The sequence below is a fragment of the Salmo salar genome, chromosome ssa01 (genome assembly GCF_905237065.1).
Source record: "Salmo salar chromosome ssa01, Ssal_v3.1, whole genome shotgun sequence".
Classification (NCBI taxonomy): domain Eukaryota; kingdom Metazoa; phylum Chordata; class Actinopteri; order Salmoniformes; family Salmonidae; genus Salmo; species Salmo salar.
Window position 1 is genome coordinate 35,700,837 of NC_059442.1, and position 72,089 is coordinate 35,772,925.

Genomic DNA, 72,089 nt, shown 5'->3' on the forward strand with positions numbered 1-72,089 from the left:
AGTATTGCACTTTTCATGTAGCCTATTTTTGTCCAGCTAATAGCCTACTCACTGATCAAGCAACATTATGGACTTAATGTTCAAATCCTGTCGCTGCAGGATTATTTAGCAAATTAAGATCCGACATCGGTAGGGTCAGTGTTCCAGGTAAGTAATTAACCATAAGTCTTTCAAAAGAGACTCTCCAGGAAACCTGCCTTGAAAGTGCTTTTTAGTCCGAGCCTATAAGCTCAATCTGTGTTCGGGGAAACCGAACACAGCGAGCGATTAGTCCTTTTTGAGGTTGGTTTGGTTTCGGTTGCGTTATTAAAAAATAATCATGCTTTTCAATAAAAATAAAAAAATTAAATGCATTATGTAATAATCACATTCAAATAATTAGAGCTTTTTAATGGAAATGCCAACGCCCAAAATAGTGAACATTCAATTGCCATAACATTGAAAATATTCCATTGTCTCTGTCAGGTTCACATAGAAAAATAGGAAATCACTATTAAATAATACAATATTTCAGTTGTGTATAGTAAAGGCATACTTTCACAAACTCTATCCCTCTCTGATCATTGTGTTGTGTGCATTCCTCAATCATACGGCAGCGTATGTGGTCTGTGTGTATCTATCCTAACATAGCAGGCATAAAGGTTTATTAATTTGTGTCCGAGTCGGAAAAGAACAGGCACAATTGATTATGGTCATTGTAGTTAAGTACCACGTTTCTGCACAGAACTATTGTAGGTTGAATTTTTGCTTAATGAAAACTACAACTCCCTTCAGCCCAGCATCGCATATACTGAACAAAAATATAAACCCAACATGCAACAATTTACAAGATTTTACTGAGTTACAGTTCAAATAAGGAAATCAGCCAATTTAAATACATTCAGGCCTTGTCTATGGATTTCACATGACTGGGAATGCAGATATGCATCGGTTGGTCACAGATATCTTAAAGAAAACGTATTGGCGTGGATCAGAAAACCAGTCAGTATCTAGTGTTACCACAATTTTCCTCATGCAGCATGACGCATCTCCTTTGCCTAGAGTTGATTAGGGACATTTTCAGCTTCCAGGAATTGTGTAAGATACTTGCGACATGGGGCCGAGCATTATCATGCTGAAACATGAGGTGATGGCGGCGGATGAATGACAGGATCTCGTCACGGTATCTCTGTGCATTCAAATTGCCCATTGAAAAATGCAATTGTGTTCGTTGTCTGTAGCTTATGCCTGCCCATACCAAAGCCCCAACGCCACCATGGGGCACTCTGTTCACGCCGTTGACATCAGCAAACCACTCGCCCACACGATGCCATAAACGTGGTCTGTGGTTGTGAGGCATGTTGGATGTACTGACTAATTCTCTAAAACAACGTTGGAGGCGGCTTATGGTAGAGAAATTGACATTAAATTCTCTGGCAACAGCTCTGGTGGACATTCCTGCAGTCAGCATGCCAATTGCAGGCTCCTTCAAAACTTGAGACATCTGTGCATCGTGTTGCATGACAAAACTGCACATTTTAGAGTGGCCTTTTATTGTCCTCCGCTCAAAGTGCACCTGTGTAATGATCATGCTGGTTAATCAGCTTGTTGATATGCCACCTCTGTCAGATGGAAGATTTATCTTGGCAAAGGAGAAATGCTCACTAACAGGGATGTAAACAAATTTCAGAAAAATACGCTTTTTGTGCGTTTGGAACATTTCTGGGATCTTTTATTTCACTTTACATCCTGCGTTTATGTTTTTGTTCAGTGTAGTTCTTGACTCAATTTCTCTCGTGATTGATTTGATTTCTCTCTAGAGAAATGGCACGTTGGGCTAACACAAAACCCTGAACTAAATGGAATTCAAGTAATTGAACCGATGTCCGTCAATTAGTTGTTTATGTTTTGTGGCATCAAATGTGCAGAAGCCTAATGATGAGTGAATCTGAATATTCCACTCCAACAATTTATGCATTTTCCTCCTGTCTCTGCTGCAAAATTCACCCAAAAAGCTGCTTTAAAAAACGTATCAATACTTCATCAAACTATACATATTTCAATGGCAGCTTCAAATAAAGCCTAATTCGTCTATTCTCACACATACCATCTACAGCATTTGGTCATCTAAGTCAGGAGTGGGACGATATCCAAGACAGATGAAAGTTATTACCCATAACATTGCTCTTCTTTAAGTTTGTTCAACCATACATCATTTGCTGGGGCTTTGTCTTTCCTAGGCAGAGCAGCACATCGCCTGTTCGCCCAGTGCTCACTCTAGTGTGAGTTGGAGATGTATGGCTGTACTCTATCATGGTAGCAAGCAGAGTTGGCATAGCAGGCAGAGGGAGTGAGTTTTCTGTTTTATTGCCCACAGTCTCGCTCCAGAGCCAGGGAATGCTGACACAAGAGGTTCCTAATGAAAACACACTAATTTACTTCAACTGTCATTTGTCCCACTGGGGCCTCATCCACTTCCACATACACCAGAAGGCCTTAGAACATGAAAACATCATAACAAGTTAAATATCCCATACACAAATGGTTGGTGCTGTAAAACAAAAAAACGTTTTTTGAAGAAGTCCACTTTGTTCTTTTTTCTGTCCATCCTAAATCAGCCAGCAGCAGCCAGTCGATGTGTTGTATGTTAATGTAACCATATGGACCTGGCTGTCGGATCAGGCTGTCTGTTAGACTTTGTTCCATGCTCAGCTGTGTGTGGAACTCCTGGAGGTACAACTGTCTGAACTGTCTCTGTCATATCTTGCCATCAAACAACCTGCCACATTCACACAATGAGGGGAAGATTATAAGGGATTTTCCCTCCAAACCCTTGGCAGATAGCTTTACATCTCCACTCGGATAATGTGACATGAGATTACATATTCAACCCTATCTCTTGGCAGATAACCCTAATGTACCAGTACCATAGAAAATACATGACACATGACATATCATCTGACATTTATATGTTCTACTGAGTGCCGAAAACTCTGTTCTCCTGCACTGTAAGATGGGAAGGGATTTCTTGGCGTGACAACCAACACAACCAGTTTCATAGCATAGCAAAAGTAGACCTAAATCACTGGTAAAATCTTTGAAGTTATTAATGGGAATACAATGTGCTGGAATACAATGTGGCTTCAGTTTCCCTATTCGCAATTAAGACAAAAATTGTTAGCATTAGAGTAGCTCCTACAGTATTTAAAAAAAAAATGTATTTACTCATAACTAAACAGAAACAACAATTACTATGAGATGAAGCATAATTGTGCAGGGAGAGGAAAAAAACGACCATCCTTACAGTATGGCTGGTGAGAGTGCTCCAAATACCATCACCATCTTGGTGCATGAGTGAGAGAGCGGAGAATCCGGCTCGCTGCCTAATTGAGTTGGGTGTTTACTGCAAATTAATTACAAAACATCCTGATAAATAGATTCTGAACCTTTCCCCTCAGAGACTGACTCAAATACACAGGAACACGTGGCAGAGCAGCGACGACAGCGTTGAGAGAGATTGTCAGGCAGGCAGGAACGGAGGGAGGCAAAGCTATGGGAGGGAGGCAGGGAGGGAAGGACGGAGGGAGGGAGGGAGGGAGGGAGAGAGAAGGGAAGCAAGGAGGCAATACGAGGAACGGAGGGCGGGTGGCATGGAGGGTGGTTATAGGAGGATTGGGTTTTGAAACTGGTAGATGATACATCATGAAGAAGTGGGGGAGGAGGAGAGAGAGAGAGTCCACTGTTTGTGCTCTGTAGTGCTGATGTTGGTGTATAGAGAGCCACTCAAAGCTTTAATACTACAAGAACAGACAGTCTGTTTACACAGAGTTTACTGTAGTATCCAAACACTAACTTTTGTTTGTGCCGTTATCATCAAATCAAACCCAATCAGTGGAAGGCCTTCCTAGGATTCCTCTGATAGACTTTCCTCACTTTAGATAATATCCACTGTTTGTTTTTTTACAGCTCATGGAGAGAGAGTTGACTGTGGGTGGTGTGTCTTTTGTTTTTATTATTATTAATATTTATTTTTATTTTTACCTCTATGGGACCCCTTCCCGTTCTCATCCCGGTAACGGGATTGCTTGACAAGATAGCAAAAATCTAATAATTTAAATTTCTCAAACAATCAACTGTTTTACACCATTTGAAAGATAAACATCTCCTTAATCCAACCACATTGTCCGATTTCAAAAAGGCTTTACGGCGAAAGCATAAAGTTAGATTATGTTAGGACAGTACATAGACAAAATATTACACACAGCCATTTTCAATGCAAGGACAGGCGTCACCAAAAGCAGAAAAACAGCTAAAATTATGCACTACCTTTGACAATCTTCATCAGATGACACTCCTAGGACATTATGTTAGACAATACATGCATTTTTTGTTCTATCAAGTTCATATTTATATCCAAAAACAACATTTTACATTGCCGCGTGACGTTCAGAAAATGTATTTTCCTTCAAATACTGCCGGTGATTCAGCGCCACAATTTACAAAAATACTCGTCATAAACGTTGATAAAATATTAAACTGTTATTCAAAGAATTATAGATTAACATCTCCTGAATGCAACCGCATTGACAGATTTCAAAATAACTTTACTGGGAAAGCACACTTTGCAATAATCTGAGTACTGTGCTCAGAAAAATACACTACGCAATACAGATAGCTGCCATTTTGGAGTCATCTAAATGCATAAATAGCATTAGAAATATTGACTTACCTTTAATAATCTTCATCAGAAGGCACTTCCAGGAATCCCAGGTCCACAACAAATGTTGTTTTGTTCGATAAAGTAGGAAGCGCGCGGAAAATGTGACGACGAAAAGTTTAAAAAAATCTATTTACGTTTGTTCAAACATGTCAAACGTTGTATAGCATCAATCTTTAGGGCCTTTAGAATGTGAAGATTCAGTAATATTTCAACCGGACCATTCCTGTGTCTTGAAAAACGTTTTGGAACAGAGCTTCCGCTCTCGTGAATGCGCGCCAATGAAGTGATGTCCTTCCCTGGGTGACCAACTTCCCAGCCTTCTCATTCGGTCTCTGTTCATCATAGACGCCTCAAACAACTTTCTAAAGACTGTTGACATCTAGTGGAAGCCTTAGGAAGTGCAAAATGAATCCTTAGTCACTGTGTGTTCGATTGGCAATGACTTGAAAAACCTACAGGCACCAGATTTTAATTTCCTGCTTGTATTTTTCTCAGGTTTTTGCCTGCCATATGAGTTCTGTTATACTTACAGACACCATTCAAACAGTTTTAGAAACGTCAGAGTGTTTTCTATCCAAATCTACTATAATATAATATAATATAATATGCATATTCTAGTTTCTGGGCCAGAGTAGTAACCTGTTCAAATTGTGTACGTTTTTCATCCGGCCGTGAAACTACTGCCCCCAAGGGGGGTAGATCAGCTTTACTATTGCAAATATATTGTATCTTCCATCAATGCAATTGTCTGCATCATTTCTAATCCCATATTTATATATATATATATATATATATATATATATATATATATATATATATATATATATATATATACACACAACCGTTCAAAAGTTTGGGGTCACTTAGAAATGTCCTTGTTTTTGAAAGAAAAGCCAATTTTTTGTCCATTAAAATAACATCAGATTGATCAGAAATACAGTGTGGACATTGTTAATGTTGTAAATGACTGGAAACGGCAGCTTTTTATGGAATATCTACATAGGTGTACAGAGGCCCATTATCAGCAACCATCACTCCTGTGTTCCAAATGGCACGTTGTGTTAGCTAATCCAAGTTTATCATTTTAAAAGGCTAATTGATCATTAGAAAACCCTTTTGCAATTATGTTAGCACAGCTGAAAACTGTTGTCCTGATAAAAGAAGCAATAAAACTGGCCTTTAGATTAGTTGAGTATCTGGAGCATCAGCATTTGTGGGTTCGATTACAGGCTCGAAATGGCTAGAAACAAATAACTTTCTTCTGAAACTTGTCAGTCTATTCTTGTTCTGAGAAATGAAGGCTTTTACATGCGAGAAATTGCCAAGAAGCTGAAGCTCTCGTACAACGCTGTGTACTACTCCCTTCACAGAACAGCGCAAACTGGTTCTAACCACAACAGAAAGAGTGGGAGGCCCCGGTGCACAACTGAACAAGAGGACAAGTACATTAGAATGTCTAGTTTGAGAAACAGACACCTCACAAGTCCTCAACTGGCAGCTTCATTAAATAGTACCCACAAAACACCAATCTCATCGTCAACAGTGAAGAGGCAACTCTGGTATGCTGGCCTTCTAGGCAGAATTCCTCTGTCCAGTGTCTGTGTTCTTTTGTCCATTTTAATATTTTATTTTTATTGGCCAGCCACTCTGCCTACAAGGCCAGCATCCCGGAGTCGCGTCTTCACTGTTGACTAGCTGTCCTCCGGCTACACCATGGTGCTACATCAGAGAGTACTGTTGAGGCTACTGTAGACCTTTATTGCAAAACAACGTGTTTTAATCAATTATTTGGTGACTTGAATATATTTATATTGAACAAAAATATAAACGGAGCATGTAAAGAGTTGGTCCCATTTTTCATGAGCTGAAATAAAAGATCCCAGAAATTTGCACAAAAAGCTTATTTCTCTCAATTTTGTGCACAAATTTGTTTCCATCCCTGCTAGAGAATTTGGCACAATCTCCACAACCGAAAAATGTCTGTGCACAAACTGTCAGGAACCGTCTCAGGGAAGCTCATCAGTTTGCTCATCATCCTCACCATGGTCTTGACCTGACTGCAGTTTGGCGTCGAAACCGACGATGTGGGCAAATGCTCACCTTTGATGGCCACTGGCACGCTGTAGAAGTGTGCTGTTCACGGATGAATCCTGCTTTCAACTGTACCGGGCAGATGGCAGACAGCGTGTATGGCATTGTGTGGGGGAGCGGTTTGCTGATGTCAACTTTGTGAACAGAGTGCCCCATGGTGGCATTGGGGTTATGGTATGGGCAGGCATAAGCTACGGACAACGAACAGAATTGCATTTTTTCTTTGGAAATTTGAATGCACAGATATACTATCACGAGATCCTGAGGCCCATTGTCGTGCCATTCTTCCGCAGCCATCACCTCATGTTTCAGCATGATAATTCACGGCTCATGTCGCAATGATCTGTACACAATTCCTGGACGCTAAAAATGTCCTAGTTCTTCCATGGCCTGCATACTAACCAGACACGTCACCCGTTAAGCATGTTTGGGATGCTCTGGATTGACGTGCACGACAGCGTTTCGGATAATATCCAGTAACTTCGCACAGCCATTGAAGAGGAGTGGGACTACATTCCAATGGCCACAATCAACAGCATGATAAACTCTATTGCTCACGCTGTATGAGGCAAATAGCTGTAACACCAGATACTGACTGATTTTTAGATCCAGGCCCCAAACTTTTTTAAAGTTATCTGTGACCAACGTATAAAATCTGTATTACCAGTCATGTGAAATTCTTATATTAGGGCCCAATGAATTTATTTCAATTGACTGATTTCCTGATATGAACTGTAACTCAGTACAATCTTTGAAATTGTTGCATGTTGTTCAGTGTAACATAATTTTATCTAAACAATAACTTTTTTAATGTTTCACTATTTAAAAAATATATAATTCACTGAGGAGGATGGTCCTCCCCTTCCTCCTCTGAGGAGCTTCCACTGCAGTATATATACACTGAGTGGACAAAACTTTGGAACAGATTCCTAATATTGAGTTTGCACCCCTGTTTGCCCTCAGAACAGCCTCAATTCGTCGGGGAATGCTATCTACAAGTTGTCGAAAGCGTTCCACAGGGATGCTGGCCCATGCTGACTCCAATGCTTCCACAGTTGGCTGGATGTTGTTTGGATGATGGACCATTCTTGATGCACATGGGAAACTGTTGAGCGTGAAAAACCCAGCAGTTCTTGACTCACTCAAACCGGAGGGCCTGGCACATACTACAGTGGGTCCTCATTTAACTCTGTGAAGCATTTATTTGGGCTGCAATTTCTGAGGCTGATAACTCTATCGAACTTATCCTCTGCAGCAGAGGTAACTCTGGGTCTTCCTTTCCTGTGGCGGTCCTCATGAGAGTCAGTTTCATCATAGCGCTTGATGTTTTTTGCGACTGCAATAGAAGAAACTTTAAAAGTTCTTGAAATTTTCAGCATTGACCGACCGTACTGTCTTAAAGTAATGATGTACTGTTGATTCTCTTTTCTTATTTGAGCTGTTCTTGCCATAATATGGACTTGGTATTTTACCAAATAGGTCTTATCTTCTTGTATACCACCCCTACCGAACACATTAAGAAGGAAAAAAATTCCACAAATTCACTTTTAACAAGGCACACCTGTTCATTGAAATGCATTCCAGGTGACTACCTCATGAAGTTGTTTGAGAGAATGCCAAGAGTGTGCAAAGCTGTCTTCATGGAAAGGGGTGGCTACTTTGACAAATCTCAAATATAAAATATATTTTGATTTGTTTAACACTTTTTTGGTTACTACATGATTCCATTTGTGTTATTTCATAGTTTTGTTGTCTTCACTATTATTCTGTAACGTAGAAAATAGTAAGAATAAAGAAAAACCCTTGAATTAGTAGGTGTGTCCAAACTTTTTACTGGTTCTGTATATCTTTGTATATATCTCTATCTAACTCTCTCGCTCTCGCTCTCTCCATTGCTCTCTGGTTTTTTATCTTGAACATATCAATGTAGAGAGCAATTGTTTCCTTCCATCATTGCCCCTCTCCCCCAACACACACAGAAGGCGTTCACTATGCCGTCGGTGGAAATATAAAACCTACTGCATTATCTCACGTTAGTCAAGTAAACTAATATACTAACGCCTTGGCAATCATCAGCCTCAACTTCTTCATTGATAAGAACAGAGGCCCAGAGCTCCCTAACTCATTAAAAATAATACTAATTACTAGATGAAAACATTTGGAGAGGGAAGAGTATAAAGCAAAAACCAACATGCCTTTTTGTTGAGTGCCAAGTAGCACATTAGATAGAAACATCATTACGGTAACAAAAAGGATTACAAAAGAGGATGTAACTATGAACCACTGTGTATATAAGATAAAAGTAAAACAAATAAAAGTAAGGGCTTCCTGGATGTGGAAAGTACATTTTGTACATCCACCTGAATGAAAAGACAAACAAACAAACAAACAAATGATCCAAGATGGTGTAACAGTTCAGACGTCTTTGTCTTTGTTTTGTCTTGTCGTGTCCCGTGTATATATCTTTTTTCCTTCGTATATATTTCATATATATATTTTTAATATATTTAACCTCAGTTTCAACATACTCTCCTACAACCGCCTCACCCAATGTGGTATGGATCTGTTTTATCTTTACTTTAGAACCGGGACCCCGAACAGAAGCTAGCCAGCTAACTAGCTACTAGCTAGTAGTCAGTTAGCCACTGCTAGCGGTCATCAGCTAACCTTAGCCCGGTCAACTCCTGCCAGTCTGCACAGCGCGATTCAACCCAAAGCATGATTCAACCCAGACTGCTTTTTCTCCACGTCTCCGGTTTCCTAACGCAAGCTCTGAACCTTTTCACCTGGATCATCGCAGCTAGCTAGCTGCTATCCGAGTGGCTACCCCCTGGCTAATGTCTCTGTCCCGAATCAAGCACCAGTGAGCCTGGAACTAGCCTCGTGCTAGGCCCATCTCCCGGCTAGCTGAAGAGGTCCATCAGCCAATTTCTTGGGCCACAATACCTATTTTGCCAATTGGCCTGGACCCTTTTACTCCCTACACGGAGCCCTGCCGATCGAACACGACGTAACCGTTCGAGGGGGCTACAACAGACTTATTCTGCTAGCTCCGGCCCGCTAGCTGTCTGAATCGCCGTGTCTCCAGCTCGCCTAGCTTCCCACTGGTCCCTATGATCACTCGGCTACGCATGCCTCTCCCTAATGTCAATATGTCTTGTCCATTGCTGTTTTGGTTAGCGATTATTGTCTTATTTCACTGTAGAGCCTCCAGCACTGCTCAATATGCCTTAGCTAGCCCTTATGTTTCACCTCCCAGACATGCAGTGACCTCACCTGGTCTAAATGATATCTCTAGAGACAAAACCTCTCTCATCGTCACTCAATGCACCTCCACTGTATTCACATCCTATCATACCCTTGTCTGTACGTTATGCCTGTACGTTATGCGCCCAGAAACCTGTTCCTTTTACTCTCTGTTCCGAACGTACTAGGCGACTCGTTCTTATAGCCTTTAGCCATACCCTTATCCTACTCCTCCTCTGTTCCTCTGGTGATGTAGAGGTTAATCCAGGCCCTGCAGTGCCTAGCTCCACTCCCATTCCCCAGGCACTCTCATTTGTTGACTTCTGTAAACGTAAATGCCTTAGTTTCATGCATGTTAACATTAGAAGCCTCCTCCCTAAGTTTGTTTTACTCAATGCTTTAGCACATTCTGCCAACCCAGATGTCCTAGCCGTGTCTGAATCCTGGCTTAGGAAGGCCACCAAAAATCCTGAAATGTCCATCCCTAAGTATAACATTTTACGACAAGATAGAACTGCCAAAGGGGGCGGAGTTGCAATCTACTGCAGAGAAAGCCTGCAGAGTTCTGTCATACTATCCAGGTCTGTGCCCAAACAAGTCGAGCTTCTACTTCTAAAAATCCACCTTTCCAGAAACAAGTCTCTCACCGTTGCTGCTTGTTATAGACCACCTTCTGCCCCCAGCTGTGCCCTGGACACCATATGTGAATTGATTGCCCCCCATCTATCTTCAGAGTTCGTGCTGTTAGGTGACCTAAACTGGGACATGCTTAACACCCTGGCCGTCCTACAATTTAAGCTAGATACCCTCAATCTCACACAAATTATCAATCAACCTACCAGGTACAACCCCAAATCTGTAAACACGGGCACCCTCATAGATATCATCCTGACCAACCTGCCGTCTAAATACACCTCTGCTGCCTTCAACCAGGATCTCAGCAATCACTGCCTCATTGCCTGCGTCCATAATGGGTCTGTGGGTCAAACGACCACCCCTCATCACTGTCAAATGCTCCCTAAAACACTTCAGCGAGCAGGCCTTTCTAATAAACCTGGCCCAGGTATCCTGGAAGGATATTGACCTCATTCTGTCAGTAGAGGATGCCTGGTTATTCTTTAGAAGTGCTGTCCTCACCATCTTAAAAAAGCATGCCCCGTTCAAAACTTTTTGGAACCAGGAACAGATATAGCCCTTGGTTCACTCCAGACCTGACTGCCCTTGACCAGCACAAAACATCCTGTGGCGTACTGCATTAGCATCGAATAGCCCCCGCGATATGCAACATTTCAGGAAAGTTAGGAAAGCAAAGGCTAGCTTTTTCAAACAGAAATTTGCATCCTGTAGCACATACTCCAAAAAGTTCTGGGACACTGTAAAGTCCATGGAGAATAAGAGCACCTCCTCCCAGCTGCCCACTGGACTGAGGCTAGGAAACACTGTCACCACCGATAAATCCACGAGCCTATAAGCATTTTTCTACGGCAGGCCATGCTTTCCACCTGACTACCCCTACCCCGTGCAACAGCCCTGCACGCCCCACAGCAACTTGCTCAAACCTCCCCCATTTCTCCTTCACCCAAATTCAGAAAGCTGATGTTCTGAAAGAGTTGCAAAATCTGGACACATACAAATCAGCTGGGCTAGACAATCTGGACCCTCTCTTTCTAAAATTATCCGCCGCAATTGTCGAAACCCCTATTACTAGTCTGTGTAACCTCTTTTCATATCGTCTGAGAACCCCAAAGATTGGAAAGCTGCCGCAGTCATCCCCTCTTCAAAGGGGAAGACACTCTAGACCCAAACTGTTACAGACCTATATCTATCCTACCCTGCCTTTCTAAGGTCTTCGAAAGCCAAGTTAATAAACAGATCACTGACCATTTCGAATCCCACCCTACCTTCTCCGCTATGCGGAGATTCGGAGCTGGTCATGGGTGCACCTCAGCCACGCTCAAGGTCCTAAACGATATCATAACCGCCATCGATAAAAGACAATACTGTGCAGCCGTATTCATCGACTTGGCCAAGGCTTTCGACTCTGTCAATCACCGTGTTCTTATCGGCAGACTCAACAGCCTTGGTTTCTCAAATGACTGCCTCGCCTGGTTCACCAATTACTTCTTAGACAGAGTTCAGTGTGTCAAATCGGAGGGCCTGTTTTCCGGACCTCTGGCTGTCTCTATGGGGTTGCCACAGGGTTCAATTCGTGCCGACTCTTTTCTCTGTATATATCAATGATGTCGCTCTTGCTGCTGGTGGTTCTCTGATCCACCTCTATGCAGACGACACCATTTTGTATACCTCTGGCCCTTCTTTGGACATTGTGTTAACTAACCTCCAGACGAGCTTCAATTCCATACAACTCTCCTTCCGTGGCCTCCAACTGCTCTTAAATGCATGCTCTTCAACTGATCACGGCCTGCACCCGCCCGCTCGTCTAGCATCACTACTCTGGACGGTTCTGACTTAGAATATGTGGACAATTACAAATACCTAGGTGTCTGGTTAGACTGTAAACTCTCCTTCCAGACTCACATTAAGCATCTCCAGTCCAAAATCAAATCTAGAATCGGCATTCCTATTTCGCAACAAAGCATCCTTCACTCATGCAGTCAAACATACCTTCGTAAAACTGACCATCCTACCGATCCTTGACTTCGGCGATTTTACAAAATAGCCTCCAACACTCTACTCAGCAAACTGAATGCAGTCTATCACAGTGCCATCCGTTTCGTCACCAAAGCCACATATACTACCCACCCCTGCCTACTGTATGCTCTCGTTGGCTGGCCCTCGCTTCATATTCGTCGCCAAACCCACTTGCTCCAGGTCTTCTATAAGTCTTTGCTAGGTAAAGCCCCACCTTATCTCAGCTCACTGGTCACCATAGCAACACCCACCCGTAGCACGTGCTCCAGCAGGTATATTTCATTGGTCACCCCCAAAGCCTATTCCTCTTTGGCCGCCTTTCCTTCCAGTTCTCTGCTGCCAACGATTGGAACAAATTGCAAAAATCACTGAAGCTGGAGACTCATATCTCCCTCACTACCTTTAAACATCAGCTGTCAGAGCAGCTCACAGATCATTGCACCTGTACATAGCCCATCCAACTACCTCATCCCCATATTGTTATTTATTTTTTTGCTCCTTTGCACCCCAGTATATCTCCTTGCACATTAATCTTCTGCACATCTATCACTCCAGTGTTTAATTGCTTCATTGTAATTACTTTGCCACTACGGCCTATTTATTGCATTACCTCCCTTATCTTACCTCATTTGCACACACTGTATATAGATTTTTTTCTATTGTGTTATTGACCGTAAGTTTGTTTATTCCATGTGTAACTCTGTGTTGTTGTTTGTGTCGCACTGCTTTGCTTTTTCTTGGCCAGGTCGCAGTTGTAAATGAGAACTTGTTCTCAACTAACCCACCTGGTTAAATAAAGGTGAAATATATATATATAACACTGCTCAAAAAAATAAAGGGAACACTTAAACAACACAATGTAACTCCAAGTCAATCACACTTCTGTGAAATCAAACTGTCCACTTAGGAAGCAACACTGATTGACAATAAATTTTACATGCTGTTGTGCAAATGGAATAGACAACAGGTGGAAATTATAGGCAATTAGCAAGACACCCCCAATAAAAGAGTGGTTCTGCAGGTGGTGACCACAGACCACTTCTCAGGTCCTATGCTTTCTGGCTGATGTTTTGGGCACTTTTGAATGCTGGCGGCGCTTTCACTCTAGTGGTAGCATGAGACAGAGTCTACAACCCACACAAGTGGCTCAGGTAGTGCAGCTCATCCAGTATGGCACATCAATGCGAGCTGTGGCAAAAAGGTTTGCTGTGTCTGTCAGCGTAGTGTCCAGAGCATGGAGGCACTACCAGGAAACAGGCCAGTACATCAGGAGACGTGGAGGAGGCCGTAGGAGGGCAACAACCCAGCAGCAGGACCGCTACCTCCGCCTTTGTGCAAGGAGGAGCAGGAGGAGCACTGCCAGAGCCCTGCAAAATGACCTCCAGCAGGCCACAAATGTGCATGTGTCTGCTCAAACGGTCAGAAACAGACTCCATGAGGGTGGTATGAGGGCCCGACATCCACAGGTGGGGGTTGTGCTTACAGCCCAACACCGTGCAGGACGTTTGGCATTTGCCAGAGAACACCAAGATTGGCAAATTCGCCACTGGCGCCTTGTGCTCTTCACAGATGAAAGCAGGTTCACACTGAGCACATGTGACAGACGTGAAGAGTCTGGAGAAGCCGTGGAGAACGTTCTGCTGCCTGCAACATCCTCCAGCATGACCGGTTTGGCGGTGGGTCAGTCATGGTGTGGGGTGGCATTTCTTTGGGGGGCCGCACAGCCCTCCATGTGCTTGCCAGAGGTAGCCTGACTGCCATTAGGTACCGAGATGAGATCCTCAGACTCCTTGTGAGACCATATGCTGGTGCGGTTGGCCCTGGGTTCCTCCTAATGCAAGACAATGCTAGACCTCATGTGGCTGGAATGTGTCAGCACTTCCTGCAAGAGGAAGGCATTGATGCTATGGACTGGCCCGCCCGTTCCCCAGACCTGAATTCAATTGAGCACATCTGGGACATCATGTCTCGCTCCATCCACCAACGCCACATTGCACCACAGACTGTCCAGGAGTTGGCGGATGCTTTAGTCCAGGTCTGGGAGGAGATCCCTCAGGACACCATCCGCCACCTCATCAGGAGCATGTCCAGGCGTTGTAGGGAGGTCATACAGGCACATGGAGGCCACACACACTACTGAGCCTCATTTTGACTTGTTTTAAAGACATTACATCAAAGTTGGATCAGCCTGTAGTGTGGTTTTCCACTTTAATTTTGAGTGTGACTCCATATCCAGACCTCCATGGGTTGATAAATTGGATTTCCATTGATTATTTTTGTGTGATTTTGTTGTCAGCACATTCAACTATGTAAAGAAAAAAGTATTTAATAAGATTATTTCTTTCATTCAGATCTAGGATGTGTTGTTTAAGTGTTCCCTTTATTTTTTTGAGCAGTGTATATATATATTTAAATAAATCAAAGACCAGACCTCTCAAGTCCGCTCATTTCAGTCCTGTGAGCCCCTCCTCTAGCTGCTAAAGCATGAGACCAGTGTTTGAGTTCTCTGGAGTTAAGTGCTCTGATGGTGAGTTAGCTAGCTAGTATTACTGCTGGTCTGGGATAGGCTCCACAGTGTGTCAGTCCATACGCAGCCTGTCTTTAACTGGACCCAAGCGATCCCTTCATGGTGATGGCTGTCGATCCAATGATTGACTCGATCCATCTCTCACCATCCCTTGATCCCTGTCGGTGACATGGGATGGTACAATATAAGGGCAGTTCGTGACTTGAAACCTGTCTTTAAGTGTGCTCCTCAATCTTGACAACAAATCAAACTTTATTTGTCACATGTGCCAAATACAACAAGTGTAGACTTTACCGTGAAATGCTTAATTACAAGCCCTTAACCAAAAGTGCAGTTCAAGAAGAAAATATTTACCAAGTAACACAATATGAATAACAATAACGAGGATATATACAGGGGGCACTGGTACCGAGTCAGTGTGTAGAGGTACAGGCGGGGGGGTGTCAATGTAAGTTGTCTAGTGGCGATTTTATGAATTGTTCAGCAGTCTTATGGCTTGGGAGTAGAAGCTGTTGAGGAGTCTTTTGATCCTAGACTTGGCACAAGGTCATTGCGCATTAAGAGTTGAAAACGTCAAGGTCTCTCACACCGTGCTTCTACATCTGCATTGCTTGCTGTTTGGGGTTTTAGGCTGGGTTTCTGTATAGCACTTTGTGACATCTGCCTACATAAAAAGAGCTTTATGAAAAAAATTGATAAGTAGAACGCTTTCTTATGCAGAAACAATTCTAAGAACCCACATTGGCTGTTAAGAGCAGCCATAAAGTCTCTTTTTTAGAATAGAGGACACACAAACCTTTAGAAACTCCAGCCGACCCCAGAGGATAAGAACGTTATTTTTCTATCTATCAAGTGGTTAGTAAAGCCAAACAGCCAAACCCTGCCCCACACTTCATGATTTCAGCAGGGGATGTATTTCATGGTTGACGGGAGCATACTAATATTTTTCAGATGCACAAAATAGATTTCAATCTACTTCTATTTTTTTAAGTGCTAAAATCTATTTATTTCCGTCATGCTCAGGGAGAAGCGGGCTGCCACTCTAGCTCTGAGCAGAGAAGGATTGTTAACCAAGTGAAAAGATTCATTTGATACAATTACCAACTGCAGTCTCCCTATCTCTGTCTCGCCAAAGTTTCTCCACTACATTTGTAGTTCTAGTTTTCGTCTTCAAAATGTAATCTTTCTTCTCTCAGATATCTCTGGTAAATTGTCATTATAGGAAGAAAAACTGAACAGACATGTCTATGTGTAAGGACAGACGCTGGGAGACGAGAAGCAAGTCCAGGGAGTGAACATTTAATAAATAACAGACATGAAACAAAACGACATGAGTGCAGTCACGGGGAGGAAACTGAGGAAGTGACAGATATAGGGGAGGTAATCAATAAAGAAATAGAGTCCAGGTGAGTCCATGAAGCACTGATGCGCGTAACGATGGTGACAGGCGTGCGTAATGATGGGCCGCCAAGCACCCTCGAGCAGCAGAGAGGGGGAGCGGGAGCAGGCGTGACAGTACCCCCCCCACTAGGGGCACCACCCGACGTCCCACTTGGGCGAGCCTGACGGGCTGGCTGAGGCGTGGGAGCCGGACGGGCAGGCTGAGGCGTGGGAGCCGGACGGGCAGGCTGAGGCGTGGGAGCCCGACGAGCTGGCCGAGGCATGACGTGGGATGAGAGCCTGGTGAGCCAGCCGAGGCATGGGAGCCCAACAATCCGGCTGAGGCATGACGTGGGATGGGAGCCTGATGAGCCGGCTGAGGCTTGGGAGCCTGCCGAGCCAACCGAGGCAAGAAAACCTTTCGAGCCAGCTAAGGCATGGAAGCCCGCCAAGCCCGCCGACCCCCAGTTCCTTCGGCAGCGGCACCCAGACCTGACATCACCAACCCCAACAAAAACCTCAGATGTTTCCAATATTGGTGTCTGCATTCTGTGAGGACAGATGCTGGGAGACGAGAAGCAAGTACAGGGAGTGAACATTTAATAAATAAGGGACATGAAACAAAACATGGACAGAGTCTGGACAGGAGAAACAAAACGACATTAATGCAGACACAGGGAAGAAACTGGCGCCCTCGATCGCCGGAGAGGGGGAGTAGGAACAGGTGTGATAGTACCCCCCCGGCGTCCCACCTGGGTGAGCCTGATGGGCTAGCCGAGGCATGGGAGCCGGCTGAGGCGTGGAAGTCCGATGAGCCGGCTGAGGCGTGGGAGCCCGACCAGCTGGCTTAGGCGTGGGAGCCCGACGCACCGGCTGAGGCATGACGTGGGATGGGAGCCTGATGAGCCAGCTGAGGCATGACGTGGGATGGGAGCCTGATGAGCCAGGTGAGGCGTGGGAGCCCGACGAGCCGTCTGAGGCATGACGTGGGATCGGAACCTGCCGAGCCAACCGAGGCAAGAAAACCTCTCGAGCCTGCTAAGGCATGGAAGCCAGCTGAGGCACCCCCTGTTCCTTCGGCAGCGGAACCCGGACCTGACATCACCAACCCCAACAAAAAACCAAAAAATGCATTCTGTAAGGACAGACGCTGGGAGACGAAAAGCAAGTACAGGGAGTGAACATTTAATAAATAACGGACATCAAACAAAACACGGACAGCGTCTGGACAGGGGAAACAAAACAACATTAATGCAGACACGGGGATGAATTTGAGGAAGTGACAGATATATGGGAGGCAATCAATAAAGTAATACAGTCCAGGTGAGTCCCATGAAGCGCTGAAGCGCTTGGTGACAGGTGTGGGTAATGATGGGCGCCAGAGAGTGGGAGCAGGGGCAGGCGTGACACTGACTGCTTGACATATAATAGAAACCACTTTTTGTATTACCACATTTAGTCTATTTTATACTTCACTTTCTGTATTCAAGTCTACTGATACCCCATTAAATCATTAGAAGATACTTCATTTTCCTCATTGAGAATATTACTTTTGACAGATTTTACCTGCAGAGACATTTGAAGTATGCAGATTCTATTCATATTCATGAGGTATGGCCTGTTTGGCCTATCTTTCAGGGAGTCTTTATTTACTCATACATGTGATGCAGCTATACTTCCAAAAGTATGTTGTGCCTCCACTGTGTATGTGTGTTTGTTTCTTATGTCGCAAGTGAGACAGAAGGTGTTTTTTTTGTCTTCATCCCCTGCAAAAAATGTCCCGCTGTCGCTACGCCCAGAGCTATAAATTCCGACCGCCAGCGGGTGAGTGGAGTTTGCTGTTAAAGACGTGATTTGCATCTCTGCAAAGAACCCTTTTGGAACCCGTTTTTCTAAGAGTGTTGTATCAAGGATGACTCAATCTGTACCAAAGCAAAATATACAAAATATATAAAATAGGTCAGGGCTGAAGGCTACAGTGATACACACACAGACAGCACACACAGTTCTTACAGTACTGCAAGACTTCTTTTACTGCTTCTATGCTGTAATGAACTGAACAGGATCTCTGTCTCTCTGCCTCCGCCGTCTATCTCTTTCTCGCCGTCTCTGTACTCTTTCTCTCCTCTCTTGAACCAGGCCTGCCAATCTTGAGGGACAGGATACATTTTTGTTCAGTAGACTCACTATATAGAGTAGGTTCTATTGAGTTGATTTAATGAATCCCAACTAATAGAATGGAGGTATGCTTGTCTGATGTGATACAGTTGATCCAAGGTTCCTGAAGAAGCATCCATAGGTCCTGTGGGGTTAATACACGGTCTAATGTCATCGCTCCTTTCTCTCTCTGATTCCACCCATGTCTTTTATTAGGCTAGCTAGATGGTTTTATATGCAAAATATGTCCGGAAAAAGAAAAAAGGGGAAAAAGGAAAGCGGAAATGTATTAATGTCAGATCCATAGTCCGTCTTCAATTATGGCAAATATAACTGAGATAAATGACCATGAAGGCAGAGAAACAGGAGGGGAATACTGGGTGACTACTTTATATATGCTATCAGTACCTACCATATATAACATATGGCTTTAACACATATGAATCCCCTAGAGTTGATCTCCATGTACCCATGTAGATTAAATTAGCATAATACAAAAACACCCATAAAAATCCATCAGTTTAAGCTAGAGAGATGTGTCTCAGTCCACTGCATCCACCGATGTCGCACTTCCGCATCTGCAGTGAAAGGTGACAGAGCTAGATCGGTGTTTGTCAGACCACGAGACATTCTGAAAATCGGTCTTGTCACAAAATGTCTGTAGCGTCCGAACGGTTTGACCTATACATATGAACTAATATGACCCCTCTATGGAAAGATGAGACTGTCATGAACACGTACATGTCAGCTGTTTTGCTCTAGGACTTGTCTGAAGGTCCCCCGGTACCAGTTAAAAAACTTATGGAAGTATACAGTGCCTTCGGAATTATTCAGACCCTTTAACTTTTTCCATTTTGTTACACTACAGCCTTATTCTGAAATTGATTAAATAGTTTTTCCCCTCATCAATCTACACACAATACCCCATAATGACAGAGCAAAAACAGGTTTAGACATTTTAAAAAAACTTGAAATATTACATTTGCATAAGTATTCAGACCCTTTACTTAGTACTTTCTTGAAGCACCTTTGGCAGCGATTACAGATTACGAGTCTTCTTGGGTATAAGGCTACAAGCTTTGCACACCTGTATTTAGCGAGTTTCTCCCATTCTTATCTGCAGATCCTTCCAAGCTCCTCAGGTTGGATGGGGATGGGGAGCGTTTCTGCACAGCTATTTTCAAGGCCTCTCCAGAGATGTCCGACTTGCCCCAATGCCACTCCTGCGTTGTCTTGGCCATGTGCTTAGGGTCGTTGTCCTGTTGGAAGGTGAACCTTCACCACAGTCTGAGGTCCTGAGCGCTCTGGAGCAGGTTTTCATCAAGGATCTTGCTGTACCTTGGTCCGTTCATCTGTGCCTCGATCCTGACCTGTCTCCTAGTCCTTGCCGCTGAAAAACATCCCCATAGCATGATGCTGCCACCACCATGTTTCACTGTAGGGATGGTGCTAGGTTTCCTCCAGATGTGATGCTTGGCATTCAGGGCAAAGAGTTCAATCTTGGTTTCATCAGACTAGGGAATCTTGTTTCTCATGGTCTGAGAGTCTGTAGGTGCTTTTTGGCAAACTCCAAGTGGGCTGTCATGTGGCTTCCGTCTGGTCACTCTACCATAAAGGCCTGATTGGTGGAGTGCTGCAGGAGATGGGAGAACCTTCCAGAAGGACAACCATCTCCACAGTGGAACTCTAGAGCTCTGTAAGAGTGACCATCGGGTTCACGGTCACCTCCCTGACCAAGACCCTTCACCCCCGATTGCTCAGTTTGGCCGGGTGGCCAGCTCAAGGAAGAATCTAGGTGGTTCCAAACTTCTTCCATTTAAGAATGATGGAAGCCACAGTTTTCCTGGGGACCTTCAATGCTGCAGATATTTTTTGGTACCCTTCCCCAGATCTGTGCCTCGACACAATCCTGTCTCGGGGGGCAATATCCTTCAACCTCGTGGCTTGGTTTTTTGCTTGCTGTTGGACCTTATATAGACAGGTTTGTGCCTTTTCAAATCATGTCCAATCAATTGAATTTACCACAGATGGATAACAAGTTGTAGAAACATCTCAACAATGATCAATGGAAACAGGATGTACCTGAGCTCAGTTTTCGAGTCTCATAGCAAAGGGTGTGAATGCTTATGTAAATAAGGTATTTCTGTTTTTAATTTTGAATAAATTAGCAAAAATTTCTAAAACCTGTTTTCATTTTGTCATTATGGGGTATTGTGTAGATAGATGAGGATTTAAAATCTATTTCAGAATAAGGTGTAACGTAACAAAAGTGTGGAAAAGGTCAAGGGGTCTGAATACTTTCCAAAGGCACTGTATAAAGAGACTGTTTAGTACCAAAAATAAGGGGTTATATATATGTAAAAAATATATATTATATCCCTTCAGAACAAACTTCCTTTTAATTAATTTTTTTGGGACTGTTGTTCCACATTGTGAATCTGTTATTCAATGCATTTGTATGGGCTAATAGCAGCAAGGACAAATAAAAAAAAATGAATTTTTTGATACTTCAAGTGGTCTTAAAATTCTAAATCAAAAAGCAAAATGATCCTGGGTATTATCTTCTTAAAACAATTCCATATAGCTTAGTATAACCCCCCCTCCCCCGTCTTAGACAGTAATGGGTTAAAAACAGTTTTTTCTATAGTAATTTTGTAACTAGTGTCACAAGGTATATTCAATTATGTCACATAATAAGTATATCAACCTATACAATGCAATGAATCATAGGACTTTACATCATGAATAGCAAGGCTATATGATACATTTCATTTTCAACCCGCTTGAGTAAAGTGCAGAATAGTGATTTAACACACTCTACAGTGTATGAAAAATGTTAACTAACATGACCTAATCAATGAGAGCAACAACGGGATGTGATCAGTTTATGCATTCACCTGCAACAGCAAACAAGCTAAGATAAAGACGGCAGCTTGTTTAGAGCTTGCTTTGCTATGTGGCCTGCTACTCAGTATCAATGTTTCGGAGCATGTCTTGTGTGATAGAATCAAGGTTAGAATGTGGAGAGCTCCTCTTTATGGGCTCTGTATTTCATTATTCTGGCACATTTAAGTGATGCGATGTTTGCAGAACTAGACTATATGTACAAAAGTATGTAGACACCTCTTCAAATGAGTGGATTCGGGCTATTTCAGCCACACCGTTGCTGATAGTTGTATAAAATCGAGCACACAGCCATGCAATCTCCATAGACAAACATTGGCAGTATAATGGCTTTACTGAAGAGCTCGACGTGGCACCGTCATAGGATGCCATCTTTCCAACAAGTCAGCTCGTCAAATTTCTTCCCAGCTAGAGCTTTCCTGGTCAACTGTAAGGGCTGTTATTGTGAAGTGGAAATGTCTAGGAGCAACAACGGCTCAGCCACAAAGTGGTAGGCTACACAAGCTCACAGAATGGGACCACCGAGTGCTGAACCGTATACAGTGGTAGAAAAAGTTGTCTTTGTCATACTTGAGTAAAAGTAAAGATACCTTCATAAAAAAGGAATCAAGTAAAAGTATTTGGTTTTAAATCTGCTTAAGTATCAAAAGTAAATGTAATTGCAAAAATATACTTAAGTATCAAAAGTAAAAGTATAAATCTTGGGCCTCCCGAGTGGCACAGCAGTCGAAGGCACTGCATTGCAGTGCTTGAGGCATCATTACAGACCCGGATTCAATCCCAGGCTGTGTCGCAGCCAGCCGCGACCGGGAGACCCATGAGGCGGTGCACAATTGGCCCAGCGTCATCCAGGTTAGGGGAGGGTTTGGTAGGCCGGGATGTCCTTGTTCCATTGAGCTCTAGCAACTCCTTGTGGTGGGCTGGGAGCATGCACGGTGACTGCAGTCACCAGTTGTACGGTGTTTCCACAGACACATTGGTGCGGCTGGCTTCCTGGTTAAGCGAGCAGTGTGTCAAGAAGCAGAGCGGCTCGGTAGGCTCGTGTTTTGGAGGACGCATGGCTCTTGACCTTCGCCTCTCTTGAGTCCATATGTGAGATGCAGTGATGGGGCAAGATTGTAACTACCCATTGAGGAGAAAATAAGTGTAAAAAAAGTGTAAATCATTTAAAATTCCTTCTATTAGGGGCTTCCTGAGTGGTGCAGTGGTCTAGGGCACTGCATCACAGTGCAAGCTGTGCCACTAAAGATCCTGGTTCAAGTCGAGGCTCGGTCACAGCCGGCTTCAACCGGGAGACCCATGGGGCGGAGCACAATTGTCCCTGCGTCATCTGGGTTAAGGGGGGTTTGTCCCGCAGGGATGTTCTTGTCCTGCAGGGATGTTCTTGTCCCATCGCACACTAGTGACTCCTGTGGGAGGCCGAGCGCAATGCACGCTGACATGGTCGCCAGGTGTACAGTGTTTCCGCCGACACATTGGTACGGCTGGCTTCCGGGTTAAGCTGGCATTGTGTCAAGAAGCAGTGCGGCTTGGCTGTGTTTTGGAGGACGCACGGCTCTCGACCTTCGCCTCTCCCGAGTCCAAACTGGAGTTGCAGCGATGGGACAAGACTAACAACCAATTGGGTACCATGAAATTGGGGAGAAAAAGGGGTAAAAACATTTAAAATAATAAAAAGGAAATTGCTTATATTAAACAAACCAGACGGCACAATTTTCTTGCTTTTTTAATATACGGATAGCCAGGGTCACACTCCAACACTCACAAATCATTTACAAACTATGCATTTGTATTTAGTGAGTCTATCACGTTTCAGGTAAGACCCAAATGCAGACTGTGTCGAAGTAACAATGTTTATTACAGCAACAGGGGCAGGCAAATGACAGAACAAGGCAGGCAGGGGTCGATAATCCAGAGTAGTGGGGCAAAGGTACAGGACGGCAGGCAGGCTCAGGGCGGGCAGAAAGGTCAAAACCCAGGAAAACTAGAAAGCAGGAACAATCGAGAGACAGGAGCAGAGGGAAAAACGCTGGTAGGTTTGATGAAACAAAATTAACTTGCAACAGAGAACACAGGTATAAATACACAGGGGATAATGGGAAGATGGGCGACACCTGGAGGGGGGTGGAGACAAGCACAAAGACAGGTGAAACAGATCAGGGCGTGACAGTACCCCCCCTCTAGGGACGCTGCCTGGCGTCCTACCTGGGTGCATACCTGGTTGAGCGGGGTGCCGGCATTGGATCTCAGGATGTCCCTAGCGGAGACCCAGCACCTCTCTTCTGGGCCATAACCCTCCTAGTCAACCAGGTACTGGAATCCCCTGCCCCGAGGTCGAACCTTCAGGAGACGTCTCACCATGTACGCCGGTTGGCCATCGATGAGACGGGGGAGAGTGTTAGGCCTGGAAACAGGAGACAAAGGACTGTAAGACATGGTTTTAATTCTAGACACAGGAAAGGTAGGAACAGCAGAGGAGGGTTAATGATCTAGGAGCAGGGGGGAAAGGTCTCGGCTTCCAGGGGTGTAGCCGCGGGACTATAGCGGTGTGCCAGCGCATCTGGCTTGACCTTCTTGGATACCGGGCGGCGCTGCGGAAGCGAAGTGGCCCGAGCCTTACCAAACCCCTCCCGGAGGTCCTGGAACTCCGCGGGGCTGGCGGAGAGGTCTGGGGCAATTTTCAAGCCCCCAGGAAGACGTCTCGGGGCAGGCAGAGCTGACTTCAGACAATGAGTGTGGCAGGACGGGCTAACATTGTTGGTGCGAACAGAAGCCACTGGGGATGAGTACAAAATCTTAATCTAGGAAAGGAATGATGGCCAAACCCGAATAATCCTTCATCTGACAGGTGTGGCAGATCAAGAAGCTGATTAAACAACATTATCATTTCACAGATGCACCTTGTGCTGGGGACAATAAAAGGCCACTTTAAAATGTGCCGTTTTGTCACACAACGCAATGCCACAGATGTGTCAAATTTTGAGGAAGCGTGCAATTGGCATGCTCACTGCAGGAATGTCCACCAGAGCTATTGCCAGAGAATGTAATGTTAATTTCAGTACCAAAAGCCGCCTCCGTCGTTTTAGAGAATTTGGCAGTATGTCCAACCGGCCTCACAAACGCAGACCACGTGTACAGCTTCGTGTGGGCGAGTGGTTTGCTGTGAACAGAGTGCCCCATAGTGGGGTTATGGTATGGGCAGGCATAAGCTATGGACAATGGACACAATTGCATTTTATCGATTGCACAGAGATACCATGATGAGATGAGGCCCGTTGTCATGCTATTCAGCCGCCTCCATCACCTAATGATTCAGCATGATAATACACGGCCCCATGTTGCAAAGATCAGTACAAAATTCCTGGAAGCTGAAAATGTCCCAGTTCTTGCATGGCCTGCATACTTACCAGACTTGTCACACATTGAGCATGTTTGGGATGCTCTGGATCGTCATGTACGACAGCGTGTTCCAGTTCCCGCCAATATCCAGCAACTTTGCACAGCCATTAAAGAGGAGTGGGACAACATTCCACAATCCACAATCAAAAGCCTTCAACTCTATGCGAAGGAGAAGCGTCACGCTGCATGAGGCAAATGGTGGTCACACCTGATACTGACTGGTTTTCTGGTCCATGCCATAGAGTAGGGCCTAGTTAATTCCTTTCAATTGACTGATTTCCTTATATGAACTGCAACTCAGTAAAATCTTTGAAATTGTTGCATGTTGCATTGTTGTTCAGTTTACACGGTCCAGCTCATTTACATTTTTATGTGTGCAAGATACTTTTTGGTGATATTTTTGAATAATCTGTCACCCGTGGCAATAAAGACTTCTTTCAAGTGAGAGGATTTTTGCTGCCTAATGATCTTGTACAGTTTTCTGAGTGACGCCATGGTGTTTGCTTGTGGCAGTATGTACACAGCTGTGATAATACCACATATGAATTCCTTTGGCATATAGTGGGGTCAGCATTTTAGCATCAGAAACTCCAGGTTGGGTGAACAGGAGCTCGAGATGTTTTCAACTTCGGTACACCAATACTTGTTGATGAGGAAACATACCTGTGGTGTATTGAGAAATGTATTATGTGTTAATGAGTTTAGATTTAAAATGGTTGCAAATAGCCAATGGGATTTGTGTGTAGGGGATGAGTTATTTGAATTAACGAATGACAATGGAGTTTCCGTTCTTGCATTGAAGTGATTAGATTACGAGATACAAGGGCGGTTTAACCTCTCTAGGGCCAGTGGGACGATTTCGTCCCACCTACGTAACAGCCAGTGGAATCCCGTGGCGCGTTATTCAAATACCTTAGAAATGCTATTACTTCAATTTCTCAAACATATGACTATTTTACACCATTTTAAAGACAAGACTCTCGTTAATCTAACCACACTGTCCGATTTCAAAAAGGCTTTACAACGAAAGCAAAACATTAGATTATGTCAGCAGAGTACCCAGCCAGAAATAATCATACACCCATTTTTCAAGCTAGCATATAATGTCACATAAACCCAAACCACAGCTAAATGCAGCACTAACCTTTGATGATCTTCATCAGATGACAACCCTAGGACATTATGTTATACAATACATGCATGTTTTGTTCAATCAAGTTCATATTTATATCAAAAACCAGCTTTTTACATTAGCATGTGACGTTCAGAACTAGCATACCCCCCGCAAACTTCCGGTGAATTTACTAAATTACTCACGATAAACGTTCACAAAAAAACATAACAATTATTTTAAGAATTATATATACAGAACTCCTTTATGCACTCGCTATGTCCGATTTTAAAATAGCTTTTCGGTGAAAGCACATTTTGCAATATTCTAAGTAGATAGCCCGGCATCACAGGGCTAGCTATTTAGACACCCACCAAGTTTAGCCCTCACCAAAGTCAGATTTACTATAAGAAAAATGTTATTACCTTTGCTGTTCTTCGTCAGAATGCACTCCCAGGACTTCTCCTTCAATAACAAATGTTGGTTTGGTTCAAAATAATCCATAGTTATATCCAAATAGCGGCGTTTTGTTTGTGCGTTCAAGACACTATCTGAAAGGGTAAAGAAGGGTGACGCGCCCGACGCGTTTCGTGACAAAAAAATTCTAAATATTCCATTACCGTACTTCGAAGCATGTCAACCGCTGTTTAAAATGAATGTTACATTTTTTTTTTTTATGCCATTTTTCTCGTAAAAAAGCGATAATATTCCGACCGGGAATCTGTGTTTTAGTACAAAGAGAGAGAAAATAAAAACATGGGGTCGCCTCGTGCACGCGCCTCAGTCTCATTGTCCTCTGATAGACCACTTACCAAAGGCGCTAATGTTTTTCAGCCAGGGGCTGCCTCGACATCATTGGGAGCCGTAGGAAGTGTCACGTTACAGCAAAGATCCTAAGTTTTCAATAAAAAGAGTCAGGAAGCCCAAGGAATGGTCAGAGAGGGCACTTCATGTACAGAATCTTCTCAGGTTTTTGCCTGACATATGAGTTCTGTTATACTCACAGACACCATTCAAACAGTTTTAGAAACTTTAGGGTGTTTTCTACCCAAAGCCAATAATTATATGCATATTCTAGTTTCTGGGCAGTAGTAATAACCAGATTAAATCGGGTACATTTTTTATCCGGCCGTGTAAATACTGCCCCCTAGCCCTAATAGGTTAAAGTTCAATGATGTATTGGGGAGTTGGGTTGAAGACACTGTAGAGAGTGGTCGACTGGAATGTGTTAAGGAGAACATGAAATAAATCTGTTCAGTTTATTTTAAGCACGCTTTGGAGTCTTCAGTAAAAGAACCCAGCATCTTAGGATGCAACAATACGGAAAATGGAAATGACATCTCGTTGAGTGAAGCCTTGCTCTTAGTTCACAAAGTTTATTTTCCAGCAATTAGCCATCAGGATACTAGGAAGAGGAGACCGTGTAGTCCATCTTTTCAGCCTAGCTTGGAGTCCCCCTTTCCTTCCTCTTCTTTGTCGCTGCCATTGCCTTCGGTCATCTTGGTCAGCAGCAACATGTGGGCCCGCTGTGCGGGGAAACTTAGCAGCGATTGTCATATTCCAGATCTGGGAGGCTGAGAGACAGGTGTGTAGCTTCCTATTCATGATCCATATATGTTTGTCGGTCGTAGGATATTTTTGCACTAACATTCTGAGCAAAGAAAGTCATAATTAACGCAGAAATAGTCATAAAAAGGCAAAGTCGATCAGGAACCGGCAAGACACGTGCCCTCCTTAGCATCGCCATCTTATCTAATTAATGGCTATTGAGTGGAAATATACCAAGGTTTTGTGCAGTTATACCGAGACACAGCAGCGCATACAGAGGAAAAATTATGAAAGGAAAGGAACATTTGCAGGCAATGAGTTCTTGTCTGGCCCAGTCTGCGGCAGGTGCTAATTTCCTCCACAGTCAGTCAAATATAACAATGGTCATGTAACCAGGATATTATGTCAGTTGTATCCATCTCAGGCTAAGAATAGGGAACTATGTCAACCTGAATGTGTTTTTCATATAGAGAGTCAGTGGTGATTGCAGCTTCAGATTGTCAGAGGTCAAAATGTCTTCTGGGTTGTCATAGAAAGTAGTCATACCAGCTGGCTAATTAAGGCATACAGTATTTAATGGACCGCTACATCTTCCTTGAGCTCAACAAGTCCCTGAGCAACACACACACAAGCACACATGCACGCACGCGCGGTCATCACATGCCTGAACTTCCAAGCCTTTTACACCACTGACCCGTAAAAGACCGACCTCTAAAGTTAAATGGCCAGAAAAACGAACTAACTCAACTAGAAATAAGCCTGAATCTATTGTTTCCTCACATTAGAGTATGACATAGGGGCCCTCCAGGGCCAGTGGCATTTGGAATAAAACACAGACGTAGCCTAGTTTAAGCCTTTCAGTCAGTCTGCGGCACGCCAGAAAAATGTCAGATGACTGCTCCATATGCAAACGTTCCCCTATCCCAGAGAATAATGAAAAATGGCTAGTCAGGAAAATCCCTTGATACACTTCACTGCAAATTACTGTCCATCTGTCATGGCAACCTCTCACTTTGGTACGTTGGGGCCATCTGTGATCTGTTTGGTATTAGTTGTGGTGTGTGTCTGTGTGTATGTACAGATGTCTTATTTCAAGACAGTTTTCTACAGCAGGAAAATAATCCTGCAGCAACAGGAAATTATAATTATTATGTGGACATTTGTTATAGGGATTGATACATTTTTTCGTTAGGGCAAATCAAGTCTGACATTTTAAAATGGAAATTACAAACTTTAGAGGCCTGTTTAAACCTCAAATACACTACAAGTTTGAATTTCCTGCTGTACAGGAAAATTCTCCTCAACAAAAGTGATCAAATAAGATCCTACATATGTACGATGTTTGTGTATTTGTGTGTGTGTGAACATTTTTGTGTGAATATGTGGAGTTTATGCCTACTGACCTGACCCTGTGGTCCAATTAATCCTGCAGCAACAGGAAATTTGAATTGTTATGAAATTACACTTTTCAGAAGCTTTTTTATATCTCAAAATGCACTACGAGTTTTACATTTCCTGCATTGCAGGAAAGTTCTCCTGCAACAGGGTGATCAAATTAAGACCTTACATATGTAGTAAATGACTGTTGTTGTATCTCACCCTTCACACATCTCACTGTGATGATCTTCTGTCTAGCCACTTCATGTCAGCGAGAGCCAATGGACCATTAAACAGACAAGGCCAATTTAAAGCCAACATCTGAGAGATGTCGCCTTGTCTTTTCTTGAAATTAGATCAAATCCAGGACACTTGGCTCCTCTGACATATCTATCTGTTACTGTCAGTTCCTCAGGCAAAGCAAACCCTAACTTTATGCTATGCCCTCTGCCCTCTTATATCACCACATGATATGTACAAAACAACTCAGAAAATAAGGCTAAATACAGCACATTCAGATTGAACAACTTTCCATTGATTTCGAATGGATCAATTATAGTTTTTTTAAGAAGGAGGAGTACATGAGATATAAAATAAAAGATACGCTCTCAGATCATGATTTGATATTTCAAAACATTGTAACACTGAACCCTAAGAAGCATAGCATAATGGAGGCCTTGAACTGAAATAATAAAATGCAAAAAAAAAAAATGAAATGAGGAATGCATTCTGTCTATGAAGCCCTAGTTTTTAGGTAAAAACAAATTGAGCTCTACAGCTCAACAGAAAATGGAGCAATTCAACTCAGTTTTAGTACTGCAACAAGTTGCTGACTGTTTTTGTAGATTCACTGAGCAGAATAGAGGAGGTTTAAGGCTACTGACTGCTATAGTACCATCTAGTAGTGATAAACCAGGGAGTTATACTCTTCTGAGGTGAATATGTATGGAAACAATCCCACTGGGCACAAACTGCTTGAATCAACATTGTTTCAATGTAATTTTCAACGTATTGTGATGTGGAATCGACATGAAAAATACTTTGGAATTGAAAAAAGTTATCATGGTAACCAAATTAGACAAACCTTGTATAACATATGTTGAATTTGTACCTTTTAAAACAACGTCAGATTTTCAATGTTATATCCACTATCAGAAAAAAAACTGTAGGCTGGGTAGCAGGTCCTACTAAAGAATTGATCTATCTACAGTTATCTTTTGGTCTCCCATCCAGGGTTTTAACCAAGCCCAGCTATGATATTTGTCAATGACTTTTACTAATGTGCTATCATGAGAATGATTATTGAGAGATCTCCACTTAAAAACTATAGATACGTCTCCTTTAAATGTTTATATTTGGTTGCGTTGTTAACTAAACACCATTCAATATTACCTTTATAATACAGTAAATAGCCTAAAGTTAAGGCTATCTTAAGCTCTAATGTAACATTCAACTTTAAAATGAGTAACACATCCATGGCCACATTTTTATGTTACTGTAACTACACAGTTGTTCTTATGTAATCATATAAAACCTGCATGTTCAAAATAGCATGCATAGGTCATCGCAGGCCTGTGGAGATCTTCACAACTGCTGAAATAATCTACGCAGAATCTCAAAAGGCATTGAACACTTGCACCATGTACTTTTAATGTAATCTCAACTGCAATCCAGGTCATTTGGTTTTGCTATTAGATGATCACAGTGATAACACATGAATATGTTGTATTTAAATAAAATATCTGACATTGTATTCCCGTTTTAACTTTAGTGCGCTTTTAAATGGTTGAATGTGCAGTGCCAGACATTTGAGTGACAACTAAACCAAAACCTGACATAGATTTTCCATTAGAATTTGGTTGTGCTTTTAGATGGTTGAAAGCATAGTGATAACACATTGGAAATTCAACTAACATTTGGCTGTCTTTTTGAGTGGGTGAATATAGGTTGCAATCTCATTGATCAACATCTCAACCAAATATTACCCAATAATCCACTTTGAAATTAAGTGGTGTGCCCAGTACAATGTTTATGAGATGTGCATTTTATGCTCTGAGGGATCCTCTGTTTGAGATGGAGAGGAAGATATGCACACTCCCCCAACCAAAGTCCAATTATCGCCCTTCAAACCCTCTAAACCAGCCAAATAACAGGGGGTCAGCCAGCAGACAGTATCATGTAATTGATTGACGGCTAGATTAATTCTTACAGGAATCTAATCTCTCTCAATCATAACCTGGAGCCGATGCCGCCGACCGAACGTCGTCCTACTTTTGTTCTGTACATTTTCAGGATGAGTACAAGTGGACAACATGGCTCATGGAGAGAGGAGATGTCAAGAGGAGAGTAAAAAGCTATTTATACAGAACACCTGTACCTACCATAAATGCATACCTCTTATTCCAGTTCATATTATAGACTATAAATCTATAACAGCCAGACCAACACATCAGGTGAAGAGGTCCATTAGCGTTGGGTAAAGACACTTAATATGCTTCTTAATATGTACACAGTGGTGACCTTCCCTCTGAAGCCAGGCCATCTCTTTGTGTTTACTTTCTCATAGGCTGTGTCTGAAATGGCACCCTATTAGTAGTGCACATTATAAGGAATATTGTAGGGTGCCATTTTGGATGAAACCAATATCTCCCTTTGCTGTACAACACTCCCTATGATTCCATCCAGTAATGCCCTTAAATGGTATTCAAAGATACAGTTTGAGAGAGTGGTGAGTTGAGAATGGAACTAGGAACTGATGATAGAAATCATGGAGCATTTCTGTGATTTAGTCAAAAAAGAGTGTGGCTTGCACACAAAAATAGACAAACTTGTCCTTTTTCCATTTTTTTCTTCTGTGATTTGTCAATGCCTATGGCAGCCTGGCCACTGGGGGACCTGTGGCCCTGAGGGAAAAGTTCCTATTTTTCCTTGGCGCTCTCTCTTAAACCCGCCACTTGATGGGGCTTCTACCCTCTGCTCTCTGAGACAGCACTACAGGAAGATTTGATCCTCCTCACACAGTGTTCCATGAACCATAAGAGGGTTTGTCTTGTCTAGTACAGAGTCATCAGATTAAATTATAGTCACAAGAAGATATACCAATTCTCCAGTGAACTGTCAAATTGACCGTGTAAAGATTGCTTCGATTGTATGTCTGCCCAGTCCTTGGAGTACGTCAGAGCTCCTGAGCTGTAATATAATAATAATAATAATACATGCCATTTAGCAGACACTTTTATCCAAAGCAACCTACAGTCATGCGTGCATACCTTTTTTCGGATGGGTGGCTCTAGGAATCAATCCCACCAACCTGGCGATGCGAGTGCCATGTTCTACCAACTGAGCCAAAATCTGTCAACTGCAGAGGAATAAATCCCATTTTGTGATCATTTCACCTGCTTTGAAGATAAAATGTCTGAAGGAAATCTAATATAACATGAATAATTTACATTCTAAAATATTTTTGATAAAAGTCAGACGACTGTATAAACAGTCAAAAGTTTGGAAATGTCACGACTTCCGCCGAAGTCGGCTCCTCTCCTTGTTCGGGCAGCGTTCGGCGATCGACGTCACTGGCTTTCTAGCCATCGCCGCTCCATTTTTCATATATCCATTTGTCTTGTCTTGTTTCCATACACACCTGGTTTTCATTTCCCCAATTAAGCTACTTGTATTTAACCCTCTGTTTCCCATCATGTTTTGTGTGTAATTGTTTCATGTTATGTGGTGTTAATTTACGCGCTTTACTTTTATTTACGCGCTTTACTTTTATGTTCTGTTTTTTGAGCGTGTTTGATTTATGTAGTGCTCCCGTTTTGGAACTATAATAAAAGTGCGCCTGTTCATTATACTCTGCTCTCTTGCACCTGACTTCGCCTCCTATACACCTTGTGACAGGACACACCTATTCATTCAAGGGTTTTTCATTATTTGAACTATTTTATACGTTGTAGAATAATAGTGAAGACATCACAACTACGAAACAACACATATGAAATCATGTAGTCACCAAAAAAGTGTTAAACATATCAAAATATATTTTAGATCTCAGATTCTTCAAAGTAGCTTTGCACATTCTTGGCATTCTCTCAACCAGCTTCATGAGGAATGCTTTTCCAACAGTCTTGAAGGAGTTCCCAGATAAGCTGAACACTTGTTGGATGATTTTCCTTCAGCCTGCGGTCCAACTCATCCCAAACCATCTCAAATTGGTTGAGGTCGGGTGATTGTGGAGGCCAGATCATCTGATGCAACACTCCATCACTCTCCTTCTTGGTCAAATAGCCCTTACACAGCCTGGAGGTGTGTTGGGTCATTGTCCTGTTGATAAACAAATGATAGTGGGACTAAGTGCAAACCAGATAGGATGGCGTATCGCTGCAGAACGCTGTGGTAGCCATGCTGGTTAAGTGTGCTTTCAATTCTAAATAAGTCATCAACATTGTCACCAGCAAAGCTGGGTCTTCCTTTCCTGTGGTGGTCCTCATGAGAGCCAGTTTCATCAAAGAGCTTGATGGTTTTTGCGACTGCACTTGAAGAAACTTTCAAAGTTCTTCAAATTTTCCTGATTAACTGACCTTCATGTCTAAATTAAAGTAATGATGGACTGTCATTTCTCTTTGCTTATTTGAGCTATTCTTGCCAATCCCAAATAGGGATATCTTCTGTATACGACTCCTACCTTGTGACAACATAGCTCAAACACATTAAGAAGGAAAGAAATTCCACAAATAAACTTTTAAAAAGGCTGGTTGAGAGAATAGACAAGAGTGTGCAAAGCTGTCATCAAGGCAAAGTGTGGCTACTTTGAAGAATCTCAAATATAAAATACATTTTGATTTGTTTAACACTTTTTTGGTTACTACATGATTACATTTGTGTTATTTCATAGTTGTGATGTCTTCACTATTATTCTACAATGTAGAAAATAGTAAAAATAAAGAAAAACCCTGGAATGAGTAGGTGTGTCCAAACTTTTGACTGGTACTGTATATGACTACTATACCCATTATTTTTGGAAATGCATATCTTTGCCTCTGCTTGAGTTGGCTCTACATACCAGATATCATATTGAACACTTTGGCAGCGGGTGGGCGGTATTACTGATTAAAATGTAATGTTTCTCCAATATTGAAGGCCAGTCTCTCAAAAAATTGTCTCTCAAGCATTCACTGATCTCAATCTCCATTCTAAAGAAAGAAAAGGAATGAATGTTTCACACATGAGACAGTAGCCAGAAATATTGTGGCGTGCGTATCTCTGTAAACATCATATGCTCTGTTCTTGGGGGGGATGTCAAAGGGTCTGCTTTTCAAAACCTTCCACAACTGGCAGCTCATTTCAAGATGCTAATATTTTAAGAAAAAGAAGACAAATGGAAAAAGTTGGTATATGTGGTGGAACATGCGACACGTTATTCAGGACAAGAGGGGCGTAGCCCCAGCACATTCCAAGAGACGGTGCTGTTTTGCATGTAATTCTGGCATGCATTCATGTCTCAACATTATATCATATTGGTTAGCAAACAATTTAATTAGATTTTTTAATTGCTTTAGCTAATAAAGCAAACAGTCACTTTTACATTGTATTGTTGTTTTGGTAATTTTTTATTGAGTAAGGTAGCTCTCTAATGCAGCCGTTTCAGCCTCGGGGGCAGCCCTTGTTGATCTCTGTGCTGAATTGGCTGTGTGAGATTGTTGTAAGCTCAAGGATTCTGGTGGGTTAGTGAAGTCATTGGGACAGTGCGCGACCGCTGCATGTTCTGGGAGGTCCAGGTAGCTTTCGCTCACAATTGTGTGCTGCCATAAAGATACATTAGCAGTGCCCACTCATGAGTTGGATGAGTTTAGACGGCCGAGTTTGATGTGCGCTTCCCTGAGAGAGGGTGCAGTTTACAACACTACTAGTTGACAAAGGGGTACAGAGAGAGGATTGGTCTGCACAGTGCAGTGGACCACTTTCACAAAAGCAGTTCAATAGTTGGTCATGCATATCTTTCCCTAATGCCCTTCTTCCCATCCTGTTTTCACATGTTCAACCCATACCTGTCCGGTCTCATACATCAGACCTGCCACCTCCACAGAGACTGTTACTTTTAATCAGTAGTGTCAGATCAGGACCCAGGCATGAAGCAACCCAGTCTCAGGAAGGCTGCCTCCCCTCCCCAGCTCCACCTTAGGGCAGCACTGCTAGGTCAGCCATGCTCACAACACAGGGCAATTTCCTAAACAAGATTCTCACTCCTGCTGTACCAGCACACAAGGACATCATAGAGGGACAATTTAGTTACACAGACAGCAGCAAATATGCCTCAGAGATTAACCATGATTGAAGAGAAAATAGCCATGAGGATGATGGCCCAGTTTGAATGACTTCAAAATGCATCCTTCCTTCCTCCCTCCCTTCCTTGAGGTAATTACTGAGGGGTACAGAGAGTTGGATAACTGAAATCAATATGGTAGAAACCTACCTTCACTTATCAACATCAATGCAGGGTAGTGTTGTCAAGGTACCAGGTTTAGTATCACAATACTAGATTCCATCATGATACTCGATATCAAAACAATACCAAAATGATCCACACCAAAAAATAAGGGGTATTAGTCAAAGTCACAGAATGGCACTTGATCCAAACAGATCTTTTGAGTTCAATATCATTACATTTGAACACAATTGTGTCAATTTTTTAGAGACAGCCATGTATGCATTAAAGAATCAATTATACAATCAATTTCACTTTGTTTTTACCAATCTAACTACCTAATGGTAATAATTTATTTGAATGCTAAATATCTATTGATAAACTGGGTAAATCAGGATGTAGTCTAGGCCTATTCTCAGTACAGGTGAATGCATATTCAACAGGAGTGTGAGTATGTATTGAGTTATTGAGCTTGCTTTCGCTGATTTTCATGGGGCTGCAGATTCCCTTCCATTTGTGACTTATTTTGTTCCACTGATCAACAACATTTGCATAGAAGAAACAATCTCTTCTTTTGTACCACCATTGTCCCTGTTCTCAAAAACTCCTCAAAAAGATTTGGTATACTGTACAACACTAATGCAGGGTGAACTGGACTTCCCTGCTGTACTTGGGGAAAGACACCAAGACACCTAGCAGTCACCTGATTTTAAATTTAAACAGTGTTCCAACAAAGTTCTTACTTTTAAGTCCTAAGTACTAAACTGTTTGAGAAATTGTATAATGGAGCTTTTTGGCTCAATGTCACGTCCTGGCCAGTATATAAGGTTAATTGTTTTGTAGTTTGGTCAGGGCGTGGCAGGGGGTATTTGTTTTCTGTGGTTCGGGGTGGTGTGTTTGTGTAAAGGGTGTTTAATTTAGTAATTCCGGGTTTTGGTTTATGTTTAGTAATTCTATGGTTAGTCTAGGTTGTGTGTTTCTATGTTTGGTTGATTGGGGTTGGGACTCTCAGTTGAAGGCAGGTGTTGTCTATCTGCCTTTGATTGAGAGTTCCATATATTAGGGTGTGTTTGTATGTGTGATTGGTGGGTGATTGTTCTGTGTTTCGCCTTGTGCCTTACCAGACTGTTTTTGTTGATCGTTCGTGGTTTTTGTTATTTTGTATGTTCGTTTTGAAAGATAATTAAAAAACAAGATGAGCATTCACGCACCTGCTGCATTTTGGTCCTCATTCACCGACAACAACCGTGACAGAATCACCCACCACCAAAGGACCAAGCAGCAGAGGAAGGAGCAGACGGAGTTCGAGTTGGACTGGCGGGAGAAGTGGACTTGGGAGGAAGTTCTGGACGGGGCCGGACCCTGGCATCAGGCTGGGGATTATCGACGCCCGCAGTGGGAAATTGAGGCAGCCAAGGCAGAGAGGCAGTGGTACGAGGCCAAGTACGCGCTGAAGGAGAAGCACGAGAGGCACCCCCAAGAAAATTTTGGGGGGGGGCACACGGGTAGTTTGGCTAGGCGTAAGAAGAGCCGGAAGCCAGCTACTCGTGGTTATATGGAGGAGCGTATGGGGTGGAGAGCGCTATGTTTCGCTGAGGAGCGCACTATCTCACCCATACGCACGCACAGTCCGGTGCGCGTTATTCCAGCCCCTCGCAGGTGCCGTGCTAGAGCGGGCATCCAGCCTGGTAGGAGGATGCCTGCGCAGCGCATCTGGTCGCCGGTACGCCTCCGAGGACCAGGCTACCCAACTCCCGCTCTACGCACGGCTACCATCAGGCCCCTGCACAGCCCAGTCTGCCCTGTACGAGCACCCCGCTCGTACAGGGCTACTAGTTCCATCCAGCCAAGGCGGGTTGTGCAGGAGGTAAGATCTAGACCGGCTGTGCGCCTCCATAGCCCTGGGTTTCCAGCTCCTGTCTCTCGTGCGGACTCGGAAGTGCGTCAACCCAGTCCGACTCGTCCTGTTCCCGCTCCCCGCACTAGCCTGGAGGTGCGTGTACATAATCTGGTAATCCCAGTACCAGCACCACGCACCAGGCTACAAGTGCGTCAACCCAGCCTCGCCAGTCAACAGTCATCATCAGAGCTGCCCGCCAGTCAACAGTCATCGTCAGAGCTGCCCGCCAGTCAACAGTCATCGTCAGAGCTGCCCGCCAGTCAACAGTCATCGTCAGAGCTGCCCGCCAGTCAACAGTCATCGTCAGAGCTGCCCGCCAGTCAACAGTCATCGTCAGAGCTGCCCGCCAGTCAACAGTCATCGTCAGAGCTGCCCGCCAGTCAACAGTCATCGTCAGAGCTGCCCGCCAGTCAACAGTCATCGTCAGAGCTGCCCGCCAGTCAACAGTCATCGTCAGAGCTGCCCGCCAGTCAACAGTCATCGTCAGAGCTGCCCGCCAGTCAACAGTCATCGTCAGAGCTGCCCGCCAGTCAACAGTCATCGTCAGAGCTGCCCGCCAGTCAACAGTCATCGTCAGAGCTGCCCGCCAGTCAACAGTCATCGTCAGAGCTGCCCGCCAGTCAACAGTCATCGTCAGAGCTGCCCGCCAGTCAACAGTCATCGTCAGAGCTGCCCGCCAGTCAACAGTCATCGTCAGAGCTGCCCGCCAGTCAACAGTCATCGTCAGAGCTGCCCGCCAGTCAACAGTCATCGTCAGAGCTGCCCGCCAGTCAACAGTCATCGTCAGAGCTGCCCGCCAGTCAACAGTCATCGTCAGAGCTGCCCGCCAGTCAACAGTCATCGTCAGAGCTGCCCGCCAGTCAACAGTCATCGTCAGAGCTGCCCGCCAGTCAACAGTCGTCAGAGCTGCCCGCCAGTCAACAGTCGCCAGAGAGGTCAGACTGCGCTGAACTGCCGGAGTGGTCAGACTGCGCTGAACTGCCGGAGTGGTCAGACTGCGCTGAACTGCCGGAGTGGCCAGACTGCGCTGAACTGCCGGAGTGGCCAGACTGCGCTGAACTGCCGGAGTGGCCAGACTGCGCTGAACTGCCGGAGTGGCCAGACTGCGCTGAACTGCCGGAGTGGCCAGACTGCGCTGAACTGCCGGAGTGGCCAGACTGCGCTGAACTGCCGGAGTGGCCAGACTGCGCTGAACTGCCGGAGTGGCCAGACTGCGCTGAACTGCCGGAGTGGCCAGACTGCGCTGAACTGCCGGAGTGGCCAGACTGCGCTGAACTGCCGGAGTGGCCAGACTGCCCTGAACTGCCGGAGTGGCCAGACTGCCCTGAACTGCCGGAGTGGCCAGACTGCCCTGAACTGCCGGAGTGGCCAGACTGCCCTGAACTGCCGGAGTGGCCAGACTGCCCTGAACTGCCGGAGTGGCCAGACTGCCCTGAACTGCCGGAGTGGCCAGACTGCCCTGAACTGCCGGAGTGGCCAGACTGCCCTGAACTGCCGGAGTGGCCAGACTGCCCTGAACTGCCGGAGTGGCCAGACTGCCCTGAACTGCCGGAGTGGCCAGACTGCCCTGAACTGCCGGAGTGGCCAGACTGCCCTGAACTGCCGGAGTGGCCAGACTGCCCTGAACTGCCGGAGTGGCCAGACTGCCCTGAACTGCCGGAGTGGCCAGACTGCCCTGAACTGCCGGAGTGGCCAGACTGCCCTGAACTGCCGGAGTGGCCAGACTGCCCTGAACTGCCGGAGTGGCCAGACTGCCCTGAACTGCCGGAGTGGCCAGACTGCCCTGAACTGCCGGAGTGGCCAGACTGCCCTGAACTGCCGGAGTGGCCAGACTGCCCAGACTGTCCCGAATTGCCAGACTGCCCAGACTGTCCCGAATTGCCAGACTGCCCAGACTGTCCCGAATTGCCAGACTGCCCAGACTGTCCCGAATTGCCAGACTGCCCAGACTGTCCCGAATTGCCAGACTGCCCAGACTGTCCCGAATTGCCAGACTGCCCAGACTGTCCCGAATTGCCAGACTGCCCAGACTGTCCCGAATTGCCAGACTGCCCAGACTGTCCCGAATTGCCAGACTGCCCAGACTGTCCCGAATTGCCAGACTGCCCAGACTGTCCCGAATTGCCAGACTGCCCAGACTGTCCCGAATTGCCAGACTGCCCCGACTGCCCCCCGGCGAAGCCAGAGTGGCCCGACAGCCTGGAACGGCCGGAGCCAGAGCCACCTCCAGAAATAGGTGGGTTGGGGAGGGGGGGTGTAGCACAGTGCCGTCGTTGACGGCAGCCACCCTCCCTTCCCTCCCTTTAGAAAAGGGGACTTTTTGTTGGTGTTGCTTGGGGTTATTTTTTTGTTAAGGTGCTTCTGGGGTAGCACCTTTAAGGGGGGGGTACTGTCACGTCCTGGCCAGTATATAAGGTTAATTGTTTTGTAGTTTGGTCAGGGCGTGGCAGGGGGTATTTGTTTTCTGTGGTTCGGGGTGGTGTGTTTGTGTAAAGGGTGTTTAATTTAGTAATTCCGGGTTTTGGTTTATGTTTAGTAATTCTATGGTTAGTCTAGGTTGTGTGTTTCTATGTTTGGTTGATTGGGGTTGGGACTCTCAGTTGAAGGCAGGTGTTGTCTATCTGCCTTTGATTGAGAGTTCCATATATTAGGGTGTGTTTGTATGTGTGATTTGTGGGTGATTGTTCTGTGTTTCGCCTTGTGCCTTACCAGACTGTTTTTGTTGATCGTTCGTGGTTTTTGTTATTTTGTATGTTCGTTTTGAAAGATAATTAAAAAGCAAGATGAGCATTCACGCACCTGCTGCATTTTGGTCCTCATTCACCGACAACAACCGTGACACTCAAATATATTTATTTTGCACCCACAGTTTAAAGAGCAAGTGCTCCTCATGCTTTTCAGGAAAGGGCCCTTCTCTAGTGTATGTACTATTAAACGGACTATTAAAAAAAAATGTAAATAATTTTTGGCATGACTGCAAAAGCATTTTGCCAGAAATGTGTTGCACAGTTTTTGGTAAGCCACAGAGGAGAAGCTCCAGCAGATGCTTTGGGAGACTCTCGAAACGATTAAAGGAATACTTGCAGTAAAGATTGCTGCGGGGAATCGAAACGTGTCCACAGCAGTTTCTCTTGTCCTTCTATCACTTGCCAAGAAACCTTGACCCAAATCCCAACACTGATGAGAGCTGATGCACCATAAAGGAGAGAGACAGACCTTATCTAATTCTCTTAAAGAAAATGTAATGTGGGTTTACTGCCATGAAAGGTTATGAAAATTTATGGAAATGGTATTCACATTGCTGCAGAAGAATTGTCATTGAAAATTAAAATGTGATCCCTTCTCCGTTCATATAAGTTTGAATGTAAATCCATTGGCTGGAAGAAAAAAAAAAAAAAGGTTGACAATAATGAGAACATTTCTCTGTGGCAGGTGCAGAGAAAATACTTTCTTATATTGCAAATGGTAATTTATGCAAACCAGTATCCAAACCATGGAGAAGAATTGTGTTGGTGGTGCAAGGTTAACAATAAATTAACTCACCTTGGCCCTCTTTACAACATTTACTCATTGAGGTTATACAAATGTGACGTTACACTCTCAAACCATTATATCATACCTCTCAATGTTAATATGTGTACCTACCATTATGTAATACAGCCAAAAGCTAAAAGCTTTTTGAGAGAAAATGTAAAAAAAACTTCCTTGCCTGACTTCTTATTTGTGTGAAGCCAACAGCTATGCTGTGCATGAGAGTCACAGGGCTCTATTTTAACAAACCTGACGCAGTGGTCAATCTAAGCGCCGGCGGTAGCGCTATAGGTTCGGGGGTGTGTCAGAAATATGTTTTGCTATTTTCCCATCCACAACTATCGGCGCAGTTGCTTTAAAAGGTGTTGGAACGAAAGGGCTGTGTGCATCACAGTTGGATAGGCTGCGTTTCCACCGTCAAAATGTATGCCATAACCAACTGCGTTACTGTTAAAACCAGCTTTTGGTTGGTCTTAAATATCCCTACCAGCGCTGCCTGAAATGAGCACTTTCCATCATGTTTTTAAGGACACGCCTCAAATATTTCCACCCCTCCCATCTGAGTGCAAGCGTGCTGATGTTTGTTAGGTAAATTGCCGAACCTGGTGTTAGGGCTGGAAAATGCCAGTGCGACAGTTTTTACATTTGGAAATTGCAAACTAACGTGCGCTTGACACTAGCGCTGCATTAACGCCAGCCACAAATAGAGCCCACAGTGTCATTGTAAGAAGTCATTCCACTGTAATGCTGCATCCGTTCACTAACGGAAACACACCATGCAGAGTCCAAGATGACAATGGTGAAATTCTGACAGTGATGACCTACTGCTCATTATTCAAAGTGCTTATCTGCTGAGGACATTGTGGGTTCATATACTTTTTACAACGATTTGAATACAAATCTCAGGAAGTAACTTCTTTTTAAAACTATTTGAAAAAATCAGAGGTGCATATTGAAGATATTGGAAGAATTGGCCACATTTGCTTTTCGTGAGCCAACAAGATGAGTAAGCCTAACGAACAGCAAAAGCACTAGCCTATGTCAATCTATTATCCCACATAGGCCAACTTTTGTACTATTCTGTGCGAGAAATAAATATTCCAAATATAGTCTGGGACAGTTGTGGGATGCGATAGATTCCAAACCACTAGCATCAAAAACCTGTTTTAAGCAATGAGCCTGACGCAACAGACGAGAACATTTAGCTTAAAATGTTGATAAACTATTAGGCTACTTCTTCACATTATGTTATTATATTATTTCTTCACATTATATGTTATTGGGCTCCTGAGTGGTGCAGTGGTCTAAGGCACTGCATCTCAGTGCTAGAGGCCTCACTACAGACAACCTGGTTCGAATCCAGGCTATATCACAACCAGCTGTGGTTGGGAGCCCCATAGGGACACCATTATCAAAAGTGACCACAAATGTGATTATGTATGTAATGCTTTTATTATAAACATGCATTTTTATGGTAAAAATGTTCTTCCTCAAACTTGAAACTAACGCTCTGCATATGTATGCCAGTTAGGCTCTACACCCCTTGTAAAGCGGATGGATGTGCTTCATTTTAAGAATTTATTTGGACACTAGCTGTGATAAAAAACCTTATCAAAACATCTAGGCCTATGGGCTCGGCTACATGAGGTGTGCGACTATGATTTGAAAAAGTCGCAAAAAAATGCATGGGCTGTTTCTTGCCTTAACCTGGGCACCATTCACAAGTGATAATATATAATTCACAAGTGATTGTGAATTTTCTTTTCTCCTGGTTCATTTTCATGCCAGCCAGGTAGGCTATACTCCTGTTGCAAAGAGAAGCAATGTGCTTAATACTAGTTAAAGTTGGGAAATAAATAAATATAGTCGGCCTAGCCTATGGAAAGCTGATGGGATCCTCCTATTTTTAATAGAGGCCATCACTCTGTTTTCTCCTGCAATTGCATAGCCTGTAGAAATGTTGCGCAACATGACATTTGCATTGATTTCAGAGTGATTAGAGGGACACTAGAGTGCTGAGTACCAGGCAGTTAGCAAGTTTGGTAGGCTACTAATGACCATCAGCAGCATCAGAGCTCGGAGAGACCTAATTACAGTGACTAAACAGTCATGTGGAATTTGACTGCCATCATGACTCGTGACTGCCTGTGTGGCGGTAATATGGTCACCGTAACAGCCCTAAGCATGGTATGATTGTCTGTGTCAGTCGTGCCGGTTACAGTATCTCAGAATTGGCTGCCCTCCTGGGCTTTTCACACACGACAGTGTCTAGAGTTTACCAAGTATGATGTGACCCCCCAAAAAATCCACTCAACGGAAGTCCTGTGGGCAAAAACAGCTCATTGATGAGAGAGGTTGAAGGAGAATGGCAAGAATCATGCAAGCCAACCCGTGGGCCACAAACAGACAAATAACGGTGTAGCGGTGTGTAGAATGGGATATCGGAACGCACAACTCGTCGATCCTTGTCACGGATGGGCTATTGCAGCAGACGACCACACCGGGTCCTTTCCTATCAGCTAAAAACATGAAGAGCGGCTCCAGTGGGCACTCAATCACCAACACTTGACAATTGAGAAATGGAAAAACATTGCCTGATCTGATGAATCCTGGTTCTGTTGAATCCTGGTTCTGCATCATGCTGATAGCAGAGACAGTATTTGGCATAAGCAACATGAGTCCATGGACTCATCCTGCCTGGTGTCAATGGTACAGGCTAGTGGCGGTGGGGTACTGGTGTGGCGAATGTTTTCCGGGCACACGTTAGGTTCCTTGATACCAATTGAGCAACAATTGAACGCCATGCCCCAAATAATTCAGGCTGTTCGGGAGGCAAAGGGTCCAACCCGGTACTAGATTAGTGTACTTAATAAACTGGCCGCTAAGTGTAAGTCTATTATGCGAGGGAAAACTTTAACATATTTCCAAAATTAAAATCAATTGGAGCTGATTTGCTGGTGTTTTTACAGTCTTTTATGTCCAACAATAATAAAAAAAAATTGGGCAGGGGGCAAGGGCGTCATGCACCCCAAAAATCTGAGGGGCGCAGTTTTGTGAGTTTGGTTAGGAGGTGGTAAGTAGGAGAAATTAGCATTTTACAAACTCCTGAAACAGCTTTTTCCTGCAATCTACAGCCATGATCATTATGCTTAATTCTATGTAAAAAAATGTTTTTTTCCTGATATCTAAGCATAGCTCTTGAGCTGTCTGTATCCTCCTGACTGGTGTTTTTTTTTTTTACTAAATATGCTTCTCTGCATAAAATCTGGGTTTAAGATTGAAAGGAACGTGTCATATTGATTTCTCGCATGCCACCTAAGATACTGTAGTTAGACAAGCTATCTACTAACTTGTTTGATAGCCTGAAATTGATGGCCCCACAAACTGGGGGCTCAGCTTCCTACAGGGCAGGGGGAGCGGGAGGTTCCTGGTGGAGAGCCAGATGCGATCACCAGGATGGAACAAGGGAGCCTTGTTGTGGTGGCAGTCCGCCTGCTACTTCTTGCGGTGGATGACACGCTGAAGCCTCACATGGGCATTGTTCCAAACCTCCTCTGCGCACCTGAAGCACTCGTCCACCGAAGGAGCTTCGGTCTGGCTCGGGGTCCACAGAGCCAGGGCTGGCTGATACCCCAGGACACACTGCAAGGGGTTCAGTCTGGAAGAGGAGTGACACAGTGAATTCTGGCCATACTCTGCTCTTGGAAGGAACCGGGCCCACTCCCCTTGCCGGTGCTGGCAAGGTACCTCGCCAGCTCCTGGTTCATCCTCCACCTGCCTGTTAGACTGAGGCCGGTACACAAAAGTGAGGCTGACCGTGACCCCAGCTTCTCCATGGAGGCTTTCCATACCCGCAACTTGAATTGGGGGCCACGGTTGGAGACAAATGTCCTCCAGAAGGCCATAGTGCCAGGAGACCTGCTGTAACAGAGCCTCAGCAACCTGGGTAGGAAGACCAGAGAGAGGGATAAAATGATAGGATTTAAAGAATCTGTCCACAACAACCATAATAGTAGTGAAACCCTCAGAAGAGGGGAAATCAGTGACAAAATCAATGGACAGATGAGACCAAGACAACTGAGGCACGAGAAGGGTAAGGAGTTTGTTTGGGCACATACGGAGCAGGAGTTGGCATTGCGAGCAACGTCCTGCGCCAAGGTGTGCCACCAGTACTTTACAGAGATAGATTAAGTAGTGAGGGTGATACCTGGCAAATGTCCACATCTATGTCCCAAAGCATGGGGGCAACAACTCGGGAGGGCAGAATGATGGGTGCACTCATGATAGGAACTTCTTCTGAATCGTAGAGACGGGACAGGGCATCGGCTTTGATGTTCTTTGAAACTGGCCGATATGACAAGGTGAAGTTGAATCTGGTGAAGAAAAGGGCCCACCTTGCTTGGCACGGGTTCAGTCGCATCACTGTCCATATATGTACTCCAGGTTCCGATTGTCGGTGAGGATGAGAAATGGGTCCTTGGCGCCCTCCAGCCAGTGTCTCCACTCCTCTAATGTCAACTTCACCGCCAAGAGCTCCTGGTCGCCAACATCATGTTCCCTCTCTGCAGGAGACAGTTTTTTTAGTAGTATGCACATGGATACCATTTCTGTGGGTTGCCTTGATGTTGGGACAGGACGGCCCTCACGCCCACTTCTGAAGCGTGCACCTCCACCACGTAGGATCTGGGTATTTCAGCAATGGGGCGGAGGTGAAACGTTCCTTCAGTATCCAGAAGGCCTCATTTGCTGCAGGACTCCACATCTATTTACGGGGAACACCCTTGATGAGAGAGGTGAGACGAAGGAGCTGAAGTTTCTAATGAAGCGGCGTTAGAAGTTGGCAAACCCCAAAACCCGTTGTTGCCCCTTTATGGTGATTGGGACTGGCCATGACCTGACTGCATCAACCTTCCTCTTCTCCATCATCACTGGTATCCTAAGAAGGAGACAGCAGCCTGATGGAACTGGCACTTCTCCTCTTTCACATGCAGGTGATTATCCAGGACGCATACCAGGACTACTCTGACGTGGGCGATGTGATCCTCCAAGGTGGCTGAGTAGTCCAGGATGTCATCGATATATATTACCATCTAGAGCCGGAGCATGTCCTGGAACACCTCGTTAACAAATGCCTGGAAAACTGATGGAGCATTGGCTAATCCATAAAACATCACCAAGTACTCGTAGTGGCCAGACAGAGTGCTGAATGCCATTTTCCATTCATCCCCCTCCCGGATGCGGATCAGATTGTAGGTACTCCGCAGCGGAGCCGTTTGATCGTGGCCGGCAGCGGTACTTGGTGGTGATGGAATTGAGGCCTCCGTAATTGATGCACGGGCTTACACCACCGTCCTTCTTGGCAATGAAGAAGAAGCCTGCAGATGCAGGGGAGCTGGACGTGTGGATGAAACCCTGCTGGAGAGCCTCCCGGATGTACTCCTCCCTAGCCTTGGTTTCAGCTACCAACAGAGGGTAGATGAGGTTGTGCAGAGGTGCAAAGCAGGTCGATGGCACAGTCCCTGGGGCGATGTGGAGGTAGACAGGTGGCGCAGGTCTTGGAGAAAACCTCCTGGGGATACTGGTATACCTCTGGGATGTTGGGCTAGAGGGTAACCACAGGACTCTGAACCACAGGGGAAGGAAAAGCAGGCCCACCAGTGCCCAGTCTGTGATTTTCATCCTCGACCATGAGATGGTGGGGTCATGACATTGGAGCCACAGGAGGCCGATAACGACTTTGTGTACTGGTGCATTGATGATGAGGAAGGGATGGGCGGGTATGAGGTGATGTTCAGGGAGGGGGCGAGGGTCTGGTCGATGAAATTCCCCGTGGCGCCGGAGTCCACTAGAGCTGTAGAGACAACACGAGGGACAGCCAGCCAGTAAAATGGAAACCAGAAAGGGTTTGGCGGAAAGAGATGATGATAGAATACTGACGCCTACCCCGGGAAACGGATTATCACTGGGCCGCCCCTCTGTCCTTGTGGACTCTGGCTTGGAACGCACCGGACACCGCTGAAGCACCTCCTGACCACAAGAGGAGCAGAGCCTCAGCTGTCTCCGTCAACGCCACTCTGCTGCGGGGAGGTGTGTGGCCCATACCTTCATGGGTTCAGGCTCTGTTTCAAGACAGCCAAAGGAGGAAGGCGGGAGACGAGGGGGGTCTCTGGACTTCTTCGCTCAATCCTTTTTGGAATAAGGCGCGGAGCGCCGGCTCATTCCATCCGCTGGAGGCTGCTACACAGGTGGATGATCAAAGATCGCCCTGAACAGAGCCATCAACCTCTCATAGGAACCCAGCTCCTCCTCCCCTCTCTCCCAGACGGCCGTAGCCCACTCCAAAGCCAGTCTGGTCAGCAGGGAAATTACCGTGGCAACCTTTGACCTCTCGGTGGTGAGGGTTCCTCTCTGATGGCCAAAATGGAGAGAGCACTGGAGTAGGAAGCCACGGCATTTTGATGAATTCCCATCATATTTGTCCAGGAGGGACAATAGGGTATCAATGACCTGGGTGGACTGCTGGATGGGCTGGGGGACTGGCTTGCTGGGACGAATCATGGTAGAGGATCCTCCGCTAGTTGAAGATTAATCCTCTCGGGTGTTGTCGAGGTGGTGGAGAAAGCGGAGGATCCATTACCGTACCCAGTTCAGCCAGCTGGTCGTGATGTTGATGGAATAGGTGTTCCTGTTTGTCAACCACCTGGGAGGTATCCTTAACTTCTGCTGCTTCCATATCTTGACAGGCAGTATTCTATAACATATACGTAGGGAGTCAGTAAACAGGTGCAGAAGGTGAGTTTAATATTAAGAAACAGGAGTAGCGTACTGAATGTTAACAAAACCACTACTGCCTGAAGACTGAAGCTATTGAGGGCTAAATAAAGGGAGAGTAATCAGGGTGATGATGAAGTCCAGGTGTGTGTAACGATGGGGAGCATGTGTGTGCAATGATGGTTGCCAGGTGTGTGTAATGTGGATTGCCAACACCGGTGGTGAATAGACCGGCAACGGTGAGCACCGGAGTGGGAGAGAAGCAGTAGGTGTGTATTTTCAGTACATGCAATTTAATGGTAGTAGTGAAATTAAGATTGTTACTTATGGTTTCTCCAATTGATCAGAAGCTGTAAATTAAACAAAAAAACATGTTTCACACCTGTGTTGTACACCACAGCATCAAGCCTACAAATAATATTTCTGTTAATCAATTTATGAATATTATTAACCACCATAAATATACCTAATTCTAATTTCCACCTCATCCAGCCATGAGTTTAACGGGGGGGGGGGGTGCGTTTCTAATCTCTTGTCTACGCAGTCGCCAAAGGGTTAACAGCAGCTCATCAGCCGTCTAACACCATCCCTACCGTGAAGCATGGTCAGCATCATGGGATTTTCATCGGCAGGGACTGGGAGACTGGTAAGGATAGAGTGAACAATGAATGGAGTGAAATACAGGCAAATACATGATGAGAACCTTCTTCAGAGTGCAAATGACCTTATACTGTGGTGAAGATTTACGTTCCAACAGGACAATGACCCCAAGCACACAGCCAAAGCAAAACTGGAATGGCTTCAAAACAAGAATGTGAAAGTCCTTGAGTGGCCTAGAGTAGATTGTTGTTCACCGCCGCTACCCATTTGACTTAACAGGGCTTAAGAAATTTTGCAAGGAAGAATGGGAGAAAATCTCAAAATCCAGATGTGCAAAGTTGATACAGACATACCCCAGACGATTCAAAGCTGTAATCCCGCCAAAGTTACTTCTACAAAGTATTGACTCAGTGGTGTGAAATCTTTCTGTATTTCATTTTCAATAAATTAGCAAAAAAAAACTAAAATAAGTTTTCACTTTGTTATTATGGGGAATTGTGGGTAGATGGGTGAGATTTTTTTATTTAATCTATTTTGAATTCAGGCTCTAACACAACAAAATGTGGAATAAGTCAAAGGGTATGAATACTTTCTGAAGGCACTGTAGGTCTAAAAAACGGCTGAAATATCCACTTTCATTATGAAAAAAATGGTGAGAGAGAGAGAAAGAGAGAAAAAAGTGAGAGAGAGACTAGAGACGTACACACAGAACAAGCCTGAATCAGAGTGCAATCACCCAGTGATGGACGGTAGTGATGCTAACAGTCACAAACGAGAACAATACTGAGCACTGATTAGGAACACCTTTAAACTGGGGGAAAAATGTCTGACTCTGATTGCCAACAGGATGTCAGTTCTCCAATTCCTTATCAAGGCCTTTTCTTTGTAGGTATTTCAGGAGTGTGTTGGATTTGCCGGGGACAAAGGCAGAGGCAGCAGAGGCGTACAGGCAGACACAGCGAGGTGCTAACGAAGATTGAGTCACAGCGCTGGCAGGGATCTAGTGTGGGGTGTATGCCACAGTTTGTTTTAAAAATGAACATGCTGGCATTAAAGCGACAACCCGCAGACTGAGCAATTTAATGCATCAGTTAGCTTGTGTCTGATAACAGGAACATGTGTGTCAGCCCATTATGTATTCCATGCAACATAATCTGGCAGTAAAATAAGATTTCCCTGCAGATATACAACATTCAGACATACAAAGAACTAAGGAACTTTGAGAGGGAGGATGAGGTTGAGGACAGGGCCACAGTGCATTCGGAAAGTATTCAGACCCCTTGACCCTTTCCACATTTTGTTACAACCTTATTTTAAAATGGATTAAATAAAAATGTTCCCTCAATCTACACACAATACCCCAAAATGACAAAGCGATAACAGGTTTTTAGAAATGTTTGCAAATTTATAAAAAAACTGTAAACAGAAAAACCTTATTTACATACGTTTTCAGCCCCTTTGCTATGAGACGCTTAATTGAGCTCAGGTGCATCCTGTTTCCATTGATCATCCTTGGGATGTTTCTACAATTTTATTAGAGTCCACCTGTGGTAAATTCAATTGATTGGACATGATTTGGAAAGGCACCAAGCCATGAGGTCGAAGGAATTGTCCGTAGAGCTCCGAGACAGGATTGTGTTGAGGCACAGATCTGGGGAAGGGTACCAAAAAATGCCTGCAGCATTGAAGGTCCCCAAGAACACAGTGGCCTCCATCATTCTTAAATGGAAGAAGTTTGGAACCACGAAGACTATTCCTAGAGCTGGCCAACCCGGCCAAACTGAGCAATCGGGGGAGAAGAGCCTTGGTCGGGGAGGTGACCTAGAACTCAATGGGCACTCTGACAGAGCTCCAGAGTTCCTCTGTGGAGAATCCACCTCTGCAGCAATCCATCACTCAGGCCTTTATGGTAGAGTGGCCAGACGGAAGCCACTCCTCAGTAAAAGGCACATGAAAGCCCACTTGGAGTTTGCCAGAAGACACCTAAAGGACTCCAAGACCCCAAAAAAAACGGATTCTCTGGTCTGATGAAACCAAGATTGAGCTCTTTGGCCTGAATGCCAAGCATCACGTCTGGATGAAATCTGGCACTATCTCTATGGGGAAGCATGGTGGTGGTAGCATCATAATGTTGGGATGTTTTTCAGCTGCAGGGTCTGGGAGACTAGTCAGGATCGAGGGAAAGAGCAAAGTACAGAGAAATCCTTGATGAAAACCTGACTGCAGAGCACCTAGGACCTCAGAATAGGGCGAAGGTGAAAACCTTCCAACAGGACAATAACACTAAGCACACAGCCAAGACAATGCAGGAGTGGCTTCGGGACAAGTCTCTGAATGTCCTTGAGAGGCCCAACCAGAGCCCGGGCTTCCTCCCGATCAAACATCTCTAGAGAGACCTGAAAATAGCTGTGCAGCAATGCACCCCAACCAACCTGACAGAGCTTGAGAAGATCTGCATAGAAAAATGGGAGAAACTCCCAAAATACAGGTGTGCCAACAAAGAAATCACCAACAAAGATGCTTCAACAAAGTACTGAGGAAAGGTCTGAATACTTACAGTAACAGTCAAAAGTTGACACACTTTTTCTTTCTTTTTACTATTTTCTACATTGTAGGATAATAGTGAAGACATCAAAACTAATATATAACACATATGGAATCATGCAGTAACCAAAAAAGTGTTAAACAAATCAAAATATATGTTATATTTGAGATTCTTCAAAGTATCCACCTTTGCCTTGATGACAACTTTGCACACTTGACATTCTTTCAACCAGCTTCATCAGGTAGTCAGCTGGAATGAATTCCAATTAACAGGTGTGAGAAACGACAGTCCATCATTACTTTAAGACATGAAGGTAGGTCAATCCAGAAAATTTCAAGAACTGAAGGTTTCTTCAAGTGCAGTCGCAAAAACCATCAAGCGCTATGGTGAAACTGGTGAAACTGGAAACTGAAACTGACCGCCACAGGAAAGGAAGACCCAGAGTTACCTCTGGTGCAGAGGATAAGTTCATTAGAGTTAACTGCACCTCAGATTGCAGCCCAAATAAATGCTTCACAGAGTTCAAGTAACAGACACATCTCAACATCAACTGTTCAGAGGAGAATTTCTGCAAAGAAACCACTTGCTTGGGCCAAGAAACATGAGCAATGGACATTGGACCAGCGGAAATCTGTCCTTTGGTCTGATGAGTCCAAATTTTAGATTTTTGATTACAACCGCCGTGTCTTTGTAAGACACACAGTAGGTGAACGGATGATCTCCGCATGTGTGGTTCCCACCGTGAAGAATGGAGGAGGAGGTTTGATGGTGTGGAGGTGCTTTGCTGGTGACACTGTCTGTGATTTATTTAGAATTCAAGGCACACTTAACCAGTATGGCTACCACAGCATTCTGTAGCGATGCGCCATCCCATCTGGTTTGCGCTTAGTGCGACTAGCATTTGTTTTTCAACAGGACAATGACCCAACATACCTAGAATAAGGCTGTAACCTAACAAAATGTGTAACAAGTCAAGGGGTCTGAATACTTTCCAAATGCACTTTAAGTATCAAGTGCTGAGGAATGCTGATTTAGGATCAGTTTTACATTATAGATCACAATGAATAAGATTAAGTGGACATGGGGACCTAATCCTTGATCAGCACTCCTACGCTGAGACACTCAATGCATACGCTGTTGTATACAAAACATTAAGAACACCTGTTCTTTCCATGACATAGACTGACCAGGTGAATCCAGGTGAATGCTATGATCCCTTATTTATGTTAAATCCACTTCAATCAATGTAGATGAAGGGGAGGAGACCGGTTAATGATGGATTTCTAAGCCTTGAGACAATTGAGACATGGATTGTGTTTATGTGCCATTCAGAAGGTGAATGGGCAAGACAAAAGATTTAAGTGACTTTGAACGGGGTATGGTAGTAGGTGCCAGGCACACCGGTTTGTGTCAAGAACTGCAATGCTGCTATGTAGGTTTTTCATGCTCATCAGTTTCCCGTGTGTATCAAGAATGGTCCACCACCCAAAGAACATCTAGCCGACTTGATTCAACTGTGCAATGCTTTCGACACCTTTTTTGAGTCCATGCCCCGACGAATTGAGGCTGTTCTGTGGGCAAAAGGAACTCAATATTAGGAATGTGTTCCTAATGTTTGGTATAGTCAGTGTATATGGACCTGAAAAACAACACTCGATAAAGATATACCAAGTACTATTTGATGGCTCTTGTGTCTTCGTCCACATGGACAGTGGTTCTCTCTTGTCACACTGTACATGCAGATCATGGAAGCAATGATGTCAGCTCAGGGCAGACAGTCAGTGCCCCAACTTAAGTACATCTACATCTTCATCACACTCTGCTGAAATCCCACCACCAAGCCCCAGAATCCATCTGAACTACAGCCACGCTCCTGGAGGGCGTGAAGTAGGCACAGCAGGTGTTAAAACTGCATGAGTCCTACTGTTTACTTTTCTTATTTAGCACAATGACAGCAGTGTTCCAAATGTGCGGGCGCGCAGCTCCCCCTGGACTGCCACGCAAAAATAAATAGTCTGCGCAGAGAATTACGAGATTGAACTTGACTCAACTTTCTAGTTATCTCCCTTAGTTAATTAACACTACATACTTTTCACTTTACTGTGTGAATTGTGATCGAATCAACTACATTCTAGCTACTTTCAATGCAAAATACCAAAATATTTTTTTGTAGGCAGAACAAATCGGAGTAACCATCCACAGCTGCAGTAGGCCTATCTGCAAATAGCCCATTGCCACATATGGCTCTATGCCATTCACTTTGAACTGGACTGTTTACAGCATGAGCAGTCGTGAGTAGATGCGCTTGTTTTGAGATCAAAGCGGGAGCTGCATGTAGCCACGTGTCCCCATTTGTTCATATCCTTTGTTAGTTAGTGAGTTATTAGCCCAGTTATAGATCATCTGTAGTCAGCAATGTGATTGCTTCCTACAAGAGCACAAAACGTGTACATCTTTGAAAAGCGAGTCAGATAAATCGCTTTTTTTGTCTTAAAGGGGCAGTGTTGTATTTTGAAACAGGCTTGAATAAGCTAAGTAGCCAATAGGCAGACAGTAGCATCATTTGTCTGATTCTATGTTATAATGGTAGGGGAATAATACTGAATTGTATTTTGTAAAGTGATTTCTTGCATCAAACAACACATCACCTCCTTTTCTGGACAGGTTAATATTAAGCCCTGCATGTTTTTTCTCTCAAAGTCTAGTGGAATGTAGGCCTTAAAGCGGGTACAGCCTCAGTGTTCACAGTAAACATGATGGAAGTTGCACAGAATTTACACAACGTTCAAGTTGGTGCTCAGCAGACCTGAAATTTCCTCAGTGTCGAAAAACATTAGAGTGAACATTGATGACATAACTTCAAAGGAAGACTACTAAAAATGTGGAAGACAAGGGTTATACATTTAGGTCAATGTCTTGAATAATGTGTAGTAATTGCAAACGTAGAACTTTCACACCAAAACATTGCAAACTTGCTATTACATGTGTCTTATAGTGTTATTTCATGTTAATTACAGTGCCTTTAGATTTGTTTTCTCAAAAGTAGTTTTAATCTACAAAAGTGATCGGGATTGAAAGTAGATCCCCTAACTCTTGTGTTTTCTGTGTAGGGTCTCTGAAAGACTAGTACCATCATGGAGCTTTGGCCAGGGCAATACATTTCAATGTTCGTACTGTGAGACGCCTAAGACAGCACTACAGGGAGACAGGACGGACAGCTGATCGTCCTCGCTGTGGCAGACCACGTGTAACAACACCTGTACAGGATGTTGGTACAGGATGGCAACAACATCTGCCCAAGTTACACGAGGAACACACAATCCCTCCATCAGCAAAAGTGCTCTACACCGACTAGCCACCCAGGGGTGATAGTCGGATTTGCGTTTATCGTCGAAGGAATGAGCGTTGAGGCCTGTACTCTGGAGCGGGATCGATTTGGAGGTGGAGGGTCCGTCATGGTCTGGGGCGGTGTATCACAGCATCATCGGACTGAGCTTGTTGTCATTACAGGCAATCTCAACGATGTGCGTTACAGGGAAGACATCCTCCTCCGTCATGTGGTACCCTTCCTGCAGGCTCATCCTGACATGACCCTACAGCATGACAATGCCCCTACAGCATGACAATGCCACCAGCCATACTGCTCATTCTGTGCGTGATTTCCTGCAAGACAGGAATGTCAGTGTTCTGCCATGGCCAGCGAGGAGCCCAGATCTCAATCCCATTGAGCACACCTGGGACCTATTGGATCGGAGGGTGAGGGCTAGGGCCATTCCCCCCAGACATGTCCGGGAACTTGCAGGTGCCTTGGTGGAAGAGTGGGGTAACATCTCACAGCAAGAACTGGCAAATCTGGTGCAGTCCATGAGGAGGAGATGCACTGCAGTACTTAATGCAGCTGGTGGCCACACCAGATACTGACTGTTACTTTTGATTTTGATCCCCCCATTTTGTTCAGGGACACATTATTCAATTTCTGTTAGTCACATGTCTGTGGAACTTGTTCAGTTTATGTCTCAGTTGTTGAATCTTGTTATGTTCATACAAATATTTACACATATTAAGTTTGCTGAAAATAAACGCAGTTGACAGTGAGAGGACGTTTCTTTTTTTTGCTGAGTTTATATAAGCCTTGCAGACTACACCAGAGCCATGAAGCCACAAACTACTATTTACTAGATCTCAGTGTATTGCTCCATCAGTGCAGCAGGTAGAGCTAATCATGGGCTCTCTCTATTAAATAATTAAATGGTTCTGAGATAATTTTGTCATTCTCCAAGCAAGGCTGAAGCTTCCAGATGATGCATCCTCCCATAAAGATCACAGCATTGTGAACACATGATGGGAGCCATGGACTTCTAGAGTGAAACACAAGCTCTATGTGGAAATCAAACACTAGTAGCCTACCTGCAAAGTTCCCAGCAAACAGTGACCATGCCAAGAGAGTCCCGATTTGGTTTTCAGCTAACGTTAATGAACAAGCTCAATAATAACTATATGGCAGACCTATGAAAAAACAACAACAAAAACTAGAGATGTGGAAACATAGCTTAGTGAGCTACCACTGACCATATGTTGTTAACAAATAGTGCAAATTGGTACTGTGACTAGGACTACACTGGTTCAATAAGGAGAATAAACAATTGTTTCTGTATCCTTATTAACAAATATGACACAAGGTCTTGGTCAAATAGTTTATATTTTTAAGCTCATTATATTTTAACACTTGTGTGGTCCTACTGTAAAGGCAGCACACAATTTGGCTTATTACCGAAGTAATTATGATGTATAGCTAAGCAATTCTTGGTGTGGGAATCTCTTAAATGCACTTAAAAACATACCCAGCTGACCAAGTCTGGAGAATGTTAGCCCTCGGCAGTCTAACCAGTGAAGACACAAATCAACTATAATATTCTGACTGTGTTTTGGTAATGTGCACACCTACAACATCAATGCGCAAAATGGTACGCTGCATCTTCTGGATGTGTGCAACAAAAGTTCAAAGTTCACGTTCTGCTACCATTTCTGTCAAGCCGTCTATGCATACAGTTTGACACATATATCTGATAAATCCAACGTATGTGTAACCGGTGCTGTACTGCACCGCTGTGACTCTGCGTTGTGTGTGGCTGATTAAGACTATAGACGTGGACTTTGGAGATCAGGTAGTTTTAATTAAGCAGAATTCACTCTGCATCCTGCATCTGCATCCAAAAGAAAATAAAACATTTGTAGAGCACATATGTTCTGCGAATCGTCGCCTCTTTCTCTCATAGTGCATCAAAATGATTTTCGAAATTAGTACAGCCTCTCCTTACTATGCATCAACACATAACATATATTTTACATAGATAAAACTACATACCTGCATCCAAAAGAAAAGAAAACATTTGTAGAGCACATATGTTCTGCGAATCGTCGCCTCTTTCTACAACAGATGCACAGCACAAGGGACTGGGATCATTCGAGGAGCTAGCCATCGTTCACACATACAATAGCCTGCTAATACCTTAGCTAGCTATTAACCACATGTTGAATTCAGAATGTTGATATCATCCTAAAAAGTACAATTACATCATAACAATACCATCCACTTATGAATAACCTCTAAATATAAAACATTATTCATGAACAAAACACTGTGTGTATGACTTTGTGCTAAAAATAATCAAACTTTTCTGAAGATGACAGAAAAAGCGTGCCTACCTCTCATAGTGCATCAAAATGATTTGAGCACCAGCACGCAGGGCAAAACGTAAGTACACACTCCCCTACTCCCAGGATGCAGGCATGCATAATAACAAATCAACATGACATATTGTGTGAAACTGTGTGAAATTCACACAGTACTTTAACAACTGTTACATATGCACCTAACAGAATGCACTGCAACACAATTCTGCAAGGCAAATGCTGCGTTCCATTGGAAATAAATGTACTTCTGGTGTACCAAAATGCAATGAGGCTATTGGTGTGATCGAGGAGTAAGACATTAGTTTGTAATGTTTGTTTATAAGCTTGACCATAACTTATGGGTCATGGTGGATAATACAAATGCTGAGCTAGCATAGGAGCGAGGAAGTAAGGGCGTCTGAATTTCAGAGTCTTACCCTTTCTACGTTAGTGCTGGCCCGGCCTGTCCTAGTCAGCCGATTTGCTACTCTAACATGCTCTTAATTGCAGATTTCTATAAACCTGCCCTGGAGGTATGACAAGAGCTTGAATTATTTATAAGAAGTGTGTCAGACATTTTACAAGGAGTTGTTCATTTAACATTTTTAATCAAGGGACTCCTTTTATTAACCTTTTGCTCCACTGCCACATAATCCTAATTATATGCATGAATGATTGGTATTGGGTATTGGGTAAAATAAGGGTAAAATAAAATGTTATAAAATTTGTGTGGAATCAGAGTGTGAATAGGACATATTACGCCACTCGTATTAAAATGACTTAACATATATGTATTTTTTAACAATGTTCTTCAATTTGTAAGAGTGAGAGTATTTCAAAAATGTAATTCCACATATCACAGGTACTGTAAGTGGAATGTCAAAGGCTATGTCACCAATTCTTACTAAACATTTTATTCCTGGAATAACCAGAGCAAATTTGACTTTGCTATATTGCCTACCAGTATGTGATAGAGAAATGTATGTAGAGAGATAAATACACTTTTTTCTCTCTCGCCCTGGCGGTTTTCCTGTTTTTACTTCTGTCCTACATTGGTGTTTACAGTTTATGGACCTAACAAACACCCTTACACCCCCTCACACACACACACACACACACACACACACACACACACACACACACACACACACACACACACACAGTGCCCCTGGAAATAGATACAGCACAGTGGTCCACCACAAGGTGACTATGAGGATATAATAAGTCTAGCTTAAGATGTATAATGCCACAGCAATTCTTACAAAACCTGTTTAGGATAGGGGGCAGTATTTTCACGGCCGGATGAAAAAACGTACCCAATTTAAACTGGTTACTACTCTTGCCCAGAAACGAGAATATGCATATTATTAGTAGATTTGGATAGAAAACACTCTGAAGTTTCTAAAACTGTTTGAATGGTGTCTGTGAGTATAACAGAACTCATATGGCAGGCAAAAACCTGAGAAAATTCCAAGCAAGAAGTGGCCTGTCAGAATTTGTAGTTCTTCTTTTGATTCTCTATCGAAACTACAGTATCTCTGGGGTTACGTTGCACTTTCTAAGGCTTCCATTGGCTGTCTAAAGCCTTCAGAAAACGGATTGAGGCATCCTCTGTCTCCGGGCAAAGTATAGTAGCTCAGTTTCTCAGCGGTCTGCCTGGTGACAAAGAGATTGAATATGCGCATTGAAGCGAGCACACTGTTTTTTCTTTTCCTCTTTGAATGAATACACTATTGTCCGGTTGGAATATTAGCACCATTTTACGAGAAAAATACCATAAAAATTTATTATAAACAGCGTTTGACATGCTTCTAAGTACGGTAATGGAACATTTAGAATTTTTTTGTCTCGAAATGCGCTTGCACGTTACCCTTTGGATAGTGACCTGAACGCACGAACAAAACTGAGGTATTTGGACATAACTATGGATTATTTGGAACAAAAACAACATTTCTTGCGGAAGTAGCAGTCCTGGGAGTGCATTCTGACGAAGATCAGCAAAGGTAATTCAATATTTCTAGTAGTAATTCTGAGTTTAGTGTGCCCCGAACATGGTGGGTGTCAAAATAGCTAGCCGTGATGGCTGAGCTATGTACTCAGAATATTGAAAAATGTGCTTTCGCCGAAAAGCTATTTTAAAATCTGACATAGCGATTGCATAAAGGAGTTCTGTATCTATAATTCTTAAAATAATTATGTATTTTGTCAACGTTTATGATGAGTAATTTTGTAAATTCACTGGAAGTTTTTGGTGGGACTGCATGTTCTGAACATCACACGCCAGTGTAAAAAGCTTTTTTTTTAAATATAAATATGAACTTGATTGAACAAAACATGCATGTATTGTATAACATAATGTTCTAGGAGTGTCATCTGATGAAGATCATCATAGGTTAGTGCTTCATTTAGCTGTGTTTTGGGTGTTTGCGACATATATGCTTGCTTGGAAAATGGCTGCGTGATTATTTTGGTCTATGTACTCTCCTAACATATTCTAATGTTTTGCTTTCGCTGTAAAGCCTTTTTGAAATTAGACAATGTGGTTAGATTAATGAGAGTCTTATCTTTAAAATGGTGTAAAATAGTCATATGTTTGAAAAATGGAAATTATTGTATTTGAGGTTTTTGTATTTCGCGCCACGCTGTTCCATTGGATATTGGCTAGGCGTTCCGCTAGCGGAATGTCTGTCCTCAACAGGTCACATTACCCAGAGTGATCGGTTGCTAAAACACAATCTTCATATTTCGTCACTTTAATTACACCGAAATTACAAAATGACATATTTGTTTCCTTAACCTGTACACAGACTACTTCTAGGGTATGACAGCAATCCATGCTTTGGTTTAGTTTCCCTGGTTGTGGCTGGCACAGTTTCCAAATGCTAACGTTTTAGCATCATATCCAGCATATTTTTGCCTGAGGAATCAGTTAACAATTACACTGGTTTAACACATATTCTGAGCAATCTGTTTTTGTCCAAAAATGGCACTCTAACTTCCCTCCATGCATCATAAATTGGTTAAATGGGTATGTTTTTCAACAACACAAGTACAGATATCAATGTAACTGCCATTTCCACCACTCTACAAATATTACTCTGGTTGGTCTACTACTAGTACTACTACTACTACTATCACTAAATATAGTTTACTAGTGTACTGTCAAAAGAAATATGTAGAAGTCAATAGAGTGGATGGCTGTTTCCCACTGCTATACTGTAGGATATTTGCAAAAACACTCAGACCAGTGGGTGGACAGTACAGTATGCCTGTTCCCATCATGCAGCATGTGTAGTAAAAGGCTGCAACACTGAAAGTGCTGAGTGATGATTGAACAATCTGGAACAATCTCTGCTGTCAAAGAACAGGCGATAGGGGAGCTTAGCAGTTAAGAGCGTTGGGCCTGAAACCAAAAGGTTACTGGTTTGAATCCCTGAGCTGACTAGTTGAAAGTCTGTCATTGTACCATTGTGCAAGGGATTTAACCCTAATTGCTCCTGTAAATTGCTCTGAATAACTGTTTACTATAATGTAAAATATCTAGATGCAAACTGTTTTGTTGTCTACTGTAAATATGGGTTATTATATATTAATGATATGAAAGATGCTTGTTCTTGCCGTCCTTTTCTTTATACGGATGACTCTACACTTCTGGTGTCTCACAAAAGTAAAACTATGTTGGAGAGCATACTTAGCACAGAGCTTACTAACATTAGCAAATGGCTTGGAGATAATAAGCTATCTCTGCACTTAGGGAAAACTGAAGCAATTATTTTTGGATCCAGACCTAAATTGTGTAGGTCGTCTGAAATCAGAGTGGAGTTAGGGGGTGAGGTGCTGACTACTAAAACCTCTGTTAGCTACTTGGGATGTATCCTTGATGGAAGCTTGGGAGGTGTGAGCATGACCAATAAGGTGCTAGGGAAGGTTAATGCCAGGACTAAGTTTTTGGCTAGAAAGTCCAAGCTGCTTGATAAGGACTCGCTACTGCCCTCATTCAATGCCATTTTGACTATGCTAGTACTTCCTGGTTTGGGTAACCCAGAATAAGTTGATCAGGGAAGTTGATCAGGGAAGTATTGAAAGTGAGTCCACGTACTCACATAGGCAGGAGCTGCTTTCAGGAACTAAACTGGCTGCCTGTTGAGGCTAGGGTGTCCCAGATTAGACTAGTTTGGTTTACAGGAGTATTTATGGTCCTGCGCCCAGATATCTAAGTGATTACTTTCCTCGTGTTAGGGATGCACACAATCACAGCACCAGATCAGGTGTTGCTGATGTGTGCTTATACAGGTTCAGGAGTAATGCTGGGAAAGGTACTTCCTTGTATACTGGAGCCTCAGAATGGAATGAGTTGCCTCTGCCTATAAAAACAACGTCCTCTCTGGACAGCTTTAAAAATAAAGTAAAAATATGTATGATGTCCTCTGTGCCCATATGAATAACCCCTATGATGTAACTGGAATGATGAGATAGAAGAACATCTATGTTTTTGTTTTATTATTTCACTGCCATATTGTGTTCGATCTTGTCTAGCCATCTTGTCTCGAGAGGAACACAATGGAAATAAGTCCCAGACTTTGTATGTTATCCTTGAAGATTTTATTCATGTGCATGTATGGCTTTAATAAGTTATGTGTGCTTGTTTTTTTTAAATGGTTGAATTAATAAACTAAATTTCCATTTCATGGAAAAGGGACAGTTAAAAGGGCAATCTGGGATTCAAACAAAGGTATACATGTATACATAAAAGTAAAAAAATAATAATCCTCAGGATTTGCATGCAGTCTTGGTCATGACTGTCTATGAAATATGCTATGATTGACATATAGAGGAGTGAGAAGTATTCTCAACTGGCAGAGATTTTGTGTCAGGTTTCAGTCTCTGATCCCACCAATGCCATACAGTGTGACTCAGAAGGAGAAGCAATGTCTTTATGGATGGGAGTTGTCATGCCATTTCTCTCAGATTAAAAGGAAATATTGATTAAAATTTCTCTTGCCTCTATTTTTCAGCCTACAAGTTAGAATGGGGTCTTTGATCTCAGCGACAGCTGGAATCTGAATGTGACTCAGGGAGAAACGTGGAGAGGGTTTCAATGCACAGTGACTTCAGTCGCCCTAGTGCAGTCAGTGCTGTGTCTGATGCCTACTGCTCTGCTTGGCTCGGCTCAGCCAACTGAACTGCCAGGAGCGTCTGGACACACAACATCAATTCATTATTAATTAATTACTTAAGGTTCTAGATATCACCTTTTTTCCCCTAAGAGTATATATATATATATATATATATATACACACACACACCTCACAGTACAGTACTTTTCCCTCTCTCTCACACTCCCTCTCTCTCATTCCATCCTTTACTGTCTGTCATGTGACCAGAGTGGTATTAAGAGCAATTGCCAGGCTAAAATACAGCCTTTTGATCATCTGCCTAGGAGTCCAATTGATACAAGGATTACTGTAAATCAAGACTGTAAGATTTCCTGATGTTAACCGCAAATTTGAGCAAATCCATTATAGTGCTGTCCTGTTATTTTTAACCATGACCGAGGCAACCAGATCTGTGCTGATGGATCACTGCACATCTGTGTCACATTGTAACATTTAGTTCACGTCATAATAATAAATCACATCCCAAGTTGCTGTAAATGTAACCAATCTTTCCAAGTAAAATGGTTCTGCCTGTTTTCAGTCTACGTTCTGATATACAGGTGTAAGTAAATCTAATATAGTTTTAGTCATTCAAACTAATTCTGTCTAGAATACTCACTGTATAACGTATACAAATCCAGAACAAATTCAAGAAAGCGTACAGTATTATATAGAGCCATTATTGCATGGAACTCCCTTCCATCTCATATTGTGTCAAGTGCTCCCTAGGAGAGGTGGGTGTGAAGTCAGGCGCAGGAGAGTAATAATATAGACAAGGTGTTTATTAAAGAGTCCATCCAGAGAACAGGCACAGGACCACAACAGCAGCCCACTAAATAGTCCGGAACACAGTCCAGAAAATACCTGTCTAACAGAACAAAATAAACCGCAACCTAAACCAACGACAGGTACACAAACAATCCCGCACAAAACCAAACTGGTAGGGCGAGATTAAATACCCCACTAATTAACCTAAACAAGACACAGGTGAAACACAAGACAGACAAAACCAAACGAAAAGGGATCGTTGGCAGCTAGTAGACCGGCGACGACGACCGCCGCCCGAACAAGGAGAGGAGCCACCGTCGGTGGAAGTCGTGACAGTACCCCACCCCTGACGCGCGGCTCCCGCAGTGCGCCGACGCCGGCCTCGAGGACGACCCGGAGGGCGAGGCGCAGGGCGATTCGGATGGAGGCTGTGGAACTCACCCAGCAGGGATGGGTCCAAGATGTCCCCCACCGGTACCCAGCACCTCTCCTCCGGACCGTACCCCTCCTAATCCACGAGGTACTGCAGGCCCCCCACCCGACGCCTAGAGTCCAGGATGGCACGTCCTGTGTACGCCGGGGCCCCCTAGATGTCCCGGGGGCGGGGGGCAGAGGGACTTCCCGCACCTCAAGGTCCTGCAGTGGACCAGCTACCACCGGCCTGAGGAGAGACACATGAAACGAGGGTTTAATATGATAGTAAGGGGGAAGCTCTGACCTATAACACACCTCGTTTATTCTCCTCAGGACTTTAAATGGCCCACAAACCGCAGGCCCAGCTTCCGGCAGGGCAGGTTTCGGGTCGAGAGCCAGATCCGGTCCCCCGGCGTGAACACGGGAGCCTTACTGCGGTGGCGGTCAGCGCTCTCCTTCTGCCGCCCACCGGCCCGTTTCAGGGATTCCTGGACGGCTCTCCAGGTCTCCTTTGAGCGCTGCACCCATTCCTCCAACGCAGGAGCCTCGGTCTGGCTCTGATGCCATGGTACCAGGACCGGTGGATAGCCCAACACGCACTGAAACGGCGATAGGTTCGTGGAGGAGTGGCGGGGTGAATTTTGAGCCATCTCGGCCCATGGGACGAACCTCGCCCACTCTCCTGGCCGGTCCTGGCAATATGATCGCAGAAACCTGCCCACATCCTGATTCACTCTCTCCACCTGCCCATTACTCTCGGGGTGAAAACCTGAGGTCAGGCTGATCGAGACCCCCAGACGCTCCATAAACGCCCTCCAAACCCGGGACGTGAACTGGGGACCCCGATCAGAAACTATGTCCTCAGGCACCCCGTAGTGCCGGAAGATGTGTGTAAACAGGGCCTCTGCGGTCTGTAAGGCCGTAGGAAGACCGGGCAAAGGGAGGAGACGGCAGGACTTAGAAAACCGATCCACAACGACCAGGATTGGGGTGTTCCCCTGTGACGGAGGAAGATCGGTGAGGAAGTCCACCGACAAGTGAGACCAAGGACGCTGTGGAACGGGGAGGGGCTGTAACTTCCCTCTAGGCAGGTGTCTAGGAGCCTTACACTGGGCGCACACTGAACAGGAGGAGACATAAACCCTCACGTCCCTTGCCAACGTTGGCCACCAGTACTTCCCTCTAAGACCCCGCACCGTCCTATCAATACCCGGATGACCAGAAGAGGGTAGCGTGTGAGCCCACCTGATCAATTTATCGCGAACACCAAGTGGGATGTACCTCCGACCAGCTGGACACTGTGGTGGAGTAGGTTCTAATCGTGTCGCCCGCTTGATGTCCTCGTCCACCTCCCATACCACCAGACAAGAGGCCGGAAGGATGGGGGTGGGATCGATGGACCACTCCTCGGTATCATAGAGACGGGACAGTGCGTCGGCCTTAGCGTTACGGGAACCTGGTCTATATGAGATGGTGAAACGAAATCTGGTGAAAAACGTCGCCCACCTTGCCTGACAAGGATTCAGTCTCCTCGCCGCCTGGATGTACTCCAGATCACGGTGGTCAGTCCAGATGAGAAAAGAGTGTTGCGCCCCCTCAAGCCAATGTCTCCACACCTTCAGAGCTTTTACCACAGCCAGCAAGTCCCTGTCCCCCACATCATTGTTTTGCGCCGCCAGACTGAGCTTCCTTGAAAAGAAAGCGCAGGGGCGAAGCTTCAGGGGCGTGCCCGAGCGCTGTAATAGCATGGCTCCAATACCAGCCTCGGACGCGTCCACCTCCACTATCAATGGCAAAGAGGGGTCCGGATGTGCCAACAGGGGAGCATCGGTAAACAGAGCCTTCAGACGACCAAAAAATCTGTCCGCCTCCGCCGACCACCGCAAACGCACCAGCCCCTCCTTCAGCAGTGAGGTAATGGGAGCAGCCACCTGCCCAAAACCCCAGATAAACCTCCGGTAGTAATTGACAAACCCTAAAAACCGCTGCACCTCCTTTACCGTGGTCGGAGTCGGCCAATTACGCATGGCCGCAATGCAGTCACTCTCCATCACCACCCCAGATGTGGAAATGCGATACCCCAGGAAAGAGACGGCTTGTTTGAAGAACTCACATTTCTCGGCCTTGACGTACAGGTCATGCTCCAACAGTCCCCCAAGTACCCAGAGACACATGCGCGGCGCGTGTAGCGGAATAGATCAGAATGTCATCGATGTACACCGCAACACCCTGCCCGTGCAGGTCCCTGATAATCTCATCTACAAAGGATTGGAAAACGGCTGGAGCATTCTTCAACCTATACGGCACGACGAGGTACTCATAATGGCCAGATGTGGTACTAAACGCGGTCTTCCACTCATCTCCCTCCCGGATACGCACCAAGTTATACGCGCTCCTGAGATCCAGTTTTGTGAAGAAGCGTGCTCCGTGAAATGACTCCACTGCCGTGGCGATGAGAGGTAGCGGGTAACTGAACCCCACTGTGATGGAATTTAGACCTCTATAGTCAATGCACGGACGCAGACCTCCCTCCTTCACAAAAAAGAAATTCGGAGGCGGGTGACGTGGATGGCCGAATGTATCCCTGGCTCAGAGATTACGTGACGTATGTCTCCATAGCCACCGTCTCCTCCTGGGACAGGGGATACACATGACTCCTGGGAAGAGCAGCGTTAACCTGTTAGGGCTAGGGGGCAGTATTGACACAGCCGGATAAAAAACGTACCCGATTTAATCTGGTTACTACTCCTGCCCAGTAACTAGAATATGCATATAATTATTGGCTTTGGATAGAAAACACCCTAAAGTTTCTAAAACTGTTTGAATGGTGTCTGTGAGTATAACAGAACTCATATGGCAGGCCAAAACCTGAGAAGATTTCATGCAGGAAGTGGCCTGTCTGAGAAGTAGTGTTTCATCTTGGCTCTTTTAATTGAAGACTGAGGATCTGTGCAATAACGTGACACTTCCTACGGCTCCCATAGGCTCTCAGAGCCCGGGAAAAAGCTGAACGATATCGAGGCAGGCTCTGGCTGAAACACTTTATCGCTTTTGGCAAGTGGCCGCTCAGAGTACTATGGGCTTAGGCGCGTGCCCGAGTCGACCGAATGCTTTCTTTTCTTTTGTCTGTTTACCTAAACGCAGATTCCCGGTCGGAATATTATCGCTTTTTTATGAGAAAAATTGCATAAAAATTGATTTTAAACAGCGGTTGACATGCTTCGAAGTACGGTAATGGAATATTTAGAATTTTTTTGTCACGAATTGCGCCATGCTCGCCAACCTTATTTACCCTTTCGGATAGTGTCTTGAACGCACGAACAAAAACGCCACTGTTTGGATATAACGATGGATTATTTTGGACCAAACCAACATTTGTTATCGAAGTAGAAGTCCTGGGAGTGCATTCTGACAAAGACAGCAAAGGTAATAACATTTTTTCTTATATTAAATCTGACTTTGATGAGTGCTAAACTTGCTGGGCGTCTAAATAGCTAGCCCTGTGATGCCGGGCTATCTACTGAGAATATTGCAAAATGTGCTTTCACCGAAAAGCCATTTTAAAATCGGACATATCGAGTGCATAGAGGAGTTCTGTATCTATAATTCTTAAAATAATTGTTATGCTTTTTGTGAACGTTTATCGTGAGTAATTTAGTAAATTCACCGGCAGTGTTCGGTGGGAATGCTAGTCACATGCTAATGTAAAAAGCTGGTTTTTGATATAAATATGAACTTGATTGAACAAAACATGCATGTATTGTATAACATAATGTCCCAGGGTTGTCATCTGATGAAGATCATCAAAGGTTAGTGCTGCATTTAGCTGTGGTTTGGGTTTATGTGACATTATATGCTAGCTTGAAAAATGGGTGTCTGATTATTTCTGGCTGGGTACTCTGCTGACATAATCTAATGTTTTGCTTTCGTTGTAAAGCCTTTTTGAAATCGGACAGTGTGGTTAGATTAACGAGAGTCTTCTCTTTAAAATGGTGTAAAATAGTCATTTTTGAAAAATTGAAGGTTTTGCATTTCTAAGGTATTTGAATAACGCGCCACGGGATTACACTGGCTGTTGAGTAGGTGGGACGCAAGCGTCCCACCTAGCCCATAGAGGTTAACCTGGAGGTTTATCGCACAATCCCCTCGTCGATGAGGTGGTAATTGGGTCGCCCTCTTTGTACAGAAAGCGATCGCCAAATCGGCATAGTCAGGGGGAATGCGCACGGTGGAGACTTGGTCTGGACTCTCCACCATCGTCGCACCGTTGGAAACTCCCACACACCCACCTGAGCACTCCTCTGACCACCCCTTAAGAACCCCCTGTCTCCACGAATTTTTCGGATTGTGATAAGCCAACCAGGGAATCACCAGCACCACTGGAAATGCAGGAGAATCAATGAGGAAGAGACTAATCCGCTCCTCATGACCCCCCCATGTCACCATGTCCAGGGAGCTCTGGGTGAGCCTGGTGCGGACTCACCTGAGGTGTCCGAGCAGTGCTCTGCCTGCCCTCTCGACTCCCAGACGAGCTCCTCCAGCACCGGTCAGCAGTGTGCCCTCTCCGACCACAACTGGAGGCTCCTCCTCCAGTCGACCTAGCACCCCCCAACTCCATGGGCGTCGGAGCAGGAGTGCTGGGAGGTGGAACGAACAGGACCCGATCAGGACGCCCACGAGCAGCCAGCAAGTTGTCCAGTCTGATGGACATGTCTATCAGTTGGTCTAGAGTGAGGGTGGTGTCTCGACAAGCTAGCTCCCTGCGGACGTCCTCTCGTAGGCTACACCTATAATGGTCCATCAGGGCCCTGTCATTCCACCCCGCGCCGGCGGCCAGGGTCCGGAACTCCAGCGCAAAGTCCTGTGTGCTCCTCGTCTCCTGCCTCAGATGAAACAGACGTTCACCCGCCGCTCTGCCCTCCGGGTGGGTGGTCGAACACAGCCCGGAAGCGGCGGGTGAACTCTGGGTAATGGTCCCTCGCCGAGTCTGGACCCTCCCAGACTGTGTTGGCCCACTCCAGCGCATTACCCGAAAGGCAGGAGACGAGGACGTTAACCTCTTATGGACAAATGTTGCGCTAGCAGAACGCCTCGCCAACATCCAATGGTAGCGCCTGGCGCGAAATACGAAAAACCTTAAAAATGCTATAATTTTAATTTCTCAAACATATGACTATTTTACACCATTTGAAAGATAAGACTCTCGTTAATCCAACCACATTGTCCGATTTCAAAAAGGCTTTACAGCGAAAGCAAAACATTAGATTATGTCAGGAGAGTACCCAGCCAGAAATATTCACACAGCCATTTTTCAAGCTAGCATATATGCCACAAAAACCAAAACCACAGCTAAATGCAGCACTAACCTTTGATGATCTTCATCAGATGACACTCCTAGGACATTATGTTATACAATACATGCATGTTTTGTTCAATCAAGTTCATATTTATTTCAAAAAACTGCTTTTTACATTAGCATGTTTTGTTCAGAACTAGCATACCCACCGAAAACTTCCGGTGAATTTACTAAATTACTCACAATTAACGTTCACAAAATACATAACAATTATTTTAAGAATTATAGATACAGAACTCCTTTATGCAATCGCGGTGTCAGTTTTTAAAATAGCTTTTCGGTGAAAGCACATTTTGCAATATTCTGAGTAGATAGCCCGTCCATCACGGCTAGCTAATTTGACATCCACCAAGTTTGGCCCTCACCAAACTCAGATTTACTATAAGAAAAATTGGATTACCTTTGCTGTTCTTCGTCAGAATACACTCCCAGGACTTCTACTTACACAACAAATGTTGTTTTGGTTTGAAATAATCCATAGTTATATACAAATAGCTCCGTTTTGTTTGTGCGTTCAAGTCACTATCCGAAGGGTGACGCGCCGGCGCATTTCGTGACAAAAAAGTTCAAAATATTCCATTACCGTACTTCGAAGCATGTCAAACGCTGTTTAAAATACATTTTTTATCCAATTTTTCTCGTAAAATAGCTATAATATTCCAACCGGGCGACGTTGTATTCGTTCAAACACTGAAATAAAAAAATTGAGTCTCATGCACGCGCGCCTCAGTGTCATTGTTCTCAGAAGGACCACTCACAAAAACCCCTGCTGTTTTTCGCCCAGAGACTGGAGAGCTCTCATTCCACTTTCTGCCACCTTTCTAGAGCCAATGAAAGCCTTAGAAAATGTCACGTTACAGCAGAGATGCTGTATTTTTTGATAGAGATGCCCTAGAAGGAGAACAAATTGTCAGACAGGGCACTTCCTGTATAGAATCTTCTCAGGTTTTGTCCTGCCATATGAGTTCTTTTATACACAGACACCATTCAAACAGTTTTAGAAACTTTAGAGTGTTTTCCATCCAAATCTACTAATATATGCATATTCTAGTTTCTGGGCAGGAGTAGTAACCAGATTAAATCGGGTACGTTTTTTATCCGGCCGTGAAAATACTGCCCCCTATCCCAAACAGGTTAACACTCTCCTCTCCCGAGGGAGTCGGGTGAACGGTCTCCAGGTGAAGCTCCAAGTGGAGCAGGAACCCCTTACAACCGAATCCCGCTGGGGCTGGACGTCGTCGGAGAGGGTGGTGGTGCAGGCTGGAGAGTGGCTGAAGACGGGGTAGGGAGACCGCTCCTCTCCCATCTCTCCATTCTCACCAACACTTGATCCATAGCCGTCCCCAGACAGTGTAGAACGGCTGTATGCTGGAGGACACGCTCCTCCATGGACGGGGAGGGCACGTCCGCTCCTGCTGACTCCATGATATTGGTGCGGGATTCTGTCATGTGCTCCCTAGGAGAGGTGGGTGTGAAGTCAGGTGCAGGAGAGTAATAATATAGAGAAGACATTTATTAAAGTGTCCATCCAGAGAACAGGCACAGGACCACAACAGCAGCCCACTAAAAAGTCCGGAACACAGTCCAGAAAATACACCTGTCTAACAGAACCAAATAAACCGCAACCTAAACCAACGACAGGTACACAAACAATCTCGCACGAAACCAAACTGGTAGGGCGAGACTAAATACCCCACTAATTAACCTAAACAAAAACACAGGTGAAACACAAAACAGACAAAACCAAACGAAAAGGAAAAGGGATCGGTGGCAGCTAGTAGACCGGCGACGACGACCGTCGAGCGCCGCCCGAACAGGGAGAGGAGCCACCTTCGGTGGAAGTCGTGACATATGGCTAAAATGAACAGCAAACCTGGTTTAAAAAAAACAGATGAAGCAAGACCTCATGGCACAACGCCTCTCCCCCTTTTGACCTAGATATTTTGTGTGTATGTATTGATATGTAAGCTATGTGTGCTGTTTTTTAAATGTATGTAGTTCTGTCCTTGTGCTGTTCTTGTCTATTAATGTTCTATATTATGTCATATTTCATGTTCCGTGTGGACCTCAAGAAGAGTAGCTGCGGCTCTGGCAACAGCTAATGGGGATCCTAATAAAATTCCAAGACTGAACAAAAATATATGACAAAAATGTAAAATGTTGTTCCCATGTTTTATGAGCTAAAATAAAAGTTCCATGAAATTTCTCATACTCACAAAAGCGTATTTCTCTCAAATTTTGTGCAACATTCCACAGGCTGTAACGTCCGTCGTTAGAGTGAGTTCATCATATTTTAATATAAACGGTGAACCAGCAAAAACAATAAACAAGAAGCAACACAACGAACAAACAGTTTTGCAGGCTACTAACAGCAATGCAAAATCAACTTCCCACAAAAGACAGGTGGAAAAAGGGCTACCTCAGTATGGCTCCCAATCAGCGACAATGATGTACAGCTGTCCCTTATTGAGAGCCATACCAGGCCAAAACAAAGAAATACAACACATAGATAGGGAACATAAAATGAACATAGAAATAGAAAATATAGAACATACATCAAAACACCGAAACACACAAAACAAACACCCCCTGCCACGCCCTGACCAAACTACAATAACAAATAACCCCTTTTACTGGTCAGGACGTGACACAGGCCACTATCAATTAGTGGTCACACCAGATACTGACAGATTCTGATCCACGTCCCTACCTTTTTGTAAGGTACCTGTGACCAACAGTGACATATCTGTGAAATCCATAGATTAGGTCCTAATGATTTATTTAAATTGACTGATTTCCTTATATGAACTGTAACTCACTAAAATCTTTGAAATTGTTGCATGTTACTTTTATATTTTTGTTCAGTGTATTTTAATAGAGTCAAACAATATACATTTTGTTAAATGTATTCATAAAGCATTAAATATGGGAATGCACAGGCCCTTGAAACACAGAATGAGAATATTTTATATCAACAAATGTGGCATACAAATGGAAAGTGTTTCACACACATTTGCGCCCTCTGCCATAGCTAGTGAAGCAAGCAGAGGCCATGGCCCTTATCAGGATTGTTCAACCTCGGTATGAGCAAGAGTAAATTAAAATGTTTTGGCTCCTGGCCCTTAATATTGGCCTTGCCCTGGCCCTTTTTCTCAAAGCAGAGAGCGATCTCTCTCAACATGGCGTGTGCAAGGCCTAGAAACCTACACAATGCAAGCCCACCAGACCTTGATGTAGATGCAGTGCTGATTTTAGCCTCACTCTATAGTCAGAGTGCTCAAACAGCTCCCTTGCACACAAAACAAATATAGACTTGGAAACATCAAGATGTTCCATGTTTTTCTGAAATCCAAAACATGTCTGATATTTCGACTGGCTAAATGCCAGAGGAGAGGATGTCAAAACACAGAAAAGTTTGGAAAATACTTTATGGTATGCATCAAATTCCCATTAAGTCAGTTATTCTTTTGTCTTCTTGTGTGAGGGTTGTTAAATTAACGTATGATATACTGTTGTTGTTCTCCTCTCCTTGGATTTTTGTTGTTTTGGGTTAGTTTGATTCTCAGAGATACTCTCTAAAGAGTTATTACAGTAATAACTAGCACTCTGAGCCTCTAATGCCTGAAAAAGTATGGAAAAATTACTTATGCAAGGTGTAGGCGTACGTACATACGTACATTAACTACACAGATGATGTGTCTACATAGCATTTTTCCTATTTATCCAGAAGAGTAGAGAAGTATATAGTTCTTGCTTTCTCTGCATGAGACAGTGTAAGACTGAACTGTGTTTGTTATTCCACTCCTAACAAGCATCACCTGAACCTTCACACCTCCTGAAGCCTTCTGGATCCAAAAGCACAG